General features: G+C 34.1%; 7 protein-coding genes and 1 non-coding gene across 10 annotated transcripts; 3 read left to right on the forward strand and 5 right to left on the reverse strand.

The window, feature by feature from the left end:
* Window positions 1–2,354: 2,354 nt before the first annotated feature.
* Window positions 2,355–6,470, forward strand: LOC146902506 (sugar transporter ERD6-like 16). Of its 2 annotated transcripts, none has more exons than XM_085734580.1 (18): window positions 2,355–2,927; window positions 3,134–3,196; window positions 3,284–3,373; window positions 3,458–3,517; window positions 3,618–3,683; window positions 3,785–3,850; window positions 4,038–4,113; window positions 4,219–4,283; window positions 4,367–4,459; window positions 4,569–4,649; window positions 4,740–4,824; window positions 4,928–4,974; window positions 5,068–5,130; window positions 5,216–5,275; window positions 5,371–5,424; window positions 5,525–5,584; window positions 5,864–5,978; window positions 6,064–6,470. In XM_085734580.1, exons 1-18 carry the CDS (start codon window positions 2,721–2,723, stop codon window positions 6,183–6,185), a joined length of 1,473 nt encoding a protein of 490 aa, XP_085590706.1. In that variant the 5' UTR covers window positions 2,355–2,720; the 3' UTR covers window positions 6,186–6,470. The 2 variants fall into 2 exon arrangements, with proteins under 2 accessions (XP_085590706.1, XP_085590707.1); XM_085734581.1 differs by having other exon boundaries at window positions 2,629–2,927; window positions 3,057–3,196.
* A 4,262-nt stretch (window positions 6,471–10,732) lies between these two features.
* LOC146902507 (uncharacterized) lies at window positions 10,733–15,571 on the forward strand. Its single transcript, XM_085737658.1, has 6 exons — window positions 10,733–11,088; window positions 11,966–12,133; window positions 12,229–12,299; window positions 12,426–12,465; window positions 13,855–14,229; window positions 15,209–15,571. Exons 1-6 carry the CDS (start codon window positions 10,832–10,834, stop codon window positions 15,216–15,218), a joined length of 921 nt encoding a protein of 306 aa, XP_085593784.1. The 5' UTR covers window positions 10,733–10,831; the 3' UTR covers window positions 15,219–15,571.
* A 6,125-nt stretch (window positions 15,572–21,696) lies between these two features.
* Window positions 21,697–25,897, forward strand: CLA1 (Deoxyxylulose-5-phosphate synthase). The gene is made up of 9 exons (XM_085737659.1): window positions 21,697–22,068; window positions 22,266–22,430; window positions 22,527–22,677; window positions 23,021–23,292; window positions 23,372–23,645; window positions 23,793–24,100; window positions 24,516–24,797; window positions 25,157–25,441; window positions 25,538–25,897. Exons 1-9 carry the CDS (start codon window positions 21,802–21,804, stop codon window positions 25,685–25,687), a joined length of 2,154 nt encoding a protein of 717 aa, XP_085593785.1. The 5' UTR covers window positions 21,697–21,801; the 3' UTR covers window positions 25,688–25,897.
* Window positions 25,898–26,801: 904 nt separating this feature from the next.
* Window positions 26,802–27,372, reverse strand: LOC146902509 (heavy metal-associated isoprenylated plant protein 19-like). Its single transcript, XM_085737660.1, has 2 exons — window positions 27,199–27,372; window positions 26,802–27,070 (listed from the first exon to the last, which is right to left on the reverse strand). Exons 1-2 carry the CDS (start codon window positions 27,311–27,313, stop codon window positions 26,802–26,804), a joined length of 384 nt encoding a protein of 127 aa, XP_085593786.1. The 5' UTR covers window positions 27,314–27,372.
* Window positions 27,373–33,459: 6,087 nt separating this feature from the next.
* TRNAP-UGG (transfer RNA proline (anticodon UGG)) lies at window positions 33,460–33,531 on the reverse strand. Its single transcript has one exon. It is a non-coding gene; the product is annotated as a tRNA-Pro (tRNA).
* A 1,589-nt stretch (window positions 33,532–35,120) lies between these two features.
* On the reverse strand, window positions 35,121–40,301 carry LOC146902511 (uncharacterized). The gene is made up of 3 exons (XM_085737661.1): window positions 40,233–40,301; window positions 38,453–38,515; window positions 35,121–38,375 (listed from the first exon to the last, which is right to left on the reverse strand). The coding sequence occupies exon 3, from the start codon at window positions 38,324–38,326 to the stop codon at window positions 35,471–35,473; it is 2,856 nt and encodes a 951-aa protein (XP_085593787.1). The 5' UTR covers window positions 38,327–38,375; window positions 38,453–38,515; window positions 40,233–40,301; the 3' UTR covers window positions 35,121–35,470.
* Window positions 40,302–44,604: 4,303 nt separating this feature from the next.
* Window positions 44,605–46,893, reverse strand: LOC146902512 (Tetratricopeptide repeat (TPR)-like superfamily protein). The gene has a single exon (XM_085736314.1). It carries the CDS (start codon window positions 46,628–46,630, stop codon window positions 44,753–44,755), a length of 1,878 nt encoding a protein of 625 aa, XP_085592440.1. The 5' UTR covers window positions 46,631–46,893; the 3' UTR covers window positions 44,605–44,752.
* A 682-nt stretch (window positions 46,894–47,575) lies between these two features.
* Window positions 47,576–68,459, reverse strand: SYD (P-loop containing nucleoside triphosphate hydrolases superfamily protein). Of its 2 annotated transcripts, none has more exons than XM_085737663.1 (35): window positions 68,363–68,459; window positions 67,320–67,434; window positions 67,163–67,224; window positions 66,494–66,582; window positions 65,768–66,409; window positions 65,085–65,239; window positions 64,760–64,923; window positions 64,604–64,668; window positions 63,791–64,522; window positions 63,402–63,574; window positions 63,167–63,264; window positions 62,901–63,086; window positions 62,153–62,333; window positions 61,866–62,060; window positions 61,737–61,780; window positions 61,421–61,477; window positions 61,210–61,306; window positions 60,778–60,950; window positions 60,478–60,691; window positions 60,101–60,226; window positions 59,902–59,991; window positions 59,103–59,219; window positions 58,393–58,473; window positions 57,509–57,616; window positions 57,096–57,265; window positions 56,242–56,320; window positions 56,064–56,138; window positions 54,846–54,943; window positions 54,650–54,757; window positions 53,852–53,909; window positions 53,514–53,744; window positions 51,892–53,254; window positions 48,673–51,803; window positions 48,356–48,595; window positions 47,576–48,272 (listed from the first exon to the last, which is right to left on the reverse strand). In XM_085737663.1, the coding sequence occupies exons 2-35, from the start codon at window positions 67,422–67,424 to the stop codon at window positions 47,934–47,936; spliced, it is 9,846 nt and encodes a 3,281-aa protein (XP_085593789.1). In that variant the 5' UTR covers window positions 67,425–67,434; window positions 68,363–68,459; the 3' UTR covers window positions 47,576–47,933. The 2 variants fall into 2 exon arrangements, with proteins under 2 accessions (XP_085593789.1, XP_085593788.1); XM_085737662.1 differs by having other exon boundaries at window positions 48,356–48,601.
* Window positions 68,460–71,177: the final 2,718 nt, after the last annotated feature.

The following is a 71,177-nucleotide window of genomic DNA, read 5'->3' on the forward strand; positions in this document are numbered from 1 at the left end:
CCATTTCACCAGAAGCTGAAGATCAACTGAATTTGAGAAATTCAAGGATTCAAGAGCTGTGTCATGGATCGAAATTCATCAAAGGACCACAAAAGATCAGTGGAATTTTACAACGGTCATTTCAAAGGTGTTTGAAGACATGTGCTTGCAATTTTGGACGAAAGCGTTGACATTGTACTTTGTACGAACTGTACAACCACCTTCTCCACTACTCTGTTTTGTGTCCACGCTACAAGATAAGAAAAACAGCTCCAGAATACGGCTTCGCCTGCATAGATGTTCCTTTGGATAAGGAATGAATTTCATATTGGTTCTTCATAGGACAACAACCAAATCAGGAAAAAGATCATTGGTGAAAGATCAAGCTTCAACAACGACTCTTTGATGTGCTGGCAATTTCACAACGTCTCTTTCACACCTCTATATAAAGGAGTGAAGACTTAGAAATTTGGTAATGCTGAACGAAAGACTCACAACATTTTTACAAGTGCCAAACCTCTGCTGGAATTGTTCTGTATTCACTTAGAATTTCTGTGTCTCAAAGTTTCATCTTAGAAATTCTTAAGTTATTGAGTCTGTATCTGATTTGTATTGTGAGCACCTCTGATCGTATATCAAGTGTTCAACCTTAAATAATTTTCTGTGTAATTTTGTTTAGTTAGAAGTCTCTTGCAGTTGTGCTTGAGCAGGGAAGTCTCTTGATTGTGTTCTTGAGCAAAGGAAGACTCTTGCAAAGTGTGCTTAAGCAAAGGAAGTCTCTTGCAGGTGTGCTTGAGCAATTGTAATCAGATATTACTCTTAGTGAAATCTCCTTGGAAGTGCAAGGGGGACTGGACTACTTCCGGATTGTGGAAGGAACCAGTATAATTGCTTTGTGTCGTTCTTCTTCTCTCTCTCTCTCTGTTTTATTCCGCTGCATTTAGATTCTGATTACCACTTCAGAAGCTGTCTCACTTAGCTTCTGACCAGTGTGCTCAGTTTTAGGAGAAACGAAGAATTTTCCAAAACACAATTCAACCCCCCCTTCTTGTGTTTTTCTCACCTTCAAAATTGACAATGAAGAGAATCAAATAACTTAAATAATTTTTTTTAACTATAAAAGTAATAAATAAAATTGACCCGTGCAACAATATAATATTGTATTCTTTTTTTCTTTATAATTTTTAAAAAAAAAATGAGAAGATAATCCCCCAATAATATATTATGATAAAATAAAATAACAGTGTTTAATTGATTAGTTTTTCAAAACTAAAATGTAAAATTTGATAAGATTTAAGTGTCATTATATTGAAGGACATAGTAAGACAAATTTGATTGTAATATCGTATATCTAATAATCTAATTTGTGTTTATTGATCGACCAATAATCTTATAGGTTAAATATTATTCATCGGTCTCTATTATAGTCGACAAGACCCGTGCGTCGCACAGGTCAAAAGTCTAGTTTAATTAATGTTTTGTTAAGATGTTCTAATTTTTTAGGAGATACTTTTATAATATTCTACACATTTCTGCGCACAAAAAAAAATATAAAATCATTTTATTCAAAATCGTTTTGAATCACCGCAAAATCAAATAAGCATCGATTGTGCTGGGCTTTTTTTTTTTGTACATGTAGTCTGGTGACTAGAATTAATTGCTTAACATGAATAAATGGAGAATCTGAAGTTTAAATCTGACCCACACATAATGCAATGTCCCTACTTAAGATGACACAAGGTTATGCTTAGTGTCTTTGGTCTTAAAACTACTAAAATTAATTTTCTAAAAGAAAATTAGAGTTTACTCGGAAGAGACTCCACAACATAACAAGTAATAAAAATCAAAGAGAGACTATAACAATAAGTTAATCGACATTTATCTTTACCTTCCACCAAATGCGATGAACTTGGACTCGCCAATCCAAAGCCAAAAGATTGTGTATATGCCTAAGCGGGAATCACCCCGCCAACAGTGCACTTTCATGCAATCATGTCAATAAAAAATTTTAAGTTACTTTCCATAATGAGATGTGATATACAATCTCTCCAAACCAAGATATAGGCACCACATTTATGCATAAATAGCAAATAATTTACAGTTTTTTCTAATGGATATATAATTTGCCATGTACCACTTGTTCACTAAAAATTCTTTAGAGATCAAAAGGAATTGCAATGAAGCGAGCTTTCATGCATTCCCCAATCATTGAGCTTAAGAGGATGGATATATTATAGTACCAAGTACAGCTAGAACTGCCTACCATGACAAACATTGCATTCAGATTTATTATTTTATTTCAACCGACACATATCCATGTAAGTACCACGTAGGCTCAAATGAATAAACAAGTGCAATCATGGACTCATCACAGTATTCACATGCAATTTGCTAACTAAATACCAACAACTTTGATCTTCTAATCCATTTCCTCCCTCAACAATCACCTTATCAAATTGTAAATGACAGCTTCAATCCCACATGCAATTCTGTTGCACATTACAATTTGTTTGGTATCATATGCAGTGCCTTTACCTCAATTTCCAATGAGTTAATAAAATTAAAAACAATGGAAATATCTTCTAGTAACAATGCAACTGAGTTACAATGCATGTAGTATAAATACCATCCAACACACATCATGTTTTCACAAGTCCTCTATTACATTGCTCTCAACTTCTTGTGTTGCTCATTTTTGAGGCTATATAGTATTATATACTATATTGCGCTATTGAAAAAAAATGACAATTGAGCAGCACAAGGATGTTGAGAGTGTAGACGTAAATGGACTTCGAGATTTGAAACAAACCTTAATTCAACATGGAAAGGATGCTACTGTTGACTATCATGATATTGAATCTAATAAAAGGGCTGAAAATGGATCCATTGGAATGGTTCTGCTCAGCACATTTGTTGCTGTTTGCGGTTCTTTTTCATTTGGAACTTGTGTAAGTTTCTTTTGAATTTCCTGAAAATTATGACATTTTATTTTCCTTTCAAAATATGGTGCATAAGACTTAAGATAGAAACATTATGAAATTACAGTTCACTGAATGTCTATTTTTTCCATGGATTAGGAACCAAAACTAAAATACATTGACCCAATAAACAAAAAAGGGTTTGCATTTTTAGCTGAAAGCTATTATTTTGGCAGGTGGGATATTCATCACCCACTCAAGCAGCTATCAGGGCAGATCTTAATCTATCTATCTCTGAGGTTATTATCTAATGTCCCTTATTCATTGGCATTTAATTTTATACTATACTTTTTTGAAGGACAACTAATAATAATGTCTTGTGGCAGTTTTCCATGTTTGGTTCTTTAGTAACAATTGGTGCAATGCTTGGAGCTATAACAAGTGGTCGGATTACAGATTTCATTGGTCGAAAAGGGGTAATGAAAATATCAATTTCCTTTGAATATATGCACTTTACAATTATAGGACCATTCATTATTAACAAGCCTTAAAATTCACAGGCAATGAGATTGTCAACAGGATTCTGCATAACAGGATGGTTAGCTGTCTTCTTTTCAAAGGTGTATATCTTCTACACAATATTTACCTAAGAAAAAAAGAATGTTACAAAATGCAAAAGAATTATTACATTACTCGCTTGTGTTATTCTTTTTAATGCAGGATCCTTACTCACTTGATATGGGAAGATTTTTCACAGGATATGGAATTGGAGTTATTTCATATGTGGTAATTATAAACTATTAGAAAATTTAAGATGAGGCCTTATGTTGCTTCGTCTCGATGATAATATTTCAAATTTTAACAATACATAGCAAAAATTGTAACAGGTCCCTGTATATATAGCTGAAATAGCACCAAAAAATCTTCGAGGTGGACTTGCAACAACAAATCAGGTAGGGTGATATTAACTAGAGTTTAATTTTGATACACTATCTCTGTGTAAAAAGTTTTACATTGTTAGCAAATCACAATCAATCACACGTATGACTTTAAAAGTAATTACGTTTAAAGTCAACGTTTTTACTGTAGGTTAAGATTTCACTGAGAATAATATTGACCTTGATTATTATTGTTCTGCAGCTTATGATTGTTATTGGGGCATCAGTCTCATTCTTACTAGGAAGTGTTTTAAGTTGGAGAAAACTAGCTCTAGCAGGTAAGTTACTACTATAATATTAGCTTTTAATTGTTGCATTGCATTAAGTATAGCTAATTATGGAGTGAAAGTTCTAACTGTTGGACTTTGTTTAAATTTTGAAAGGTCTTCTTCCTTGTCTTTCCTTGCTGATTGGTTTGTGCTTTATTCCTGAATCTCCAAGATGGCTGGTAAACATCTAAAGCACAAAACTGTATAATACAGCATAAGAGGAAGATATCAATGCAGATTAATAAACTATTTTTTCTTTCAGGCTAAGGTTGGTCGCGAAAAAGAATTTCAAGTAGCTTTAAGGCGACTTCGAGGGAAGAATGTTGATATTTCTAATGAAGCTGATGAAATTCTTGTACTCTCTTCTATGCACCCTTAATTGATTCGATTCAAAATCTTTAAAATGTTTCATAATCAATTTGACTTGTATGATAAACTGATTTGAGTATTTTTTATGTGACTAGGATTATATTGAAACTCTTCAAAGCCTTCCTAAAGTTAAGCTTTTGGATTTGTTCCAGAACAAACACGCGCGTTCTGTAGTTGTAAGTAACATACTTAATTTTCTACCAAAAATTCAATCAAAACTATATTTAGATATTCAGAAAGTATCTAACTGGTTGAAATGATATCAGATTGGTGTTGGGTTAATGGTATGTCAACAATCTGTTGGAATTAACGGTATTGGATTTTATACATCAGAGACATTTGTAGCAGCTGGTAAGTTTGGAAAAAATACATGTTGATTTTAAAAAATCAAAGTAGCTCTCTTTGTTGATATTTATCTATTTATTTATATATCGCGCTACAACATGACTTGCAGGACTTTCTTCAGGAAAAATTGGTACCATAGCCTATGCTTGTATGCAGGTAGTTTACTATCCCTATATGAATTTCTCATACATTTATTTATTGATAATATAACTGTACTTTTATAACAGCTTATATTAAAATGAATGACAGGTTCCATTCACTGTTTTGGGAGCCATTTTGATGGATAAGTCTGGAAGAAGACCACTTATAACGGTAAATTCTATTTTCAAGTATTTAAAATTTTGATAATACCATTGATAAGGGGAAATGCCTAATAGAAGTGTCTATATGCATGTAGGCTTCAGCAAGTGGAACATTTTTAGGTTGTTTTATGACTGGAATTGCTTTCTTTCTCAAGGCAAGTTTTTACTAATCATATTTTCTATATAGATTATGATGTGTATCTCTCCATTTGGTCAATTTTGAAACTTTGTGTATCATTCCATGGATCAGGATCAGAACTTGCTGCTTGAGTTGGTACCAATATTAGCTGTTGCCGGCATTCTGGTGAGTCTAATTTGAAAATGTTGATTAAGGAATCGGAGTTAATGAAATGTTAGTTAATCAGATACATTCTTTAAGCATATTTGACCTGAAATTGTATCAGATATACGTAGCAGCATTTTCAATTGGAATGGGACCGGTTCCTTGGGTAATAATGTCTGAGGTAAGTGTCATTTGGCAAAGCACACTTGAATGGTTTTGTGGATTTTTAGTGCAACTCTTACGAACGATTATTGTGTTCATGGAAGATATTGAGAAAAATCCAAGTCACACATCGAAAAGAGATGAAGAAGTTTGAAAAAAGTCTAAAAATAGTGACACTTGTACCTCATAAGTCGATTTTATAAAAGTGAATTTGACTCGATATAAAAACCGAATACAAGGTAGATGCAGTGTTGATGTAAGAAATGCTTCAATTAATTTACTAGTTTTAATATTGCAGATCTTTCCTATCCATGTGAAGGGAACTGCTGGGAGTTTGGTAGTTTTGATAAATTGGCTAGGAGCTTGGGTTGTTTCATATACTTTCAACTTTCTTATGACCTGGAGTTCTCCTGGTAAGCACAATACACTGCCACAAACTTAAGTTCTTCATCTTAATTAGCTAAATTGGTAACATGTATCTTCTATCTTTTTGGGCAGGTACATTATTTTTATATGCTGGATGTTCCCTTTTAACTATTCTTTTCGTAGCAAAGTTAGTCCCAGAAACCAAAGGAAAAACATTGGAAGAAATTCAGGCATGCCTCAATTCATCAATATGAATTAAAGAGCTACAAAGCTTAGATGGATAAATTATGGACTTACCTCCTAATTTTGTTACCAAATCCCAGCCATCCATCATCTACTATTTGATGGTGCTGTTGGAGACCAGGCAGAAAATTGCAGCAAGAAGAAATTTTTCAGTTACTATATTTTATCAGATTGGAGTATTAGATTGCTTTGTTGCAAAGAATAGGGTTGGTATAAATCCAAAAAGATGACTAGGATTGGCAACATCGAGTAACTCATCAAATAGCAAATTAATGAGAGTAATTTTTTTTACATTATGAACTGCATTGATTTTTTTTTTTCCGACTGGAATATGAACTGCGTTGTAGTAGAATGGACATTACACGTAAAATATAGACCTAACTTATAAGTGTATTGTGCCAAGTCCTAAACACAACTGTAAATCAATGTTCAAATTCAAAATGCCATGTTTAACACATTAACCTGCATCAGTAACCTATTACAATCTCTAAGCAAACAACGAAACATTCAAATGAACTATTTTGTTCCAAAACAATATCATCAACAAAATGCACTAGAACCACTGCTACGCCTGCATCATTTTCTAGAGAATGGAAGACATCCTTAACTGAATAAGCACCACGAACATTATTCTAAGACCACAAGTGTTCATAAATATCATGTAAAAAAAAAATGTTAGCCCAAAAAATACGTACAATCCTCCACTAACTCCTTTTTCATTGAAATAGACTATACCTCCATTTGTCGCCAAAACCCGAAATGAACACATCCATGAACGACACCTTCTCATAGCCAAAAATACGATATCATTTATTTATAATTATTATTATGATACGTTTGATTATGAATGAGATGGCGTGTAAAATATGATTTCTAGGAGTGAGTTATACCGAATGAGAGTCAACGGTTGAAGGTTTGTGGACCTTGAGGGAGTATTCGAGTAGTTGTCGAAATCTCACAAAAGGCCTGAAGATAGTTCCTTTGTAATGTAGTAATCAAAGAACAAACACGACTATTTGAATGAATCACACTATGTTCTCAAGATCAATGAACAAGTACTCTAAAAAAAAAAAAATCAGTGGCCATGTGGACAATTGAAAAATACTTTTTGGGTCTTATGCATGCATCATGTGTGATACTAATGAGTCTTACACTATGGTTTTGAATTTAAATATTGAACATTTAGAGTGTTGAGATGAATGAAAATTTTGAAGTGATCTACGAGAGTTTATGTAATTTTTATTGTTTGAATGATTCAAATTTTTAAAAAGATAATTTTTTTTGAAATATTTGGTTAAGTTAAGTTTAGGAAATTTCAAACAACATCTGAAAACCTATTTTTTTTTTTTATAGGAAACCTATTTTTTTCTAGTAAACCTAAAAAATAAAAATTAGAAATTCCTTCTATACAATACGAATATCAAATTGGTTTTTATATTTTTGCTTTTTAAAAAATTTCAAGTTGGTCTTCATATTTTTCAAATTGCACGTATAAATTTCCAAAATTGCAAATAGACTCCTATAAATTTTCAAAAATTGAAAATTAACCTCTGAAATTTTTTAAAATTCAAATTGTCATTTAAATTTTCAAAATTTGCAACATGGTCCCTATTTTTTTTAAAAAAAAATTTCAACTTTAACCCAAAACTTTTAAAATTTATCAAAGTAGCTTAAAATTGTTAACAATGAATTTTTTTATTACTTTATCTAAATGAAAATATTTAGAAATGAAACGAATTCAGTTGAATGTTCAGATTCTAAGTTTCCTAAAAAAAACTAATTCCCTCATACAAATACACTATTAAGGGTGCGTTTGTTTTGGATTTTTTCCAAAAAAAAATCTATTTTTTTCTTTAAAAAAATCACTTTTTTCATTTTTAAGTGTTTGTTTTGGATTTTTAGAAAAATCATTTTATCAAAAAAATCTATTTTGATCCTTAAATGAAAAGCTATTAGGATTAGCTTTTCTCAAAATCTATTTTTTCAACAACAAGGAGGTAACACATGTACAAGTTAAAACTCATTTTTAGAAAAAATGGATTTTTATGGGTAGTAGACAAACAAAAATAACTTCAGATTTTTTTTAAAATCTCTAAAAAAAAATCTCTAGATTCTTTTAACATAAAATCTATTTTTTTTAAAGTTGAAACAAACGCACTCTAAATTGAGCACAAATTCGATTCAACCTTCACAATGTTACTTGCTCGTATATTGAACCAAGTCGTTGAATATCTTTAGGGACCTTAAAATTTCAATTATATCCTTAAGATTGTTTTTTTTTAAATGTATCTTCACTAAATAGATGTGTTTCACCTGATCTATTACATTTTCCTTCCATCTTTCCTCTCCATCCAATATAAGATTAAATTTTAAACAATGATGGTGCGAAAACTTTTTACAAGTGGATTTAATCAAATGACACTCTAGTTTCTTTCTTTCTTTCTTTCTATTTTTTGAGGAAGACACTCTAGTTTCTAAAATATGTTAACATATAGGCCAAAGTGCACTTTTCCCCCCTTAACTTTCAAAAACTTGCAATTTTGGCCCCCTAAGTATGAAAACTACAATTTTGGCCCCCTAAGTTTTAGCCCCATTGCAATCTTGGTCCTTTTGGTCAATTTTGACCAGTCAACGCCTACGTGGCACGCCACGTGTGTAATTATTAAATTAAAAAAAATAAAAAAAACCACTTAATCATTTTTTAATTAAATAAATAAAAAATCTAATTTAAAATATTTAAAAAATCAGGAAAATTGAAAAATTAATAAAAAAATTGAAAAAAAATCTGAAAAAATTTAAAATTAATAAAAAAAATATAAAAAAATTCTTGAAAATTGAAAAAATACGGAAAAAACTTTAAAAATCTGAAAAAATACGGAAAAAAATTAAAAATTCTGAAAAAATTAATAAAAATAAAAAATGATTAAAAAAATAAAATAATCTAATAAAATGAAAAATTCTGAAAAAAAATAAAAAAGAATAAAAATTCTGAAAATATTAAAAAATTCTGGAAAAATGAAAAATTAATAAAAAAAATTGAAAAAAATATTAAAAAATTTCGAAATTTTCGAAAAAATTAAAAAGATTAATCATTTTTAAAAAATTGAAAATTTTGAAATTTTCATTAGTATATATGTCGAGATTAGGTTTTTTTAGTGTATTTATTTCCAAAAAACTTTCCGGGAATTTATGTGTATTTATAAACCGGAAATTTTTGTGTATTTATAAACCGAGAATAAGGGAAAAAATATGTGTATTTATAAACCGAGCTTAATTTTTTTGTGTATTTTTCGAAATTTCGAATTTTTTCCCTTATTTCGAATTTTGAAAAATACACAAAAAAACCTAAGCTCGGTTTATAAATACACATATTTTTTCCCTTATTCTCAGTTTATAAATACACAAAAATTTCCGGTTTATAAATACACATAAATTTTTTTGGAAATAAATACACTGAAAAAACCTAAGTTCGACATATATACTAATGAAAATTTCGAAATTTCGAGAAATACTAATGAAAATTTCAAAAATTTCATTTTTTTAAAAATGATTAATCTTTTTAATTTTTTCGAAAATTTCGAAATTTTTTAATATTTTTTTCAATTTTTTTATTAATTTTTCATTTTTTCAGAATTTTTTAATCTTTTTCAGAATTTTTTATTATTTTTCATTTTATTAGATTATTTTATTTTTTTAATCATTTTTTATTTTTATTAATTTTTTCAGAATTTTTAAATTTTTTCCGTATTTTTTCCGATTTTTTTTTTATTTTTCCAGAATTTTTAAATTTTTTTCATTTTTATTAATTTTTCAATTTTCCAGAATTTTTTTCAATTTTTTTTATTAATTTTTCCAGATTTTTTAAATATTTTCAGATTTTTTTTTCAATTTTTTATTAATTTTTCAATTTTCCTGATTTTTTAAATATTTTTAATTAGATTTTTTATTTATTTAATTAAAAAAATGATTAGGTGGCTTTTTTTTATTTTTTTTAATTTAATAATTACACACGTGGCGTGCCACGTAGGCGTTGACCGGTCAAAATTGGCCAAAAGGACCAAAATTGCAATGGGGCTAAAACTTAGGGGGCCAAAATTGTAGTTTTCATACTTAGGGGGCCAAAATTGCAAGTTTTTGAAAGTTAAGGGGGGAAAATTGCACTTTAGCCTAACATATATCTATATTACATGATTTTTTTTTTTATGATAGAATCTATATCACACGATTTGATTATATATACACCTTTCAGTCACTACTATAAGCAAAAATTTATATTTTAGATTCATTCAATTAATGATGTATATGATATTTATTATAGACCTCATACATCCTTTAATAAATGAATCTAAAATATTAATTTTTGCTCATAATAATGACCGGAGAATGCATGTGTAAAATAGTTTTTATGGTCAACACAAGCAAATTAAATCCTTGTTGAATAAATCCTTTCTATAATGTTTATAATTTATTCATATCATTTTATTGTCAAAAAAATTTATTTATTTCTTGACAAATAGATGATAATCCTATATATTTATGTCCTCTCTGAATAATTCGCAATCCTATCTGAATTTTACTATCGGGGTTATTAGGGTTTTTGTTGTTCTTCTAGAACACTCTTTCTCTCTCTCTCGTAGGGTTTCTTTGATTTCTGAGAATGGGTCGATATCGAAGCCGTAGCAGAAGCTACAGCCCTCGGCGGCGTAGCAGAACTCCACCACCTCGCGGTCGCAAGCGTTACGACGATGATCGCTATCCTGACAACAGGTCTCGCAGAGACCGTCGTTCTCCTCTTCCTTCTGGATTACTCGTTCGTAATCTCCCTCTTGATGCAAGACCTGAAGATCTTAGGGGTCCTTTTGAACGCTATGGTCCTGTCAAGGATGTTTACCTTCCTAGAAACTATTACACTGGGTATTGTCTCTTCTAACTTTTTTTATAGTAACAATTCAACCCCTTTCAATAAGAGTGTTTGATTCCGCGGTGACTAGAATTGATTTTGAGTAAATTGGTTCTGATTAAAAGTGATTTGAATGTAAATTGATTTGTGTTTCAATACATTACTTAAAAGTAAGTTGTTAACTATAAATTTGTGTCTAAAATTCAATTTTACAATCAAAAGTTACAAATCCTAGCTTCAACTAGAATAAGTTTGGAGGCAAAATCAATTTTACTTAAACAGCCAAACATGTGTTACAAATCCTAGCTTCAAGTAGAATAAGCTTCGAGGCACAATCAATTTTTACTTGAAAAGCACCAAACATACACTATGAAATTGTGTGTATTTCGTAGGAACTTGTGTAATATGGGGTGTCTAAGTCTCACATGGAGTAAAGCTGCTTGAGGTTAGCCTTTGACTTTCTGAGTGTGCTCCTATCAAGATGTCAAGTTCAATTCCTCCATGTGCTAACATTTCTTGTGTTGGGCCAGTCCATACTCTGGTTTCAGTTGGGTCTGTTAGGAGACAGTGGGATTGGTCCCTTGGATTAGTTTGTCATTTGGTTGGATATCGAGTTTCAAAACATAAAAAGTCCGCATGGAATTGGGATGCTTGGTGGAGTATTGAACTGGCTTGAGGAACCTATGGAAAGCTAGCTATTTTGAGTAGAATCAAGCCACTTAAATACATCGCCAGCCATACCATATTATTCGATGTGGGATTTAGGCACCATATAATACCCAAGTCTCTAGGAGTATTGTGACTATAGGCTTATTTTTTACTTGTATGTTAATAATATATTGTTTTTAAATTTGTGATTGGTTTGATTTCACCGTTGAATTGGTTTTGTAGTGAGCCTCGTGGCTTTGGATTTGTGAAATACCGACATGGTGAAGATGCGGCAGAGGCAAAGCAACAACTTAATCACACTATAATTGGTGGACGTGAAATAAGAATTGTATTTGCTGAGGAAAATAGGAAAACCCCTCAAGAAATGCGTGTTACTACTTCTCATGGAAGGTGTGCTTACAGTTTGATTTGATGTGCTAGTTATTTTTACATTTCACAATTATGGAATCGTTTCATGCGTATTGATTTTTTTTATTTATTAAAAGTGGTCGAAGTGGAGGTGGTGGTGGTAGAAGGAGAGCTCGGTCAAGATCCCCACGACGCAGCCGTTATCGATGTTAGTTTACCTATTTGCCTTGGCTTCAAAATCATATTTATACACTAACAATTTTTTAAATTGGTCTATGCATTCTTTGAGAAGCCAATCCTTTTATTTATGTTATTATATCTGCATTGTTTGCAGCCTACTCTAGGTCTCCATCACCAGCCAGGGACGATTCAAGGTTTGAGTTTTACACATTACTAATGGTTTATTTTTCCTCGATCATATTACTATATTTTGCTGAGCATCATATTTTTTTGTGAATCATCTTACTTGAACTAAAGCCTAATTTACAATTATTATGGTGGTGCAACCGATTGCATTTGGTTGTATACTTGTATTTAGGTACTGAAATATTATTTCTAATTGAATTTTAGACAATAATTGCATTTCATAAGCTGGAAGTGATTTTATTTTAGCTGTAGTATGACTTGTTTAGACTTTAGAATCCATGGTAGTAAAGGATGTTTGCTATTTGGTTGGAAATCATTGTGATCAAAGTTGCTCAGCAGAGCTACAGCTGGTAAAAGAATTGCTTTGTTCAGTTTTTATTCCCATCACATTTGTGATAGATGTACTGTGTCCTTGCTCGGCAAGAGTATAATTAGCTGGTTTAGTTCTTACAATCAGAGTGCCTTCCAATCCTATGACCTTGATAGGACTCCTATAATGTGTTTAAGTGAATTGAATGATATCTGCTTATGGTCTTCTTTATGCAGATAATAATGTGAATGGAAGAGTTTAAAGATTGATTAATAAAGATTAACGAGTAAAGAGGCTTAAAGTGATCTGGTACTTGCTTACGTATCTATCAAAGTCCCTTCATAAGAAATATCGATTCCAAACTTGCCTTATTCTGCCAGTTGTCCGGACTTTACCCACTTTGGATTTTGGCTTGTTGCAGAAGAATGGTTCAAATAATTACTTTTTTTTTATTCCCTTATACCATTTTTCTGTGAAGTAGATTTTATTTAGTTTGATATATTGTTTTGCATATACTATCCAGTTTAGAAAGAATATAAAGCTTATAGTTGGCCAAAGAAAATCATGCTCAAAGAATGGAAGCCAAAGTATTTACGGGTAGAGATATGTTGTGCAAGAAAGATAGTTGTCATTTTAAAAAGTTGGGACAAAGAGAGCTATGAAGTTACCAGATGCTGTTGTTGCAGTACATCATTCATAACTGTCTGTTTGGATCAAAGTGTCATGTATTTGTCCAGAAACTTTTGGAAGGTACAGGTAAAGGTCACATTTTGGCTAATTAGACTCTAAAGAGGAAGTAAGTATTAGTCCTTATAAGAAACAAAAAAAAAAAAAAACAAAAAAGAAGGTTTGATTGATTTTGTGTCAATTGTCTTTGTAGGTAGTTTTTCTTTAAACAACAAATGTAGCGAGTTATGTAGGGGAGGATTCGAACTCATGACCTTACCTGTGCAGTTTGTCGTAGTTGCATATATTCAGATATTGATTGATTTTTGAGATGCTTGTGGTCGGTGTTCTGCTATATACATGTGTTGATTTTCACTACTTGATTGTATGACTAAGATATCTAGCTGACATGTTGATATAGGGATGGCAGGGGTAGGGATGATTATTCCCCAAAGCGATCAAGATCTTATTCTAGGTCTGTCTCTCCCGGTGATGGGAAGGACGACGGAAGGTCCCCTCGTGCCAAGGACGACGGAAGGTCTCCCCGTACCAAGGACGACGGAAGGTCTCCCCGTACCAAGGACGACGGAAGGTCTCCCCGTACCAAGGACGACAGAAGGTCTCCCCGTACCAAGGACGACAGAAGGTCTCCTCGTGTCAAGGATGAGAGAAGGTCCTCCCGTGCCAAGGAGAATGGCCGAAGTCCTATTGATGAGAAGGATCTGGTGCCTAGCAGATCTCCAAGCCCCAGGGGTGATGATCGCAGTCCTTCAAGGTCTCGTTCACGGTCATACAGGTATGAATTTTCAGATCCTGATTGTACTGTTATTGTTCCAAAATGCTGTCAGTTCAAATATGATCCATAACTTTCTGTTAAGGACTTTGAAGCAGTTAGAATTCTGGAATCTATTTGGTAATAATGTATCAGAAGTCTCAATTATGCTCTTGTAAGAACAAAAAGTAAAATGTATCATAAGTCTTTAATTTGACTTAAAGCTCATTTTGATTTTAGCCCCATTTAAATTTTAGGGTTAATTATGTTTCTAGTCCCTATAAAATAGCGACCTTGTAAGTTTAGTCCCTACTTAATTTTAATAGCATTTTTAGTCCCTAATTTTGTTTTTCTGCACCGAGTATTAGTCCCTACTCAATTCAAATTTGTTTAATTTATGCTTAAACTCTTAAATTTTTGAACAATTTTTTGCAGACATGTTTAGAACATTACTAAAAGTTCGTCCGCAAAAAATTATCGCAAAATTTGATTTCTACATCCAGATTTTATTACTTTTTATCTTTAACTTTTGTCGTTTTAAAAAATTCATATTTAATTCATTTCATGTCAGAAAATTCTAAATTTTAGTAAACGAACCTTTCATAGTGTTCTAATCTTGTCTCAAAAAAATCGTTCAAAAATTTAAGAGTTTAAGGATAATTAATCAAACTTTGTTTTAGCAGGGACTAAAATTATAAGTAAATTTTTTTTTTATAGGGACTAAAAATGCTATTAAAATTAAGTAGGGACTAAACTTACAAGGTCGCTATTTTATAGGGACTAGAAACATAATTAACCCTAAATTTTAACGGTGGATGTGGCCCTGCCTGAGTATCAACTTTCAAGAACCAATTTATTTATTTATTTAAAATTGATAATGTTATTTATTTTCTGTTCTAATTGTTAAGCTAAATAATTCTACTATTAGTATACTACTAAACACCATCTTGAATTGAAATTAGATAGATAATCAGTGATTGATTTTTTCTTTATCTTTATGCAGTCCACGCTGATTTTCTACCAAGCATGCGAGGTTCCGTGGTGCTCAAATTGAGGTTCCGTGGTGCTCAAATTGGTCTTTCCAATGACCTACTGGAGATTAACTCCGACCTTTTGAAAGACACTGATGTATCAATGCAAAATCTGCTATGTTTATTTTAGTATGTCGAAAACAATTCCAGTAGATAATAGTTTGACTTGGTGTTGCCATTTAAGTAGATACTGTTCTAGTAGCCCATCTCGTCTGTTTTCTGAGTACTGGTTCTTTTCTGTAGTTGAAAACTTGTTTTGTTAGCTATCTATATTTTGGAGTTTGAACAGCACCCGTTTTTTTGGTTTTACTTTAATTCCATACCAGATTCCCAAATCCCAAGGGTCGATGTTTTGCTATTTACTCTTTTGTGCTGCCATGTAATATTTACTTTTTTTTTTAAACCTAAAAAAAATTCATAAGTGCTGTTTTCGCTTACAAGGAGGCCGGTTAACGAAATTGGAACAAAAGCAATTCTAACTCTAGAGCCTTACAACTTACAAGTGACATTCAAGTGCCAACTGCAATTCTAACTATAAAATTATGTTTGGCATTTTTATTTTTTTTTAAAGTCGATTTTGGGATTTAAAACCACATCTATTTAAGCTAGTTTTTGATTTTATAATTGATTCTAACACATTTATAATTCAACGAACTTTTATAAAAGAAATCATTTTACTTGCAATTTACATACTTTTTAGTCAGAGTCAACGAACCATGTACACTTATTAGTCATTGTGGATACGTTGCACTTTCCAGTATTTTTTTTTTTTTTATCTTCCATTGAAGGGCAATTGGCCATGTGAATAAGTTTGGTGGATGCTTGGATATTAATTATATCAAATCTAACGAGTGGGGTTGTTTACTTATTACTAACACATTCGACATTGGCAATTGGCGAAGGACCTTTTTTTCCTTAAATCTATTTGTATACGAATATATATATATATATATATATATATATATATATATATATATATATATATATATATATATATATATATATATATATAGGGAATTGCTACGATAGACCCACCCTTTTTTATGAAGGTCTATTTTAGGGAATTGGATCCTCTCCTTCAAAATTGTGTCCTTCTCTCTCCTTCCCCAACTCTTAGCCATTGGATCAATCTATCGGTAGACATATTAAAATTTAAAAAAAAAAAAAAACATAAATAAACAGCCTAAAACATCAGACTCTGAAACAAACTGGGAGGGTTTTGCTATTGCAGAAACTTCTTCATCTTCCCTAAGGTCTGCTCTCTCAATCTAAGAAAACTGCGGCCACCTTATTTTCATTTATACGTTTGCTCACCTCTTCACTCTCTTGTATTATCAAATATATGCATTCAACTAAAACCGTCAACACTGTCTAATTCCATTTGTCTTAAAATATACACAGAAAATCTAATTCCATTTGTCTTAAAATATTGCAAAGTTTCGTAACTGCCTGTTATCTTTTCTACAACTGTAACAACAACTCAGCTAGTAATTGCGTCACAATTTGATATCATTGGTGTTTCAATATGATTCTATCAAGAAATAAGAAGGGGAGAAATAAATTATATGAAATAGAGAACTGCCGGTAAGGCAAAACCAATGCCGCCGCGGCGTTCGTCATCATCAGCATCATGTAATCGAAAGTTGTGGTGCTGTTGTGCGCGGTGGTTCGGGGCAGAGTGTCGTGACTGTTGTGGCTAGGGTCAAAATTAGGGATTGAGTTATTTCAGATTGTGTGTTTTAGAAGGAGACAACAAATGAGATTTTGAGTTATCTTGTCTTTTATTATGTCCACCGTTAGATTCATCTAATGGCTAATATAAAGGGAAGGAGAGAGAAGGAGACAATTTTGAAGGAGAGGATCCAATTCCCTATTTTAGCAAGCAGCACCTTTTCCTTTGTACAAAAATACCCCTTTATTTGTTTCTTGGAAAAGGCAAAACTGAAGGACAAAGTTGTAATTTACTATTAAATCTTATTTTTTATTTTAAATTAAATCTAAAGATTTTATAGTTTTGTGTGTCTTTCTGTTTGTTAACCCATCTTCATCGTTCCTCCGATTACAACCCCGTCGCCGTGATTCCTTCCTCTGCGCCTCATGGGATGTCACCGTCAATCTAGATACCGTTGATCGTACTCTGCAAATCTGGGATTGGTTCCAGCATGATTCTTCCATTTCATAAAATAAAAAATAAAAAATCATGATTCATTCTTCCAGAACGTGATACATGATTCTTTCATATAGTTGGTATAATTAGTATTGCAACTTGATTTTTACTTTTCTTTTGATGAATCAAGTCGGAAACGTGAAAGAGGAGGTGGAGAACAATGATAACAAAAATTTACAGGAACAAGAAATAGACACGCAAAACTAGAAAGCTTTTAAGTTTAATTTACAATAAAAAATAACATTTAATGGCAAATTACAATTTTGTCTTTCAAGTTTGTCTTTTCCAAGTAACAAATAAAGGGGTATTTTTGTACAAAGGAAAAGGTGCAGCTTGCTAAATTAGACCTTCATAGAAAAGGGTTGGTCTATTGTAGCAAATCTCATATATATATATATATATATATATATATATAGGGGTTTGCTACAATAGACCCACTCATTTTCATGAAGGTCTATTTTAGCAAAGAGCACCTTTTCACTTGGACAAAAAGACCCATGTTTTTATTTTTTGAACCAATTAAAATTAAAGGATACAGATGTAATTGTGAGTTTTTCTTTTTATTTTATATTTTTTTTACAGTCCTTTTGCTTCTCTCTTTCTCTTTCTTGCTTCTTGTCTTTTGTTATTGCCCTTCACCAGGTTCCATGAATTGATGTCCTTTGACCTTTCTTCCTTCCATTCCGTTTTATGCTTAGCTAATTCATTTTTGAACAAATATGCTTAGCCAATTCTAATTCACTATTTTGATCAATCAAAGGTTAAATGTCATCTGCAGATTCTAAATCACGATATTGTTCCAAAATTTAGAATTGCTTCCAAAAACTAACAAAAAAATATCGCCTTGTTGATGTTAAGGAAGGCAACACGCGCAACTGAAATGGGTGGCGGAGCCGCAACAGCCCACGGCGGCGACTGAAACTAGGATCCTATTTTGGGATATAGGGTTTCATCAGTTCCTTTTCTGTGTAAAACTAAAATCGAAAACATAATTGGAAAAAAGAAATTGAAACCTCATAAGATTTCAAGAGAAGAGAGATTGCAGATTAGAAAACTAGAACACAGAGAAAGTGATGAGGGAAGAGGGATGACAAAAACTCAGAAAAAGCGCTAGATACGAGATACCAAAGAACAGTAAGAAAAATAGAAAATAAAAAGAAAAATTGACAATTACATTTGTGTCCTTTAATTTTAATTGGTTCAAAAAACAAAAACATGGGTATTTTTGTCCAAGTGAAAAGGTGCTCCTTGCTAAAATAGACCTTCATGAAAATGAGTGGGTCTATTGTAGCAAACCTCATATATATATATATATATATGTCTCAACCCTTCATTTGATTTCGATTGATGTTAATAAAATTTTCAGAAAAAACATATGAATTCATTGTGTCATATCTTTTGCTTCTATATCTTGAGAGGTTTTCTCATCGTTACACATTAGTGTTGAAGTTTTCCTTGTCATGAATTGTCATTGTTTGCCAAAGTGGTTAATCATAAATGAGCTGTGTTAAGTTTATTGATAATTAACATATGCTAACAACTAGAGTGAAGTAGACATACACGTAGGGATGACAATGGGTACCCAGTGGACAGGGTACTATAGTACCCATCCCCACACCCGCATTTGTAAAAAATGCCCGTACTCACGCTCGTACCCTCGTGGGCAACAACTTTAGTGCCCTTCCCCCTACCCTATGGACACTTAAGTGCTCATACCCGCACCCATTACATGCACTGTAACCATGAAAATACAATTAAAAAAATCACAATTGAAATAAAACTATGATCCAAAAATTTTCAAATCAACTTATAAAATAGTGTGAATCGTAGTATTTAGCCAGATAAAAAAATATCCAAAATATCCCTAGAAAGAAAGAAAAAATAGATACATTACATTAGTTATACATTAAAAAGTCACGGTGCATGTTAAAGTCATAATAAATTGTTGCTAAAGTTTTTATTAAGTTGTTTTAGGTTCAGGGTTAGACTTAAATAGTTCATTAAATTAATTTATTGTACACAAAAAATAAATAAATTATTTATCATATTATATAAATACATATATGCGGGATGTGGGGCTGAGTAGTACATCGCACATACCCATTCAAATTTGCGGGTAATTACCCATACCCAAACCCAAACACACACTACCCACAGCGGGTATTTCTTGCGAGTGCCCATCGGATCTGAGTTCAATTGTCATCCCTACACACGGTAACTGATTTGTAGGAGAAAAAAATCAACAAAATCAATTAGTTCTTGTGAACCCGTAATGTAATGGGTCCATGCTAATAAGAGCCATAATTAATAAGTATCCAGAATCTTTTTTATTTTATTTTGAATAAAGGTATCCAGAATCTTATTAAAATATGACAAATTCTTATTCATCCCTTAATTTTGATACCAATTAAAGTTATTTATTTATCTTCCATTATTGTATAACATAAACAGTTAAGTACGAATGTATGATTTTGATGAATGTAAAATTAGAATGAATAACTTTATCATCTTTTGTTGATTGATAACTTAGTTTTCATATAAATATTATGAGAACCTAAGAAAAGCAAGATGCTCATTCCATTTTATGATGGAAGAAAAATAGTGTAAAAGGACAGTACGCGTGTTTAACATGATAAAGCATTAGGATTCCCATCATTCCATTCACTGGTTTAGGATTTGCAGTTCTCTACGAAAGAAAAATAAAAAATTAAGGCTCTGTTTGGTAAAAATAGCGGATAGCTGATAAGCTAGCTGATAGCTTTTATCTGATAAGCTAGCTGATAGCTTTTAGCTGATAGCTGATAGCTGATAAGCTAATTAGAGTGTTTGGTAAAATTAGTGGTTGAACTAGCTGATAAATGTAAAATTACATAAAAGGACATTATTAATTCATCTAAAATTTATACCACTATAAATTAATATTTAAGATATTTGATAATTTAAATATTTTAAATTTAATAAATTTTTAAATATTATTAAATTATTGTTTTTCGGTAAAAATTTATTTTCAATTTATTTCGATTCAGTTTACCGTTATTATACATTAATAAAAAAACTAAAGTTTACAAATTTATTTTAAGAATAAAATAAAAAATAATCAATTCATAAGATTAAAAAGTTTTGCTAAAAAGAACGAAGGATGAAACAAAAAAAAAACATACGTATACATACATACCCAGCAGTAGCACAATTGAAAATAAAAATTATATTGCACAATTAAAAGGACAACAACAATAGGAAAAAAAATTGTATGTGTCTTATACTGAACAATGGTTTCACGGTAGAGATTCAACAATCGTGTGTACATGCAGATGTAGCATCGTTTTTGTTTTGTTTTAAATTATAATAAATTAATTATTAAGGGTAAACATGGGTTTTAGTTAAAGTGGTAAGGGTAAAAATGGAATAAAACATGAGAAGCTAAAAGCTATAAGCTCAAACGCTACTTGAAGTAGCTTCTGAAAAATAGCTTATAAGCTCGTGAAATAAGCTATAAGCTCATGGTGAAAAGTGTTACCAAACAGGACTTTTTTTTATCAAACGAGCTTATAAGCTAAAAGCTAAAAGCTAAAAGCTCTTTTATGGGCTTACCAAAGAGACCCTACACTAATACATACCCTGTTTAAAAAATAACATATCAAGTGAATTTACTTATGCAGTAAATAAGAAAATATAATAAATATATATAGTTGCTAGAAGATAGATACTAGCAAGTAAAGTGAAAATTGAGAGTATTAATTTTAGGGGAATTAGTCACGTTAGTCCCTGAATAGGAAAGGAGTAATCACTTTAATCCTTGAATACAGAGAAATTGCAAAACAGTCCCTGGATGTAGACTTTGTTGGTCAATTTCAGGAACTAAAGTGACTAACGGAGTCTACATTCAGGGACTAAATTGACGAACGGAGTCTGCATTCAGGGACTAAATTGACTAAAAAAGTCTACATTCAGGGACTATTTTGCAATTTATCTGTATTCAATGACTAAATTGACGACTCATTTCTTATTCAGGGACTAAAGTGACTAATTCCCCCATTAATTTTATCTATCTAAAAATCTATCCAGTTGAGATATCTGATGACGTGGGCCAATTAAATTGATGAAGAGTGGCAACCTCCATTCGAAAACAAAAATAGTTGAACAATGCATATGCTGTACGAATCCCAACCCATAATTTCAATTCTCCAGTCCACTTCGTTCACAATCACCCACGTCTCCTTCTTAACCAATAATATTATAATAATCATAATAACCATACTACTATATATAATATAATAACAATTTTATTATATTAACCAACACAAACAAAGGTTGTTGTTTTGTTACATACTATTCATTAATTCATTTCATTGTTTCTGTTTCATACTATTCATTGCACACTTCCATTTTCTGTTTGTTATGGATCTCTGTTCATTAGCATGTCCTTCTTTTGTAACACCTTGTGATCCCAGAAGAACACTTCTTCTTCCTTCTTCTTCTTCTTCTCACTCTCAATGGGGTCTTCATTTCTTCTCTCACTCTCAACAACACAACAAACTCAAGAAAAAGATTGGTGTTGTTCATGCTTCACTTTCTGAGATGGGAGAATATTATTCTCAAAGACCTCCTACTCCACTACTTGACACTATTAACTACCCAATCCACATGAAAAATCTCTCCACCAAGGTACTACACTCATAAATCATACTCGCTCCGGACCTATATATAAGAGAAAGTTGAGTCAACAAAAATTAATGTATCATTTTGACCAGATACATCGACTTTTGTTGACTTCATTTTATCTTATAGTATACAATAGTTGCTTATGTTGTTTCTTAATGTCATTGGTTTTAATTACAATAATTTTTGAATGATTGATTCAGGAGCTGAAACAGCTTGCGGATGAACTACGTTCTGATGTTATTTTCAGTGTTTCAAGAACTGGGGGACATTTAGGTTCAAGTTTAGGTGTTGTTGAACTCACTATTGCTCTTCACTATGTTTTTAATACACCTCAGGATAAGATTCTGTGGGATGTTGGTCACCAGGTTGGTGTTATGTTTTCTATGTTTGTTGAGGATGGAATTTTGTTTGATAATTGTTGTGAATTGAAACCTTATGTTTTGATTTTTTTTTTTTTGCAGTCATACCCTCATAAAATTCTTACTGGTAGAAGGGATAAGATGCATACCATGAGACAGACTAATGGGTTATCTGGATTTACAAAACGTTCTGAGAGTGAATATGATTCTTTTGGCACTGGTCATAGTTCAACTACTATTTCAGCTGGACTTGGTAATTCTTCTCTCTACTATCTGGCTCTTAAAACTATGTAGCACCGACACTTCATTTTGAAGACGTGAGCACTGACATGACATCTATAAATGTATTACATTTAGTTATTTAGTTCTTCCAATTTTTTCAAATTAATATCGGTGTTAACGTGTCAGTCTCAGTTTCGTGTCTGGTGTTTGAGTCAGTGCTTCATAGTTTAAGACAAATGATTTTTCAGGCAACATATGATATTTACATGAATGAATAATGAAATAGAAAGATGGTGTGTAAGCTTGTCCTTTCTAGTTCAATGATGTGATATTTTGATTTGGATTTAACTTTGGCAATTGTATTGAACCAATAGGAATGGCTGTTGGGAGAGATCTGAAGGGAAGAAAGAATGATGTAGTTGCTGTTATTGGTGATGGTGCTATGACAGCGGGTCAAGCTTATGAAGCTATGAACAATGCTGGATATCTTGATTCTGATATGATTGTAATTTTGAATGACAACAAACAAGTTTCTTTACCAACTGCTACTCTTGATGGACCTATACCACCTGTAGGAGCTTTGAGTAGTGCTCTAAGTAGGTTACAATCAAACAAACCTCTTAGAGAATTGAGAGAGGTTGCAAAGGTGAGTAATAATACACTTAATGAGTTATCTCAAGACCATCCATTTGAAGCTTCTTCTTGACAAAATGATATTTTTATAGGGAGTAACAAAACGAATTGGAGGTCCTATGCATGAATTGGCTGCGAAAGTTGACGAGTATGCTCGTGGTATGATCAGTGGTACTGGATCAACACTTTTTGAAGAGCTTGGACTCTACTATATCGGTCCTGTTGATGGTCATAACATAGATGATCTAGTTGCCATTCTCAAAGAAGTCAAAACTACTAATAGTACCGGTCCTGTATTGATCCATGTTATCACCGAAAAAGGCCGCGGATATCCATACGCAGAGCAAGCCGCTGACAAGTATCATGGTAATGGACCTTATATATTTTGAACAATTACTATCCATCACTAGAAGCATATTGAATAATCTCAAATTAAGATCTATCTGTCTAGCGACATATATGCTTTGACTTGCTGCATTCCTCACAGATATGTGAGTTGGTTTGATTTTCCAGGAGTTACCAAGTTTGATCCACCAACTGGAAAGCAATTCAAAGCAACGGCTAAAACGCAATCTTACACAACATACTTTGCAGAGGCTTTGATTGCAGAAGCCAAAGCTGACAAAGATATTATCGCAATACATGCTGCGATGGGAGGTGGAACTGGCATGAATCTCTTCCATCGCCGATTCCCAACAAGATGCTTTGACGTGGGGATAGCAGAACAACATGCCGTTACATTTGCTGCAGGTCTAGCTTGTGAAGGCCTTAAGCCTTTTTGTGCAATATACTCATCATTCTTGCAAAGGGCCTATGACCAGGTAGAATAACAACTTCTCTCCCATCATATGAAAAAAGTTATACAGTATGATATCTATACTTTTGAGGTATGCTTGGGTGGAGGGTTTTTGAGGGCTAAGTCTATTATGTAATAAATTTGAGATTTTAAATTTTTTGAAAGAATACCAAGACACATGATCAATTAATATTACAATCGCAATTCATCATTTGAAACATTTTATAGCTTCCTTAATTTAAATAATTAAAATAAGAACTTATCTGTTCTCTCCCAACATTTTGAAAAATTTATGCGGTGTGAATCGAGAAGTTCATATTTTGAAGTTTGAAATCAAGTACAGGAACTAAAAATCCTCATTTAATCGAAATCATTGCACAAATATGAACTTGAAAATTGAAACTAGTGCTCAAAGTATGAATTTCATGTCCATACCACAGGTGGTACATGACGTGGATTTGCAAAAGCTTCCTGTAAGATTTGCAATGGACAGAGCTGGATTAGTTGGATCAGATGGTCCTACACATTGTGGTTCTTTTGACGTCACTTTTATGGCATGCCTCCCCAACATGGTGGTGATGGCTCCTTCTGATGAAGCAGAGCTTTGTCACATGGTTGCCACTGCAGCAGCCATCGACGATCGACCGAGTTGTTTCCGATACCCGAGGGGAAATGGCATTGGTGTTGAACTTCCAGCCGAGTACAAAGGCATTCCTCTTGAGGTAAAATTAAAATTATTTCTCCATACATACATATCCTCTTGGAGAATTTTAGGCATAACATTACAAATTACTAAATATGTTTTTAGTCCCTATAAAATTCACATATTTTCAAGTTTTTCCCTACATAAATTTTGTTCAATTTTAGTCTTTAATTTGCTTTTATTGATACCAAGTACAGGGACTAAAAATCCTCATTTATCGTGAAGTTTTATAAAAGTAGGGTCTAAGTTGATCAAATTTATGTAGGGACTAATTACTAAACATAAAAAGTCATAATTTTGTACTGACTAAAAATATATTCAACTGGTCCTATGAGTTATGACAAATGGCTTGACATTTGTGTTCTGATATTTTAACAGATTGGGAAAGGTAGGATACTAATTGAAGGAGAAAGAGTAGCCCTATTGGGCTACGGGTCAGCCGTTCAGAACTGTTTGGCTGCGGCTTCCTTAGTTGAACAACATGGCTTGCGCTTAACTGTTGCCGATGCACGTTTCTGCAAGCCATTGGATCGATCCTTGATTCGCAGTCTGGCAAAATCACATGAGGTTCTGATCACCGTAGAAGAAGGATCAATTGGAGGATTTGGTTCTCATGTTGCTCAGTTCATGGCCCTTGATGGTCTTTTAGATGGAAATTTGAAGGTAAGAAAGTAAACAAGTCCCTTTTCAATGTAAACATTAAATACTACTAGTTGCCAATTCAAAACTCATGCTTTGATTTACATGACAACTATGCAGTGGAGGCCGGTGGTTCTTCCCGACCGATATATTGACCATGGATCACCTGCTGACCAATTGTCAATGGCTGGTCTTACACCCTCTCACATAGCAGCAACAGTGTTCAACATACTTGGACAAACAAGAGAGGCATTAGAGGTCATGTCATAAGAAAAATACAAAGGGGTTCAATTTGTCATTCCCCTCAATATACACGATACAACATTTTTGTGATTAATTCATCTTGTCTAATGTGAAGAAGTAATGATGTAAATTATTTAACTAGATAACGGCTAACGCAGGTTGTCAAATAGTTGCATGTATGGAATCACGATGCGACAAAATCCTCAATGACACCATAATTTTGCTGAAGTTCCGAAATGTTGTTTTTCAAAATTACACATTGTGATTCTGTTACACTATTGCAAATCCACACGTGCACTATAATACTAACTAATTATAAAGGCGAAAATAAGTCTAAAAAAAAAAAAAAGTCTTAACTTTTTCTTGCGGGTGCAAAAGAGAAGCCGCATTTCTGTTATCTAAACCGAAATTTGAACGGTATCGCTTTAAAGAAAAAGATTGCTAATTTGCAGAGGAACTTAGTTCATGAAGAGTCAAATTAAGAACCTTATTTTGTCTTGGACTATTCTTTTGCAGTTTACCCTGTTTTAGAAATCAGACTCTTTTTTATCACCAACATATTTTGTAAATGATATAATTAACAAGACTTAAAACTCTATTGCACACTTAATATAAAAATATAAATATAAACTATGCCATTACATAACGTAAAAGAATTTATCCTGTATTTTCAGTGGTGCACTTTGTGCGATAGAAACTCGTTTATAAATCATTCAGATTAGTGAGAGACACACGCTTAAGCGTTTATATACGTTAATTAAGCTTATGAAGGGGACAAGCCATAACATGCATCACACAAGTGTCACAATCCATCAATCAATGTTAATTCTAACAAAAAGAAACCAATGAAAAATTCATACAAATAAACAAATCAATATGTCAACTTCAACTAACTTAAATGAAATTGTAGTGGAAATTCCTTCAATTACTTCTTGATACGTTACAGGTTCCATTAATCTCAATGGAGAAAAAGGACACATGACAAGTCAATTATCCAAATATTGTAAATTAACTAAACTTCATTAAATCAATGTTTTACTCTTATCAACATCAATTACAAGCAAAAGCTTGACATAACACATGCACCATAATCAATCAATCAATAAATACTACTAATAGTATATTGAATAAAAATGGACTATTACATTATTGAACATGCATTTGGGTTTTCATCACTGAATATCATCAAATCTTCAGTTTTAATGCAACAATCATTTTCAAACACAAATGGTGGAATTATAACAAGCCTCTCTTCATGAGATTCATCATTTGATTCTTCATCTTTGGTGGACATAATCTCAACTTTTTTTCCCGTCTTCTTTTTTAATTTCTTCAATACTTTTTTTGAATCAATTCGACCCGTTACCACCACTATGTGTTTGTTCATGTCAGTAATGAACTTTTCCACTCCTAATCAACAAAAAAAAAGAAAACCATGGTTACACAATTATACTAAATACTATGTGTGTGTAATTGTTACATTATAGGGTCAAATAAAAAACAACATGGTCAAAAGAGACAAGACATGAAATGAATACCTTTACACTTAGATATGGCTTTTACAACGTTTCTTTCACAAGCGTTACAATGCATTGAAACCTTGTATTCCACAGTTATTAATTTGTTTTGTTCAACTTTTTTGTTCTTTGCCATTGAATTGAAACGTTGAAATGTGAATGTGTCAATGCCATGCAAATAAAAAGTGAAAAGGATTTCAGAAATTATTGTGTTGAAATTGTGAGGAAAATTTATTTTTGTTGAGTTACATTGGTTAAAATGAGAATATCTTCAGAAAAGTTTCTCTTTTTCTTCCTTCTTATTATGTCTTGATTTTTTATAGTACTGATTTCGGAAAGTTGAAATATTAACGTTGCAATTTTTAAATTTATTTTAATTTTAAATGATTCGTTTGTAAAAATTTACTTTCTTATCTTGTAAAAAAAAGCCACCCTCTCTTATTTTGTTTCTTTTTAATTTCAGCTAATTGGATAAATTTAGAGCAAACAATTGTTTAGAAGTAATTAACATTGACATTTGAAATAATAAAGGAACAATTTTTTTTTCTTAAATCGTGGCTTAAAGTTTATTATTGATATAAGAAAATTATTTATTTAGGTTAAAATGTATTAAAATGTGATACATGTTTAATTTTTAAGGAAGGATATTGTAATTCAAACATATCTTAAGGAAGGGGAATATGATTTACTTTATAATATTTTCTTAAGGAAGGATATTGTAATTCAAACATCTCTTAAGGAGGAACATATATAATTTTGTAGGAGGTGTGAGTTCAAATTTCTCTTAAGGGAAAGAGGTGTATATTACTCTAAAGTTAGGGATTGAGCCCATTATTTTAATATAATTAAGCGATATTAGATTTAATTTAACCCATGCCTAAATTGAAAAGGAAATACTATCTTTTGTCACTGTAATATTGGTACAAAGTTTTTACCGCCGATTAGCAATGACTCATCTTTGTCGGAGAACCAATGGTACACATAGAAAATGAATTTTTGTTTTTTTCTCAATTAATTCGTGGATCCTATCTTATCTATTAATTTTTTTGGTTTTATTTGAATATGATAAGAATTTGTCTTTCTCACATTGTTCATAATTCCACCTTTTGTTCATTTTCTCTCCCTCTCCATGCTGATGGTAGTTTACATTGTCCAAATATTAGCCTTATCTATCACCTACAAACAATTGGAACTTGTGTTGGGGGTTTGCTGCAATAACTTGACCAAGAAGATGATGAAGATGAATACGATGAAGTGTGCGCATAAATTCCAAAGATTGTTGTATATCTTGATTGTTGGGAAGAGGCTGCTGCACTTGAAACCTGAAAAGTTTAATAGTTATGCATGTAAACTCAAAGCGTATGGGGTTGTCATACTAACCTTTAGGTTCGATTCGCCCCCACCAATAACTTTATATTGGATGCAATAAGGAATGACCGGCGAATCCCCTTCAGGATACTATGAGTTCCTTGACGTGTATTGCACAACCACACCAAGCGTATCTCCTAATAGTATTTTACAAATTTATGGTTCCAGCAATTCACTCATGCATTAGAGAATTGATGGATGATTTAGAGTAAGAGAATGAGGGAGAATTATGTTGTTAATGCAACAAAATTCTGTCCAAAATTGTGTGTTGTAGTTCTTTTTTTTTTTTTAACTAATGCCCAAATGTCAAACATTTATAGTGCATTATATGACCCTTCACATGAGAGAAAACACCCCTTTGACTTGAATCAATGTTATGATTCATTAAGCACCCTTTTGCCAAAGGTTATGATCATACACACTTGAATCAATGCAAATGTTCATTAAGCTCTTCTTTGCAAAAAGTTCCAATGTATATGAATGATTCCCATGAAGAGTTACAACTTTTGGTTCTAAAGTGATTCCATTATTTTGGAAATCACCAACAATCCCCCACCATTTTCAAAATACTAAATCACATAAATCCGGAAATTCCATGCCTTCAGATAATGGTATCTCGCGATTTGAACCATTACTTAGTAAGTTAAGTTTTCGCTCATTCCCAAATAGTATGGTAGGCAAGCTTTGAACCAACTATTCATTAGAACAAGTGTGCATAACTTACACATAGAATCTCGGTACCATTGATAAAGAGACTTGTAAGATGACACATTAAGAAGGTCTTGTGTCATATATCCCTTGTCATGAGAATTTAAGAGTCAAACCCTTGAACTCCGTGAAGCAGCCAAACTTCATTCTCACATAGGTAGACTATATCGGAAATGCCCCATAAGTATGCATTCCAGCAAATATATGCTATATGTCCATTAAGAGGAAAACCTCATCCTACCATTTTTCTTCTTATGATCCAAGTACTTTTACCCCTTGGGATGTATCTATTGTCAAGTACTTCAATCTAGAGCTGTCAAAATGGGTCGGGCCGTACGGGCCGGCCCGAAAGCCCGAATTTTTTCAGGGCTTTTTAGCCCGGTCCGAAAAAGCCCGTAGCCCGTTAGGGCTGGCCCGTTCGGGCTCCGGGCGGCCCGCCAGCCAGTCAAAAAATACAATTTTTTTTTGTCTTTGTCTTTGACTTTATAGTTTATCTCCTATGACCAATTTCTAATCTTAAAAGTATTTTATATTATCTCATAGGATATCAGCACCAGCAGCACTGGCATGTTTAGTCCATGCTCTAGTGCAGATGATGTGCCAATAATGGTACTGAGAACTCTGTATTTTGCATTGTTGATGAAGTGAACTTTAGTATATTCATTCATGTAGTTGGAAGTGTTAATTCACTTGGTGATCGTATGACTGCATCATCCTCCGATTTATTCATCTCGTTAGACACACACACACGTGATTTTCTTAAGAGATATTCTTACAGAGGGTAAAGTATGTGGTATTTTAGAGCTCTTCAGTGGGATCTTAAGTTGGGTTTTCACAATGTTCTTTTTTTGAGGTTGATAGCTAATAGTATTGACCAGCAATTTATTTTCCCTTCTCAAAAAAACTAATTTACTTTCCAGCAATTAAATATTTTGTTATAATTTGAAGAACTTGAACACCTTTGTAGAAGATGATAGAATTTAAATGACTGCATCTCAAAACATTTAATATCTCCAATGACAGAAATTAAATACGCATGTAGTCACCTTGTGGATCCTTCTTTGTTGAAATTTCACCTTGTGGATCCTTGAATTCATGTAGTCACTTTCAATGAGATACGAATAAATACGCATCAAAATATTTGTTGTAGTTTATCAGATAAAAATCTTTCAGCTGGTTGATTCTTGTCATGAGTTTTTTACTTTATTTTATACATTAATTTCTTTATACATTAATAAGGTGAAACTGAACTAACTGATTGCCATGCCTAACTGAACTAATTGATTGCCCAGGATTGAAATAAGCTTGAAAAAAAAAAAACTAGATACATGCGGGCCGGGCTGGCCCGTTAGTCCGGGAGCCCGTATAGGGCCGGGCTCGGGCTCAATTATTCTAGCCCATATTTAAACCGGGCTTTTTAGCCCGGCCCTAAAAAGCCCGTTGCCCATCGGGCCGGGCCTAAACTGGCCGGGCCGCCCATTTTAACAGCTCTACTTCAATCACTCTAATAGTGTATTTTCACCAATGAACCCAAGACTTGATGCTACTCAAGTGTGGGTTGAGTTTCCACCATTGGTGATCAATTAGATTTGGGTTTGTACCACATCCCTAATAATGTCTTCAATGTATTCAACATCATTTCCAAAGACATCATTCCTTGTCAATCATTTCGTCAAATAATTGCAAGATTTTCTTTTAACTTTTATAAACTTTGAATATTCAATTCTTCACATAGATTTTTAATTCTCATAGCTATGTCTATGGATCAACTTATATACTCTTGATAGTATTTATCAACCATCATCAAACTATGACACTTTTGTCAATTGAGTATATTGTAATAATACACAAACTTTTATGTCATTACATCTTTGCTATAACAATATTTAACATGCATTTCAATTTGAACTTCAACTTTTTTTTATATCTAATCAAGATATATCATACATTGAATGCATTAAACATACATAGCAAAATAAAACTTGATCATAAAAGAATGTCATAACCAAACTTCATAAGATGGGATTAAACATGCAAGTCATATACTCCATATAAAATCAAATATAACACAAACATTTTGATTTTAGTTATCATATAACTAATACATATATCATAAATTCATTGTGTTAAATTCAAGTTTATGTTTAAATATGTTCAATGCTAAATATCAATAAACAATGACATAGAAGAATAAACAATGAACCAAAATCATTAATATTTTCTATGACTTTCTTCCTTGAACATATCAACTTACAATAATTCAAAACATACCCAAATTATTTTAATATCATGATAAACAAGAAATTAACCATTACTTTTCATATTATCATGTACATATAATATCAACACAATATTAATGATAATAATTTCTTACACAAAGTAAATAATATCATTAAAGCAACCACTTGATATTTTGACAATTTATCTACACTACTTTTATAAATAAAATAGTGTTTAAACATTCTTAACATATTACTATACTCATCAAAATTCATATACTTGAACAATTTCTAAATCATGTATATATATGTCACCACATGTTAAATCTAACATATTTCATATTTACTTAGATACTATACACATGCATTTAGAACACTAAATATTGCATAATAGGTAATCACTTATATGCACATTATCCCATGTTCAAATTAACATCAAACAGATTTCAAACGATAAATTTCATACATATCAAAATTTATCATGCATATATTATCTACAACCACATGTAAATTTAACATAAACACATCACATATGAAATATTTATCCATAAATTTCCAAAACATATGTTCATAAAAGAAATTTGTTTACCGTTCACCGTAGTCATGGATGAAAATGTAAACTTTCATCTCTCCCAAAATTGCAGCCATTAATCACAAGTAAATCATAAATCGAACCTAAAGATTGTTGGAACTTGTGTTGGGGGTCTGTTGCAATAACTTTACCAAGAAGATGATGAAGATGAATACGATGAAGTGTGCACATAAATTTCAAAGATTGTTGTATATCTTGATTGTTGGGAAGAGGCTGCTGCACTTGAAACCTGAAAAGTTAATAGTTATGCATGTAAACTCAAAGCGTATGGGGTTGCCATACTAACCTTTAGGTTCGATTCGCCCCCACCAATAACTTTATATTGGATGCAATAAGGAATGACCGACGAATCCCCTTCAGGATACTATGAGTTCATTGACGTGTATTGCACAACCACACCAAGCGTATCTCCTAACAGTATTTTACAGATTTATGGTTCCAGCAATTCACTCATGCATTAGAGAATTGATGGATGATTTAGAGTAAGAGAATGAGGGAGAATTATGTTGTTAATGCAACAAAATTCTGTCCAAAATTGTGTGTTGTAGTTCTCTCTTTTTTTTTTTAACTAATGCTCAAATGTCAAACATTTATAGTGCATTATATGACCCTTCACATGAGAGAAAACACCCCTTTGACTTGAATCAATGTTATGATTCATTAAGCACCCTTTTGCCAAAGGTTATGATCATACACACTTGAATCAATGCAAATGTTCATTAAGCTCTTCTTTGCAAAAAGTTCCAATGTATATGAATGATTCCCATGAAGAGTTACAACTTTTGGTTCTAAAGTGATTCCATTATTTTGGAAATCACCAACACAAACAACACCCTCTCTACCACTATCACCCACCATACTAAACACTCTCCAACACTACTATCACTGTCATGTCATGTGTGGTATCAATAATTGAATGGTATAAATAGATTGGTTTGCATCTCAATAGTTTGATCGTTGTTGAATCATAATTAAACAATCATTTTCATTTTGTTTTTCAAAATATTAGAAAACTAAGGCAATATAAGAATTATATATAAGTAGTTTAAGTTAAAATAAACGATAAACTAGGTTTTTTAAACACAGTTACACACACTAAAAGAAATCCAGACTTTTGTGTCAATCAGAATTGTGATGAGACAAATGGTTTGAACTCAACTCAAAGGGTAGGATTTTAGGTTCTTGTTGTGATAAACTTGCTGATTAATTATGTATTTTAGAATAATAAAAAGTAAATTAAAAAATTCCAAAACTAATGGTATAATTAAAACAGGTTTTGATTCATAATTTTGCTTCCGCTAGTTAAGAATTTCATGAGTCTAAATTTGTATAAAAATGATAATTTAAAACGAAAAAGGGGCATTCGGTATAAAAATGATAATTTAAAACGAAAAAGGGGCATTCGGAGAATCGAACTCCGGACCTCTCGCACCCAAAGCGAGAATCATACCACTAGACCAAATGCCCTTTGAGAAATAAGTCTGTAACGAAATGTATAGATTCCATGGCGAAACAAATAAATCAAATTTTGTTTGACTGGATAAAACAAATAATTCTATTACCTCTTGTAATGAGTGATGCATAAAATGTCATTTTTTTTTTGGGTTTACTTAGATTGAAGGTTTTATTGGGTACAAATTTGAAAAATAGAAAACGTAATTAACATTTTTCATATAAGGTTTTAATTTGTATACATCAATAGTGTAAAATATTTTTATACATGCATCCACTCGAATCACACCATGTAGATATTTGTGAAATATGACGAGATTTAATGATTCAATAGTAGTGCAATACTATCTTGTTTGTACAAATTAGACAAAGTCTATTTCTCTTTCATTTTTCTCTCACGTAAAACACATTGACCTACACAAAAGTCACCATCATGACTTTCTTAAAGTCACAAAATTTCAATCCTAATGTGATTAACCCACAAATTATCAACTCACGATCCATTTTGTGCATATGATTTTCCTTTATCACATAATAATAAGATACTTGATGTAGTTTTGTCCAAATTTTAAATCATATTCATCAACTTTGTTTGACATACAGGATGGAGTATCTTCCTTTTTTTTTTTTTATGGTTCCAATGTCATCTTCCTCTATACAACTGATCTTGCTCTCGGAGCAGATCCTGATTCTATTAGAGAAAATACTAATTGGATCATCAAATTTGACACAAAAAACTATTGGTTGGCCAGTAGTATGAATTCATCCGAATTGCTAAATAGATGGAAGAGACAACAATTATGCGCATCAATTGATTTTGAGTTTAAAAACAATTAATTAACCATTGATAGCAGCTGCAAAGGGTTTTTTCTTTTTATAAAAAAAAAATATGCCAACATTTTTAAAATCTGAAAACTGCAGAGTTGCCTGGCCTAAATTTTTGTGTTGTGATTAAAAGTTTTGTAAAAACTAAAATGACACAAAAATTATGTTGGACAAATACCAAGTAAAAAGACTGATGTTGATTGTACAAGGACGTTGAGTTGAATGTTTTAAGAAGTTTTTTTGTTCATTGAAAAAGAGGGGTAGCATTGGCGCAACTGGTAAAGTTGTTGTCATGTGACTGAAAGGTCACGGGTTCAAGTCCTGAAAACGGTCTCTTGTGTAAAACAGGGTAAGGCTGCGTACAATACACCAAATGGTGGGACCCCTTCCCGGACCCTGCTCTCTTGTGTAAAACAGGGTAAGGCTGCGTACAATACACCAAATGGTGGGACCCCTTCCCGGACCCTGCATATGCGGGAGCTCTAGTGCACCGGGTTGCCCTTTTTTTTGTTCATTGAAAAAATAGAGGGGATGTAAAAATTGCAAATAAGTGATAAATAAAACTTATAACCCTCTTGCTCTCAAAAAAAAACTTATAACCCTCTATTTTCCTGGACCATCCATGATGGTAAAAAAGAGTGATTGCAGCATGCTAAACGGACCCATGGTGTAGTTTCAAAAACTTCTTAAAATCACGTTGAAAAAGATGCATGAAAGAAGTGAGAGGAGAAAAAAAAGAGATTATGTTCATCATGGCTACTCAAGTCTACGGTCATACAAACATGCAAGAGAAAGATATCCATAGAAAATTAAAAAAATAATAAAATAGATACGGTTGTAAACTCTCAGTTCCTGTCTTGGTTTATAGCCCAATAGTAGACAATTCACAATATAACTGGGATTCAAATGAACTAGAAACCAAAGCCACGGATGCAACCAAGAACCGGCACAACAACGGCAATTTTTCCTTCAAGAGCTAGCCGGAACAATACCAAAATGTTACACCGGGCTATCATATCAGCAGACACTAGTTTCATGTAATTACAAAAAGTCTCCAAAGAAAAAATTATCAGTCCAGCAAATTTCAAAGATATCAGTCGCACAAAGCTTCTTACTCACCAAGCTTCATCTACGGCCATAGGAATGAAGGCGGTAGCGCACCCGGATCAAGTTCCCAGAAGCCTCTCAGATCGCCATGCTCTTCTGTTAATTTGAAAGCTGGAATTTGGTGAGAGAACCTAAGCAATTCTTTTCTTGGTATTCTCAAGTTGCCTGAAGAACCTTCTATTGACTTTCCCCTGAAAACAGAACTAAAACCAGTAACATGCTCCAAGATTGAAGTCTCTATAAACAAATCAGCTACTTCAAGAACTTCAACTATGTCATACTCCCAATTTTTAAGGTCAGAACACTTGATTTTATTTGACCATTTCCTATATAGAGCCCATACTTCCCCTTTCCTCGGATATATTGTGTAATTCTTGCCAATAGGATCAGCTTGTACTTGATGTGAAATACAAGACAGGTTACTGTAAATAGAGAGAAAATCTTTTGTTTTAATGACTTTAAATCTGCCACAGGAAGTAAGCATGCCGTCATCTTCCCATTTAGTGGTATTCTCTGGCAGCCAGCAGCAAGCAAGCCAATAAACATGCAATTCAATAGTAGGACTAGTGACAACTTTTTTAATCTGACCATAGTATTTCGGCATTCCATCCTCATCACTGTAAAATGCCCATATTTGACCAACCTGGAACTTATCAAGGGACCTCCCAGTTTCAAAGTTTAAGAATTGAGCATCTGGAATTTCAAAAGCTTCTGGGGTTGAAGCTGAAGCATGGCAGTCATCCATATCATCAAGAGAATCCTTTACCTCAGTCAAATTGCTTGTGTCAACTTTGACCTTGGGAATGGATACAATATCTTCAGGTGACATCGAGGGTTTTGATCTTTTTGAAGTCCTTGCATTCTCGCTGCCACATGAACTATGCCCAGTCTTCACATCCAAATTTTGAGTAACAGCAATCTCTTCAAGATTCATTGGTAAAGATGCAGGATCAAATTCTAAATACCCTAAATGAATGCCTACTCCTTCCTGACCAGTCATTTTGAAAGATGGAATCCTGTGAGAGAATCTAAATAACTCCGCGGATGGAATTTGAAATGGCTGGTTATCTTCTTTCATAATCTGAATGAAGATGCTTACAAAACCTTTCAACTTACCTAAGTATGCAACATATACACCCTCACCTTCAACATAATCTGACAAGATTTCAACAAACTCGTATTCATACTGCCTATGAGATTCCACATCCTTGTGCCATGTGATATCCCAATTTTTGAAAAGAGCCCAAGTTTCACCTTTTCTAGGATACACTTGAAAAGTATTGCGGCCATTCCTTTTGAACATAACCAGATGAGAAAACGTCAGATGATCTTCAATGATTTCAGTGTTACAAAGTTTAAATTTCCCACAAGCAACAGGCAATTCCTCATCTACCCATTTGATTTCATCATTGTCATCTGGATGTGGTTCAAGCCATGTCGCCTGCAACCGAAATCCAGGAGAGAGTACTTTTCTAATTAACGCATAGAATCTAGGCATGCCATCTATTGAATCGTAGATAGCCCAAATCTGCCCAGGTGCAAAACTTTCTTTTTTCCTGTCCTTGTCAAAATCACTGAACTCTGCATCAGGATAAACATAAGCATTTGGACAATTTGATGTCTTGGAGGTTGAACCTGGAGAAGAATGCTCTATAGTTTTATCCATCTGCTTTGACCCTTCTGCAGCTTCTTTTCCGCCTGCCCTTATCTTTTCCGCCTGTTTCTGTTTTACCTGTTCATCTTTTGGATCAGCTGCTCCATTCTGAACATTTGTTTTAGCAGTCTCCCCGTGACTTTGACCATCACCACAATGCGATCCATTCTCCTGACCCCTTTTTGAAGGTCGTAATAAGTCATTGTCAGTGCCATTCATGTTACCACTGTAGGAAACATTATGCTTCTGTCGCACAGATCTACGTGGCTGCTCAGTTGAATGGTTTCCTACACCTGGAAAACCATTCTTACCAGCAACTATTTCATCTTCAGAATCACTGCTGCTTGTAGAATCAGAGCTTTGACTAAATTCTTCCACTTGATTCCTCTTTCTCTTCACATCTGGCTTTCTAGAGACACCAACAGGGCCTTTTTTCTTGAAAGGCTTTGTATTGGACTTCTCAGCATGCGAGTTGCCTTGAGATCCAACATTCGCCTTGGAAGCTTGCTGACTTAGGTTAGTTGTCGGTGATGTACCTTGCATATCCAGAATATATGCAACGAAGAGCCTGTGGCATTGTTGACAGCGAAGAGATTTATTCAAAATTTCTCTGTAGTACTCATACTTCACGGAACAAAATGGGCAGGCAGTCCAGAAAGTACGGCGCACACCGTTCTGCTGCTGTGGAGGCTGCTTATTTTGCTGCTGTGGAGGCTGCTGGGTGTTCGAGTTTGTAAAATTGGGCCTGACATTGTTTTTCGTTGCAGAATTGAAATTCGTAGGAACCTTCGGTTGATTAGAACGCGGCGGCATAGCAGTTTTGTTCACATTAAGCTTCATGTCATACCTAGTTCGTTTTTCTCTGTCTGAAAGCACTCTTTGAGCTTCTCCAATCAGCTTAAATGCAGCTTCTGCACCGGCAAACTTGTTTTTATCGGGATGAAGTTGAAGAGCAAACTTTCGGAACTGCTTCTTAATCATTGCATCACCGGCTGTGCGTTCTAGCTGAAGAATTCCATACCAATTGATCTCATCACCAAATACTTTCTGCTCAGCAGAGCAGTGCACATCACAAACAACAAGCATTTGAGCTATATTTTCCAATACAGGATACAGACGCTGAGCCTTAAGAGCAAATTTACGAGCCCCTGCAAAATCCCTGTTTTCCATCTTCTTTTCCGCGATTTCCTTGGCCCTTAAGGCCTCTTCTTTGTTGCAGTCCATCGATGATCCAAATCTTAAAACCGTAAAGTGAGGGATGTAGCCAAGTGCACTGCCAAAAAAATATAAATTTTATTTGATTGCTCCGAGAACAACTTAACCAAATTAAAAAGCAGAGAGTGAACATACCTTCCAATACCCCACCTCCACCAGTCTCCCAAAAGATATACAGCCTTCAAATTTACATCTGCCCTGCATTGGTCAATTCAAATCTTGAAATAATGTGTGAACCGTTGAAAAACTTTTGATATTAAAACATAATTCCAATCATAAAATCATTGTATCAGCATAGATGGATTAAACACTTGAATCCAACCAAAAAAGAATAGTACAATCAATAATAGAAGCCTCTGACACAAATTGTAAGCGACCCCATCTGTTGTGTGTGTGTTAACTTGTTAGACTGAAACCAATTCAAATCTTGAAATAATGTGTGAACCGTTGAAAAACTTTTGATATTAAAACATAATTCCAATCATAAAATCATTGTATCAGCATAGATAGATTGAACACTTGAATCCAACCAAAAAAGAATAGTACAATCAATAATAGAAGCCTCTGACACAAATTGTAAGCGACCCCATCTGTTGTGTGTGTGTTAACTTGTTAGACTCAAACCAAGCAAAATGAATACAAAAAGTGAAAATGAGGATCCCTTTACTTTTTGAAAACCTTGCACACATGAATGAAACCAGAAAGCATATCCACCAAACAGCCTCCTTAGACAAAATCCAGTTCCAAAATTTGTCACGGAAATTTAAAAAATTACAAAACAACTGAATCTGGATAATCATTTCCCAATACAATCCCAACCCATATGCACAACAAGTCAACAACCTTAAACAAGAAACTCAAAGGAACATTCACTATTTTCAGTCTTCAAACTAAAGCATGCAACTTTAGAACAAAAAAACACTTAAAACCACAACTACAAATCAGAGGCAAAGGACACCTAGGAAGCCAATGCCAAATCCTTCTAGAAACAGAATAATACAACATGTATTATTCCTTCATGCCAAAAACTATAAAGATGCTCATAGTTATGGTAACAAACAAACACGAATTTCCAACACATAAGTTCAGGCAAACTCTGAACTTCCAACCCTATTCCCTCCTTCACTCATTTCCCACAGTTAAATACCCCTTGAAATTCCATCTTCCCAACCCCTAACTAGCATTTCTTCTTTTCTCTATCATTTAATGCACCATCCCTAACTAGAGTTTCATCAAAGACATATTTTCGCAAAGTAAACAGACCCTAAATAAACACATACTCTAGGAAATAAAAACAAAAAATGTTTACACAGGGTAAACAAACCCTAAATTTTCCAGCTACCCTCCTCCGCGGTTCACTCCTTTACTTTCAGACCACCAAATTCAATTGTTCGAAACAGCCCGACACCCAATGCATGTTAGAAAAAACCCTAATCCAACAACTACATCAAAAGCAGTCAAACAAACTAAGACCATTTTAAAAAACAATCAAACAAATAAAATCCATTTTACAATCTAATTCACATCATCATCAAAAGGGTTAACACACCAACACACATTCTTCAAACTCCAAACCAAAACAAAGATCAAATCAAATGACAAAAACCCTAATTCATTTCAAATAAACCTCGGCAAGACTAAAAATTGAGCAAAAAAACATCACAGAAAAATCTCGAAAAAAATTATAAAAAGGTAGCATTTCATTCATGAACCAAAATATATTAGATTCGTCACCATCTAAGGTAATGCACTCAAAAAACTCAACATGCATAAATTACAGAGTAAAAATTAAGAACCCTAAATTTCGTTAAGCGGTGAAAAAAAAAATAAACAAAACAGAAAAGCGGAATTTAGAATAGAGAGGATCGAAAAGGAAAACAGCAAAGAGTGAAAATGAATAGAGAAAAAATGGAACCTTGGCAGTAACTGGTTGCGGTGAAGAAGAGAAATTGAAGTGGAGACCAAGTTTCTGACTTGTGAAAATGACACAAAACTGCACAATTTCCTTTAAATATTTCTTTACCCAACACATTTTGCTCATTCCCAACTGAAATTCCAAAAATACCCATGTGTGAGTTAACATGCGTATGGGTATTTTGGTAAGTTCAGTTGAAAATGAGAAAAAAACTTTTGGGAAAAGAGCATAATTCAACTTCTTAAATATTGCTCAAATCTTCATCTCATCATCCAAACCCATTTGACCCAAAATCATAAGATTTCTGCTCTCCCCTGCACTTTTCGCTCGCATCCAGCTGAAAATACTATAATGCCCTTGCGTTAGTTAACTAACGCAAGTGTAAAAAAATGTACAAGTTAAGTTAAGTGGCGCATAGTGGCTACTTTTTTTTAATTTATTTACTATATTCAAATTATTTTATTTACTTTATTCTAAATTATTTGTTCACTTCATTCTAAATTATTTATTTGTTGTATTCTAATTTATTTATGCACTTAAAATAAATTCAAAATTAGAAAATAAATTCTATTTTATTCTAATTTATTTATTCATTAAATACAAAATTAGAAAATAAATTCGATTTTATTTATTCAATATTTATTTATTCAATACATAATCATAAACATAAAATAAATGCAAATATAAATACAAATAAAAAAATTAATAAATATAACTCTCGTTTTATTAATATCATTCAAACATTACAATAATTAATAAATATATTTTATTTGAATTCACTAATCTACTTATTATCTTTTTACCCTCTTAGGGTGAAAAAGTTATTTTTACCCTCTTGGGTATATAATGATAGCTCTTGGGGGAAATAGTGATCAGTCCTGTTGGGGAAAATGACATCAAGATCCCTTGAGGTAAATTTAAATTTGGTTCCTTTTATACCCTCAGGATGATTCTTTCTACCCACGGTAAAAAGATTTTGGGAGCAAAAGGAAGCAAACATAATTTTACCTCAAGAGATGATGTCCTTTTCCCCAACCCGACTGACCACTATTTCCCACAAGAACCGACCACTATATACCTAAAGGAGTAAAAAAGAGTCTAGAGACTATAGAAGAAAAAAAGAAGAGAAAGAGGGGGAGAGAGTGGGAGGAGATAATGTGAGATGGTGTGAGGAAATGAGGAAGTTTGTGAGGGTATTTATAGGTAGGAATGATAACCTAGTTTGTATCTACCATAAATGTGGTAAAAAAAACATGTAAAAGTGGTTAAAAACGTGTAAATTGAATGTTGAAAACCTGACCAAAGTGAAAAAAAAAAACGTTTGTTCTTCAGTTTTGACCACCGGCCAACTTGTGTGAGTTAACTCGCGCAAAGGTTCAGTGGTGCGTGACTTAAGTCACGCAGAGATTTTAAGGTGCGTGAGTTAAGTCACGCAGGGGTATATTTGGAAATCATGTTGGGCGCGAGCAAAATGTGCTGGGGGAAGAGTAGAAATCAAATCATAAATACCAAAGGCCCATTGTTTTGTCCGCTCAAACACTTTCTTTCAACACTCATTTTATTATTGGATGACAATGTTCAGATAGACATTGCCATTTTAAAATAATCTCATTATCCATATGGATTTATGAGATAATGCAACATACATCTTTTTACATTATTGAATTGTTATGTGGGTTAATTATGTTTCTAGTCCCTATAAAATAGCGACCTTGTAAGTTTAGTCCCTACTTAATTTTAATAGCATTTTTAGTCCCTAATTTTGTTTTTCTGCATTGAGTATTAGTCCCTACTCAATTCAAATTTGTTTAATTTATGCTTAAACTCTTAAATTTTTGAACAATTTTTTGCAGACATGTTTAGAACATTACTAAAAGTTCGTCCGCAAAAAATTATTGAAAAATTTGATTTCTACATTCAGATTTTATTATTTTTTATCTTTAACTTTTGTCGTTTTAAAAAATTCATATTTAATTCATTTCATGTCAGAAAATTCTAAATTTTAGTAAACGAACCTTTCATAGTGTTCTAATCTTGTCTCAAAAAAATCGTTCAAAAATTTAAGAGTTTAAGGATAATTAATCAAACTTTGTTTTAGCAGGGACTAAAATTATAAGTAAATTTTTTTTTATAGGGACTAAAAATGCTATTAAAATTAAGTAGGGACTAAACTTACAAGGTCGCTATTTTATAGGGACTAGAAACATAATTAACCCTTGTTATGTTGATGGCCAAATCTCATTAATATGCATGAATGTTTTATAATCAAAAGAATTACTATTCATTAGTCTATTATAGATATCATAATTATTACAATCAAGTTTTTCTTTGTAAGTTTTTTTTTTTAAGGATTCTTTGTAAGTTATTACTAATACTTTTTCATTAAATCAAATGTAGATGTTACTATGACATTTTGATGGGTGATATTTCCTATCATAGTATTGAGAAATACATCTTGCATATCGTTTAATATGTAGATGTATCTCATTTGTTACACCAATACAATCCTGACATAATGTGGTGTATTAAGCGTATAGGATTATCATGCGGCACGACTTCATAATCATGTTGCCATCCTTGTAACCAGGTCAAATGATATTTGTCATTCTTAGGCTAAATAATAGAAATAGTTGATATGAAACATTTTTCAATAATTGTATGGTTTTATTCTAATAATTGCTTCTATATTTTCTCTATATATGTAATGTGTCAAAGTTCAATGAAAATCATCACAAACATTTGTGTATTTATTTGATTGTTTATGGTATCAATCCCAAATAGCTTTAAAAAAAGAAATTTTGTTTATAATAATGATTAAATGAAATATGTATTATGATTACGATTGTATTAAAGAATGGATCATTGAATTTTGTGGTAGATAGAATAAGAAAATTGTTAATTTACTTAAATAATATTAAGATAGGATATGATTGAGATAAAATTCGATATTTTTATTGTGACCTACAAAATCAAACCCTTACTTTGCCAAAAGGTAAATTGTTTGCATCCAAAGGAAATTCTTAAGTTGTTTTGATCTTCAATTGTGGTTTTTTCGAATTAACAACTGTAAATTAAGACTAAGACTATTAATGGTTCAGTTTTGAGAAAAAATTAAATCGAACCAAATCATAACAGTTGTTTAGATAAGAAGAACCGAACTGTTATCATTGAAATTGGTTATGCTATAAGAAAAAAAAAACAGTGGAAATCGGAGAATTGGTTCAACTTGTTCTTTGAGCATGCAAAAAACATTTTTGATCATATAATGGTATTTTAAATTACTTGTATATGGTGTTAAAAGTATTTTTTTTTATCATTATGGAATGTAATCGCTCGCAATGTAATTATCATTTCGATTTTTGACAAAGACAACAACATTGCATTATACCTCCTCAAAAAACACACTGCATTATACAACACGCACACACACTACAAGCACTTTTTAAATAATTTTTCATATCTTAAAATTGAATACTATAATTTTTCAAAACATTACTACTTTATGATATAACTAATTGACACTTTAGTTAAAAAAACAATTATAAATCATGTTAGGATGGGGCACCGTTGTTGCAACTATACCACGTTACGGTCGTTTTAATGTTGCCAGATCTAAGTACATTTGTATACGGTTGCATCGTCACAATACTTTAGAGGATCCGTGACGGTTGAACATAGTGTATTGTGAGCCTTTATCAACAGTTTTTTTAATTGTTTTTGAAGCAAAAAGGGGTCGAAGCTCAAAAAAGGAAAAAACTAAACCTTAACGAAACGCGGAGTCTTGGTATACAACTCCACTACAACCAACTATTTAACCAAGACTCAATATGAGTAGAACACTGGTCATAGTAAATCATCACCAACACACGCGATATTAGTCAAATCATCCGCACAAAAATTCACTTCTCTATAAATATGTTCACAAGAACCTCAATCCATTACAAAAGAAGTCGGTCAATGTTTTGAAGCAAAGTACAACCAACACTGCTCTACACTTATTAGAGTTGATCGAACTAACAATACAATCAAACTCAAATCAACATGAAGCTCCACTCTTTTGAAGCCGCACTCCCAAACAAACTTCAATCCTTCAAAGACTCCCCAAAGTTCCACCACAAATAAACTACAACACCATATATTTTTTGAGAAACCACAAATTCATTCGCCGTTATTTCCGCACAATATCCCTCCACAACTTGCACTCAAGTTACCCTTAGAAGTGTTGTTGATGTTAAGACTAACCCAGCCCATCACCAGTGGTGTCCAACAAATATCCTCCATGGCTCCACCGCTAAATTAGCATATGATGACATAATCATGTTGTATACCTTGAAAAATCAGTAGTTATTTGAAAATAAAAAAAGAGACGCCGTATGTGACACCATATATATTCATTTGTATTTGACTACTTTTTATCTTCTACAAGTTACATGCAATTCAAAAATACATGGAAAAACTAAGGAACATTGTACCCGATATAAAGTTGTTTCACATAAATGAATATCGTTGTTTACAAAAGATCATTCAATATCAAAATTAATGGGCCGTGTGTGTCTCATTTCTAATTCAAGGAAGTATAGTATCTCAGATATATCAGCCATGCAAGGATATAAATTATTTCCTGATACAAATGCAGTCACCGCATTTCTTATCTCAATCCAACTACAGCCGGGCACTTTCTTCACCCCTTGGTCCATCATTTCCTTTCTTACTATCTCTGCCTCCTTCCACATCCCACTTGCACAATACATATTTGACAACAATACATAACCAACCTCTTTCTTAGGCTCTAAATTCTTTACATATTCCGCCACAGAGCTCCCTGTTCCTAAATCACTATGTGCATGACATGCACCAAGTAGAACCTCACATGAGTTGGTCTTATCTCTACTCGTCTTTGAATACTTCTTAGCTAAACTTTGTGCTTCGGCTACATATCCGCCTCGACCAAGCATATCCACCATGCATGCCACATGATCCATTCCTTGGACAAGTCCATATTCCAAACTCATTGATTGAAAGAAAGCAAATCCTTCATCAATAAGCCCCAAATGGCTGCAAGTCATTAGCAGCCCTGTGAAGGTTACTACATCAGGACTTACACCAGATGCCACCATTTCTCTGAACATGCATATAGCTTCATTACCCCTCCCATTTAGTCCAAACGCAAACAACATTGAATTCCAGGAAACCAGGTCCTTGTCATTAATGCCACGAAAAGCGAGCTTTGAACCTTCTATGTCACCACACTTAGCATACATATTAATCAAGCTATTGCCAACAAATAAATACTTGTCTAAACCAAGATGAATAATGCAACTGTGGACCATTTTTCCATGAACTAAGATTGCCAAGCTAGCACAAGCATGAAGGACCGCTCCAGCTACTAAATCATCAAGCTGGAAAGAGTTCCTTTTCATGTCTAAAAACAAACTTAAAGCTAAATCTCCATTCCCATTTCTCGTATACCCAACAATCATAGAAGTCCAAGATACAATATTTTTCTCCGGGGCTTGCTGAAAAGCAAGAAGAGCTTTCTGTGTCTCCCCCACTTTCATATGCGCATCAATGATCGCATTCCAAGACACTTGATTAAAAGCACCACCAGAGTTAAACACCTTCACAGCATCACCATGACATTCTAATTTAGCATAAAAGCTTACAATTGAGTTATTTACCTCCATAGCAGTACTCCAACCAGATTTAATCACAAAACAATGCATCATACATCCGTATAATAATTCCATCGACTCAGCACAAGCACTCATAAGAGCACTGAAAGTCCATTGATCTGGCTGATACAAACCCTCACACATCTCTTTAAACAAATGCAAGCATGCCTCAACTTCACCACAACGAGCATGAACCGCAATAACTATATTCCAAGCAACTTCAACTTTTTCAGGCATGCTACGAAAAATTTCAAAAGCCATATCAAGCCTACAAGTGTTTGCATAAGCAAACAGAAGTGAACACCATGTCACTTCATTACTATAATTCATCTCATCAAACACTTTTCTTGCATCATTCGGATTGAAACACTTTCCATACATATCAATCAGCGCGTTAGCGACAGGAAGAGAAGACGGATACCCTGAAACAACAACCAAAGAATGAACTTTTGTTCCAAAACGAAGATCAGATGCACCGGCACATGAATTTATTGCTGCAGAGTATGAGAAATTATCGGGTTTGGAATCGGAGATTCTCCTCATGCTATCGAAGAGATCAAAAGTTTGTTTGTAAAGTCCAAGGCGGGAATAGGCAGTTAACATGGCATTCCAAGCAACTGTATCTCGTTCAGGCATTTCATCAAACAGTTTGCGTGCGTGGCAAATTCGACCGGTACGTGCTAATGATACTATCTCAGATGTGGCCCGGATCAAATAAGGACGCATGCTAGTGACTGCACTGTGTGTCGCATTTAGTTTTGTGTCTTTTGAGAGATAAATAATAGTATTTGAGTTAAGCACCTTGTAGTTAGAAAATTCATTCAACTGAAAATTGAGATGTCATGGCATGCATGAGTGCATTTAAATTTGATGAAGTTGGTTACTTATATGAAGAGATCCACTCATTTGTTTCATAGGGTTCAACAAACTGGTCGTAATGAAGTTAGTTCAAGTTATTATTCTTAGAGCATTTTAACGGGGAGTCATTTATTTTGACAAGATGAAAAATATGTGACAACATATTGGCGTTGCATTTGCTTGTATAGGGAACGATGTTTAACAAATGACCATACATTCAATCCAAAAAAACAATTCTTTAAATTTTTATTCATTAATCTCCGCCAAAGAATTTGTTCAAAAACCTCCGTCAAAGAATCTATGAGGCACACAAGGTAGGTTCTTTCATTTCAACCAATTTTTTTTCATACACATGAATCTGAAATTGAACCCATATCATATGCTTAAGAAACTCAAATTTCTTACCATTTGGACCAATCCATTATCGGTAAAGCAATGGTAATTGTGTAACCAAAAAATAAAAAAGAAATGGTAATTATGCCTACATATATTTTTTAACGTTGCACAACGGTTATAGCTAACAACTGTCCTTCAAAAAGAGAACAATACTTTATTTTTTACATGTTTTATTTCCTTTTTTTCCTTATAAAAGCTAGTTTTAGAATAAATAAATGATCAACCATTTCAATCTATCATAATTTAATCTAAATTTGAACTACTTATATATTTTTTTTTCTAACCATTTTATTTGCCGATGAACCCCAACCACCATAATTCTTGATAAGCAATTTTCGTATCAGGTATCGGTATTGTATCGTACTCGCACTCATACTACGTATCGAAGCTTCATAGATATCAATGCTTTGAAAAAAATTAACCTTGGAATAATTAATGCCATTAAAATAGTTGTTGTGATACTGTTTCAACAAATGTGTCGCGGCAAAAATGACTGCTTAGATGAATGTTGGATGTTGGACCAGATATATCAACTCAGTTAAACCAGTGGGATATAAATAGAAGTTAAATTACAACATATATATGTACAACATAACACCTACATATGATATATAATATAATATATACAGGGACTGATTTCATTTCTCAGTTTCATATTCCAGGGCTTCTTCTTTCTCATACAAGCTCTGCTCTTCAGGGGCACTTTACAATCTGAATTTCGAACAACGTTCCTTTGATCATGAATTTCATACACTTTTGATTACTGTTACATTTCTCAGTCTTTTGATGCATTTTCTTCTTGTGCGACGTCATCTTTCTCTTTAGTTACATCAGTTTCAGAGTTTCCAATTGAATCCTTCTCAGACAACTCAACAAGCTCACTCACTGCTGCTGAAGAGCATACAGATGAAATATCCATTCCATCTCCTACATCAGCCTGCATTTTAGCTGTGCTTTCATCTACACCTTTCTCAGATAAGCCTTCCTCCTTTTCGACCGATGCTGAGGAATTAGGAGCTTGAGATACATTTGCAATCTCGGCAGCACTGCTTTCAGAAATATCTGTAGATGCCTCGATTTGATGACCAGTCTCAACTTCTAAAGGCTTTGATTCCTGTAATGTTAATAGATTTTATTTAATTGGTCCCAAAAGAAATGAATACAAGGTGCTAATATGTGCCAATGGCCATGAAATACCTCATTATCATCCATTTGATTCTCTTCATTTTCTGTAGCAGCAAGTGGGTTGCAGAGGACATCCCTTTTGGGTGATGCATCAACTTTATCTTCCTCCATCACTGACGAAGAAGTTAATTCCTTGCTTTTGGATGTCAATCCTGGATCAACCATGTCACAATCAGATACCTTTATTTGATGAACCATCTCAGCTTCAGAGCATTCTGATTTCTCCTGTGGTAAAGGACTGGCAATGGAATCCTGCACCTATGAAGTCGGGATAAAGTCAGAGAGGGAATTACAGAGTCAGAAGTGCTAAAAAGTGCAACGTGACATACCTTGGGGCCATCTATACAACTTCCCTCTAGAATCAAAGGATCCTTTTGTTCGTCCTGAATTAACACATCATTATCTTCCTTCACCAGCGAGCAAGAAGGCAGAGCGTCAATGTTTTTAGATGTAAGCCTTTCTGGATCACCCTCAGGTTCAGAAACGGGAGTAGCATTTATTTTATCGCTAATTTCAACTTCTAATTTTGTGCCTTTCATCGACAATGCATCCTCACTAGTGTGGCCGACAGTCACTAGATGGTCGGATTGCAACCTATCAGAACAATTTCTCTGATCTGCATTGGATTCCTCCATGTCATTCTGGGATTCAGACAGTTCAACTGATTTACTTTCAGATACCCCGACATTTTCTTCCTCCTTCAATTGGGACAATGAAGGATGAACAGTGTCTGGGACAGTTATTAATTCATCAACTTGAGGAACACCCGGTTTACCAAATGAGTCATCAGAGCACAATGATACCCCCAGAGACATTGAATGGCTTTCTAAACAATCATTACCTGATGAACTGGTCCCCACTTCTGTCTTTACCAAAGGAGATGAGCTCTTCAATGTATCATCTCCAACTTCAACTATACAGCTATCGCCCTGCTCGATTTTAGAATCTTTCAATTCATCAACTTCAACTATACAGTTATCGCCCTGCTCGATTTTAGAATCTTTCAATTCATCTCCAACTTCAACTATACAGTCATCGCCCTGCTCGATTTTAGAATCTTTCAATTCATCTGATGATGAACTAGTATATATGCCTCTTGTGGATGAATCAATTGGATCATCAGTTTCCACTTTATCAACTTTTGCTTCCTCCTGGACTCCAGAGCAGTTAGCCACAGCCTTGTCCATTGACTTCTCCAGAGGGACTGAGCCGTTATTTTGTTCTTTTACCAAGGTTGATGGGGGTAGAACTGCAGTTTCAGACATAGTTTCCCCCCCAAGACCAGAAACACCCACTGTATCGGTCACAACAGCTTCACTTACGGAATCATCTATATCCCTTCTTTCCTGGACGAGGGACTCTGAAATGCTCTCAACCAGCGGAGTCTCACGCAGATCAGACGGTTCTAATGCATCTGGGTGCTTCTGAGCTTGAACAGCTTTGGGGCTTACAGAACCTTCCTTTTCAGAAGCTGACTCTGAACCCTGCTTCATGGAGGGTTCTAGTGATTTTGAAGATGGTTCAGAAGGTGATGCAGGATCCAAGCTCAAACTCGGAGGCTCGGTATTATTTCTATCATGATCAGCTGATGCAGAAATTTTATCCCCAACAATGCCCTCTCCAAGAGAGAGTTCAGCAGATGCTTTTAAAGATGAGTCAGTTTCACTTCTAGAATTAATTTCAGCACTTTCAGAAATACTAGAAACTACAATTGTCCTTGATTGAGGATCGGTTGCAGGACTAGGTGGTGTCAGTTTTCGTTGATCACTCAAAATTTCAGCCTGACCAAATAACCTAGTGTTATCAGCACAAGCAAAAGATGAAGATGGTTCAGAAGGCTCCAACTTTTCATTAGAAGTGTTCTCTATAATATCTGGAGCTTCGTTTGCAGATGAATGACTCTGAACACAGATATCAGCCTGACTAGACTCGGGATTATTACTATAAATTTCCGGTACCAAAGGATTTGTTGAGCATCCTGTGCCATCAATACCAACGGGAGAAGATCTTGAACACTTCTCTAAAGAGTCGGATTGGCTTCCAAGATTATGATCACCCACTAAAGGAGGCTCAGCAACAGGAGAAGCCGCAGATGAACCTATCTCATGGGGGGCTGTCTCTATACTTATATCAGTAGAGCCACCACTAGTACGAAGCCTCTCAGAAGAGCCATCAATCTTTTGCTCATCATTAAGAGGAGTTATATCAAGAGCCTCCATTTCACTCTTAGTAGTCGAAATTTCAATATAATCTTGTGTCTGTTCAGCCTTTTCTTTAACTTCACCAGAACAGATAGTTTCAGGCTTACTGACGTTAGGCAGATCCATGTTCTCAAGAATCATGTTTTTATCAGATGCAATGTCGGATTCTTGCTTGTTCCCCTTCACTGGCATGGCAGGTGCCAGGCTCGGTGCTCCAGTAGTTGGCGCATCTAAACTTGGCTTTCCTTCCGGATTCTGCATATCAGATGCCCCTTCCCCTTCTGATTGTTTTTCATCAACATTCACTGCAACATTACCAGTTTGACACACTACCCCAGCAGTTTCTATATCAGAACATGCTTTATCCTCCACACTCTGGCTACCAGAGGCATCCGCGGCAGCTTTAGTTGTCACATGTACAAAAGGCGTGTTTCTATCTTCGCTCCCAATAGGATCATGAGATTTAGGCTTTGGCAAGCAAGTTCCGGAGAAAACTTCCTTCATTACCCTTGCAACATCATTGACATTTTGTATTCGGCCAAAAGGAGCAGCCTTATCTGAGGATACAGGTGCACTGTCAATCCTTGGCGATGCAACTTTCTGTTGCTTATTTTGGGCAGGATTGGTGGTTCTCTGTTTTCTTTTAGAATCATTAGCTACTCCACTGGGCATAAGGACCTCCAAAGCCTTAGCTTGAGTAACATTTGAAGTGTCTATACCCACCAGTGAATTCACTGGTGAAATCTGGGCATGATGACTTAATTTAGGATCTTGGCCAATAAGAGCATCAGAAGCAACGGGTAAAACCGGAGCTGATTTTTTTCCCCGGCGTCGTGGTGGCTCCAGTCTGTTTTGAGTTTTACGACCTTGCCTTTTGGCTGACACAGATTCATATGAGCTTGGATTAGATTCAGAGCCTGGTGGTAAAGGATAAACAGTGGTTAATGTACTGGGAACAATCTTTGCAGTCACAGGATCTACAGATTGACTAATGCTTTCTGTAGTTGCACTACCAGCCAAGGAATTAGTTTGAGTGTCGACAACCGAAGGAGAGATTTTTGAAGTTACAGCTGTTTGATGAATTTTATCATCTGAATGTTGATCTTTTGTAACCTCAGTAGTAGCCAATGTTGTGACAGATAAACTTTCATTCTCTGAATTATCGCAAACTGCAATTTTAGAAGGGGTGGTTTCAGAAGAGTTAATCTTCACAGAAGAATCATGAACATCAGCATTCTTAACCTTCTCTAAATCTTGCCCTGCAAAAAAAAATCCATAGTTTACCTCCAAGACATTTTCAAAAATAAATGTGATGTTAAAAATTTGAAACCGAAATGCACAGTATACCTTGAGAATTGACTGTACTATCTTCACACGAAGGCGAGATCACTGCCTGCTTGGCTAAATCATCTGATTCTTCCAATGTTTTTAAAGCCTGATTACTCTTTGACGCTTGATCCTGGATGATACATTTTGATTCTTGAACATTGTTCTCCAGCAAGTTGCTTAATTCAGTTCCTTTATCGCCTGATACAGCGTCCGATGAGGTCGGTAAATTAGAAGTTGGATCCATGCTCTGAAGACCTAAGACCACTGGAACAGGAGGTGACATTGTTGCCTGTTTCTTTCCCCTACGCCGAGGAGTTCCAGCTCCAACTTGTGACTTTCCAATTTGCCCTTTACTTTGCATCTGTACAGATGGATCACTGGGGACAGTTGGAGACAGAGTAGTAACAGAGGGCAAGGGAAGGAGGGGTAGCTGAGAATTCAAAACAACATCAACACCCAAATTATCGTTTCCACAGTTTGAAGCAGAAACTGAAACAGCAGTTGGATGGTGTACAGCAGTAGCGCTAGGAACAGTTTCACTCTGCGGAATAACTTGACCTGAAGAAGGACTCACTATTTTATCTTCCAATTGCTCATTGACCTTGACATCAGGACCAACAGAACCAGCGGGTACAGGAGGCGACATCACAACCTGCTTCTTCCCTCGACGCCTAGGCCATTCCCGGCCACTCTGAGTTTTCCGCCCTCGTCCTTTTGCATGAATAGGTACAGAAGCAGCGGCTGACTGAGAAAGCATAGGAGTGGCAGACAGTACATTAGCAGCCACTTCTGTATTAGACTGCTGCACAGGTCCTGTATTAGTAGGCATAGGAGTTGCAGCTGACTGAGAATTAAGTGGATTAGTAGGCATAGGAGTGGCAGGAGGTATGTTAGCAGTCACTCCTGTACTAGACTGCTGCATAGGTCCACCCACACCTGTAACTTCTGCAGAATGACCAACGGTATCAGGAGCAGATGATGTTAAATGTCCAGGCTCGTTTCCCTTCTGTAACTGCACTTCAGCAATTTTAGAAGTTACTGGAGGGATTACGGCAGCTGGTGACTTATCTGAAGCAATTCTTTTTGGTCTTCCACGGCCACGTTTTGCCGGTGGTGTTATCTCTTTAACATGCTGCACCGGCAAACTCTCGACAGATGGCAATATTGGGACAACAGACGGCAATATTGGAGCAACAGGTGGCAACATTGGAACCACTGGAGGCACAGCAGCAGGTTTTGTGACAGTAACAGATACAACAGAGCCGGTAGTATTGGTTGAATGGCTCACCTCAGACCCTTTTACTTTGGGAGAATCTGGTGTTTCAGTCTGACACATCTTCTCAAACTCCTCCTCTGTCCATTGCTCTTCATAGGAACGTACCTATAAAAAGTATGTAAAATGGTGATAAGAAATTAGATAGTATACCTAACACACTACATGAGTACATTTTCAATTACTTTTTCCTTTTTCCAATAAAGTTACCGGGAGGTGAAGTAAGACATATCACAATTATACAAGACTATTACCCCTAGGAAATCTCATAAAATATTTGTATGATGATAATTGATAACACAGTATACCATGCAAAGAGCAAAAAGTGGACACGAATACAATCGTCAGAACAAAATAAAAAGACAACCTCTCTTGCACGTTTTCCTCTGCCATAATGTTGAGTATCAGGGCCACCAAGAGCTCCTCTCTTCCGTTTTACTCCATTAGAATCTACTTCACCCTTAGGCACATCATCATATATCTTCATTGCTTCATTGAACTGTTTCAGGTCTTCATCAGTGACAAGTCGAGAAGGAAGGGGAGGAATAACATCCGAGCCATCAGCTGAATGTCCTAGGACCAAATTCTTCCATGTAGCCTGGAACATAATTTTTGGGGAGCTCCGGTAAGATTCTCTTCAGAAACAGCAAGTAAAAAGATATATTTACGTGGATGAAAAGCCCAACCAAATATTAAATAGCATACCAGCTCACTTTCCTTCCTGTTTCTGTCAACAGCCTCAAACACATCTAACTCTGCTTCACTGCCAACAAAAACAAGATTTCAGTCGCATTTCCCTGCGCTTTCTTCTCTTTTTGACACAATTCGGGTGGGTTGGGTACTGAATTATAAAGTAGCTATAAATTATACTCCCTCCGTCACAATAATAGTCGTTTAAGGTTTGTGCACGATTTTTAAGAAAATGATTAATTGTGGAGATTTTAATGATAAAATTAGTATCATTTACTAAAATAACCTTATTAATTGTAGTTGATGGAGTAGTTAAGTTGGATAAAATTCAATAAATAAGGGTATAATAGTGGAAAAAAAATAACCGTTGCATTGGTATTCTAAAGTGACAATTATTTTGAGACAAGAGAAAAATGCTAGAGACAGTTATTTTGAGACGGAGGGAGTAATATTTTTGCGACAACATAGAATAACACAACGTTGAAGCTATAAATACAATTGCAGAAATAACAGACCAACAGTTGTGACACTAGAAGATCGTCAACCAATAAAGAATGCAGTTAAAAAGATATCATGCTTATAAAAATACATCAGGAATCCTTCTTTATAATTAAAATGAAGATAAGTAAGAGTCAACACATATCTTACCACAATTACTATCAATTCCTAATATATCTACCAATTTGTAATTGTCAAAAATTGACATAAATTCAAATATCAATGGATGTAGAGAAAGGAAATCCCACATTAGAAAATAACTAATATTAAGCCACAGATAAAAGCAGAAGGTAAAAGCCAAAAAAAGTTATGCACCTGCGGGCTAAGACATCATTTAGAGCATCATCCTCCAAAACAGGTGCAGCCTCTTCTTTCTTACACTCACGCAGAAGAGATTCCAAGTATTCTCTTCGATCTTCGGCACTACAACAGATATAGACAAAATGAAAATTTAGAGCTGATTTGAAATCAGTGATAAATTAAAGGTGAAGTACATCACAGCATAGTCAACCTTGTATTATTGTCAAAAAATCCAGCAGTAATGCTCTGATTAGCAACACCAAGTTTGTGCTCAGCTGAAGCTCTGACTTGTTCTTCAACAGTTTGTACCTTGTGACATTGTAAGCAGAAAAAACTTTAGCATGTGTGATAATATGGCACTACATTTACAGTAATGATATGACGCCATGATTGGGAAGAATACAACGGTTCCCAGTGAATTTGAGAATCCCGAGTCCCTGACCTCTCCTCCCTTCACTTACTGATTCCAAAAACCCATCTCTCAATTGCCTGCTCCTAATTAATACGATTACAGGCCAACTAATTACTAACTTCTACTAACAACTAACTCTTTTAGTTACATTACATTCATCCAGTTAGTTGTTCCCTCTCTTCTTCCCAACATATAATACCCTCATAACTATTGGCTTGCTACATAATCCCATAGCAATAATACCTGAAAATGCTACTATAAATAGTCACCAAAACTGACAAGCTAAACACACTGGAAAACAAACGCATTTTACAAGCAACACCACATGTCTCATTCATCTCAATCCTCCAAAATAAAGGGATAAAATATCAATATCAAGACCACAAAATGAATGAATTGATGAAATTTTATAAAGCATTTAACAGCAAAGAAGTATGTATAGAACAGTTTACATGCACTACATGTCAACAATGACATCAAAACAAATCCACCGGCAAAAGACAAGTCCCACCCAATTCGAGTATTTAATTACTTATTAAATTCATGTGACTTGAAGTTTTGAATTTCATCGTATTCTAAGAGTGTGTCAATCAAGCACATTTGAAACAATGATCGCCACGCATCAGGTATTTAGGTTCTACTCAACAAGAGATAAGATTTGAATATTTTTTAATTAATTCTCATTTCTCACTATGGAGTAAGAAGCATAAATATCTCAAATATGGTAAACTGTTTGAAAACCAATAGCTTGTAATTGTAATACTTGAAACCAGATATCCAAAGTACACATACTGTTGAGAGTCCCACATTGACTGGAGATATTGCCCAAGCAGTGGTTATAAGGCTTGGGCATTCCTCGCCTTACATGCTGATTTTGTGCGGCTGTGTTAGACCCCTTGCCCAAAATCTAAGACTTACTTCAAAATTTAGACTATAAACCATCCCAACAATAACAAAACAGTAACTCAGAAAGAATAGTACTTCTGTTATAAAAAAAAAAGAACAAATAGTACTAACTGTTTCAAAGCGAAGAACAAGAACATCTTTCTTTTGACCAATTCTATGAGCCCTTGCCTGAGCTTGCAGATCAACCTGAAATCATGCCAACAACCACATTATGATTATAATAATACTAATAATAAGCAATAAAACCAAACAAAATATATAGAAAATCATATAAAAGAAATTTCATTGCCTGGGGATTCCAATCAGTGTCAAATAAAATCACTGTATCGGCAGCTTGAAGATTCACTCCAACACCACCGGCTCGAATGCTTGTAACGATAGATGAATGTCAGCCATATGAAAGATAATATAAATTGAAGGTAACCCAAAAACAAGATAAAATAGGCCTGTTTGTTATGTGCTTAGATTATATCTTAAAATCATGAAACAAATAATCAGGACAAAAATTACTAGAACTCGAGATATTGCCAAGGTAATCCAATTATGCATGAGGTTTCTTTCAATCACAGTACGAAACTTAAATGACTTAAATCCGATCATTTCAAACTAACTGTACTGAAATGTTTAAACAAAATAAATAACTAGAAGTGCATCCACACAGGCATATAAGGCTTCAGGTTCTCAATAATTTCCAGAATTAATTCTGATTAGAAATATAGTGCATACATGGTTCTTGAAGGTTTCTTATATTCTTTATTTCTGATAGATCTCATAAATTTCCAACTAGTCCGATACATTTTAAATCAAAATCCTTCAGTTAGAAATCATTTAAATATATAAAAATCAGAAAAATATTTTAATATCAGAAAAATATTTTTATGTCAGTTCATGTGCAAAAAATAAGATGAAGATCGATTAATCCAAAACAGTACAAAGCTTTAAGTTAGTCAATGAAAGTTATACTTTCCATTGTGTAGTTCCCGTTACAACATATGGATTAAGGTTCAAATGTTTCAGTTGACTAAAAATACTATTAAATTTCTTGGAAACAAAACCCGAAAAAATAAACCTCCTTCCACAATCTAATGTTTCAATTGACTATTTCACAAGCACACCTAGTACTCTGATAGAAATTAAAATTACCTGAGTAAGAAAATAAAATATGGGGAATCAGGTTTGTTAAATAGGTCAATTAGAGCACCACGATCACCTCCTGATGTATGCCCATCCAACCGGAGGTACCGATACTGTTTTGAAGTTAAGTATTCTTCCATAACATCCAGAAGCCTAGTCATCGTTGAAAAGAAAAGAACCTGTAAAAGCATTAGCAGTATGATATCAAACATTAAGAATTAAATTTTCAAAAGCTTGACCAGAACATAAGAACCAGTTTAGTTTCCTAGACTTCACAGAGGGAACATAAACTGTCATACACATTCAGCATCCAGAGTAAGTTTACAAAATATCTTTCAACACAGCTATAACAACAAATGTCAATACCAATGTGAAAGAAATTAGATGCAGTAATCCAGCGACAAGCATATAGGATTTCATACCCGGTGATCTGTTGCCTTCAATTTAGGTAAAACACGGTCCAGCATCTCAAGCTTCCCACAAAGTCTAATAATTGGTGGCAGATAATGCTTAGGTATATAGTGATCTACCTGCAAATGGAAAAAAAATAAAAAAAAAGTCATATTGTACATGCACTGTAGCATGCCCTGTCTCCCCCCTCCTTCAAAAATAGTAACAAATATAGAATCGCACAAAACTTAACCTCTTGCTGCAGTAGTCAAATAAATGCAAATATTGCTTTGATACCGGATTTACAAACCAAAAAAAAAAAAGGAAGAGAAATAAACATGGAATCTGAAGTGGTTTAAGCTATTCACCAAACTAATGGCCTATACTCACACAAATCACTAAGATCAATGAACATTACAACGATTACTACTCAACATAGATATCCTCATTCCCTGTTGTGACATGATGTCACAACAAGAGCTTTTCCGGTTGGGTCATATATTAGTGCAAGGTCAAAATAAAACACGAACCATTTTATACCTCGCCATACATTGCTTTATTTTTTAATATCCTCATTCCCTGTTGTGACATGATGTCACAACAAGAGCTTTTCCGGTTGGGTCATATATTAGTGCAAGGTCAAAATAACACACAAACCATTTTATACCTCGCCATACATTGCTTTATTTTTTAGGATATTTCTTTTTGTCAGGTTTTACCAATTTATAAAATGATCTTGAAAATACCATAACAGAATGTTTTTCAAACTCTTAAATTCACGTTAAAAATAAAACCCAAGATGTAATTTAAATCTCAAAAACTCCATTCTCTAAGTGAAATGCAGTTGAAGTCATAATTCAATCATCAATAAGTACATTAGGATCAGAGAAGAAGCGTATATAGGATATGGACATACCTCCTCTGAGTGAAGCTGGCTGAGATATGGATGATTGCATATATTTCGAAGCTCCATGACAGAGTTGTGCACTGACCGAGCCTGACAATTGGGAATATAAATTAGACCACAAAAGTTGTTCATGTGTGGAAAGATATTTTAATTAGGGTTTGTCTAACATGTGCAACATTGCACATGTTTAGGAAACTAAAAGTAGCAACCTTTAATTGAAAAACAACAATCATTTATTTAAAAGTTACATATTTAATACTCCCTCCGTTTCAAAATGAGTGTCGTTTTAGCCAAAAAAAATTGTTTCAAAATGAATGTCACTTTCAGTTTCCAATGCAATAATAACTTTTTCTTTTCAATTGTACCCTTCAATTAATACTATGTTACACTACTTCCAAAGTATTATTTTTTCTTTAATGAAAAACAAACCAATAGTTGATTAGGATAATTTGGTAAAATTGCTATGACATTTGACTACTTTATTCCATTCATTAATCTGTGTGCAATTGGCTAAAGCGACACTCATCTTGAAACGGAGGGAGTATAAAATACACAAGTTACAATACAAATTTACAATTTTGAACTTCTTAACATGTGCAAATTTGCACATGATAGAAAAACCCTTCTGATTAAAAAGAAAAGTAAATAAATCCTCAGTCCACTATCAAATGGTCAAGTTACATCATTCAACAAAAAGCAAAAGGTACTATAAAGAATACCTTTGAAGTGCCAATAGCACCAAGATTATCTTCCACTCTCTTCATCAAAAGTTTTTGATATGAAGAAGCCTCACATCTTATAAGTCTCTCAATCTTCGAAGGCAGCTGATTTTCAACCTATAATATAAGAAAACATTGGAAACACAAGAACAACAAGGTGAGATGATGATTTCAGAAGCTAATAATATCAGTAAGGCAGACTGGCAGACAAGCTACATTGCTGATTTCAATATCATATTTTCAAGTCATTGTAAGTGATGGAGAGTCAAGATGGCAGTCACGTTCAAATAACATATAATGAAAACAACTGCATCAGTTAGCTTAAACATGGAAAATATATTTCCTACATATATAAAACCATTCAAACTTAAAGATACCATGCATCAAATTCTATATTACACCAGAAATTGAACTAACGTTTATGTTACATTAGTAAATGTTAGAGGCAACACAGGCTGCTGAATGCTAAAAATTCTTTTACTAGTAAATTTTTTGGGAATGCTCACGAATACAAAACACACAGAAATTAAAGCCTCAAGCAAAATTAAAAGAATAATGAATGTATAAATGGAAAAACATACACTGGGATAAGGATAATAATATCAAGTACTTGAAATTATTAATAATTTCACGTACTACTAAGAGTGAACAACTGACTATAAGAATCAAAACAAGAATCATAACTCATATGACATACAAGTATATATACATAAGAAAATAACAAACTTTGCTCATAGACACGAGTATACAAAAATTTAAGGAAACGTAAGAAATAAGTTTAAAGTTGAGTATTAATGACCTTGTGTTTAAGCCTCCGAAGTACAAATGGTCTCAAAACTTGGTGCAGACGATTTATGATCAAGAGATTCTCCTCCTCAGACAGTAAAGCCTAGTTACAAACAGAAAACAACAAAATAAACATACAAAATCAAGGAAGCTTAACTTAGAACAAAAACTTTGTGTAAGTTTTATATAGATGGGATTGGTCCATAACTTACTTCATCGGGTGAGTTATCTCCAGTACTCTCAAATGGCTTATTAAACCATTGAGAAAAATCCTCAGATGAATTGAATATGTTAGGCAACAAGAAGTTAAGTAGTGCCCAGAGTTCTTCAAGGTTGTTCTGCACATAAAGAAACCAGCAGTTACAGACTGTAAATGTCACAGAAAAAAAGGACAAAAGTGAAACAAAGGGCATTATAAGAGCCTGAAAGAAAGGCTGGGCAGAAACTGTGTCATTCCCAAGAAAAAGCACAAGCATATGTTTTAAGAAGATTTTATTAAAAAAAAATGAAATGGTACAAGCAGAAATGCTAAGTAAACTGCAATAAGAGCCACAAGAAAAAAAAAAACAAAAGAACAAAAAAGAAAAACCTGCAATGGTGTTCCAGTTAACAGCAATCTGTGAGAGCTCTGGTAGTGTTTCAAGTCAGCATTCAACTTGCAAGAAGCATTCTTTATTCGGTGGCCTTCATCAATTATTATATAGTGCCAATGTACTTTGCTCAGCTTTGGTCTATCATGCTTGTTCATCAGATATTCATACGTTGTCAAAAGAACATTGAATTTGTGGTGAACAATCCTTTCCCTAAAATATGAAAGAATCAATAAGGAACATACACAAGACAAAGTATCAAACAGATGAAGGGGGTCAATATCTTAAAGTCCAATTACTTGAATAACCGGCGTCTCTCCTCTGGCGGTCCAGCATAGACAATTTTATGAATACTAGGAGCCCAAAAGTTTATCTCTGACTCCCAACCGGGTAGAACTGAAGAGGGTACAACAACAAGGAATGGTCCTCTATCATTTTTGGTTTCCATCAGGTAGCAAATTAGAGAAATCACCTACAAAATAAAAGGACAGTAAGATTTTATCTATACAAATCACAAATGTTCTTCTGATCTTTCTAGTACAAAATATGCACCATGATTTTTAGCATGTACACATGCACTGTAACACAATCATAGAACTCCAAAAAATGGACGGGGTCTATAGTAAATGACATACTACCAAAAATGCTAGTATTGGAAAGAGGACAAAAAAAAACAAATAGGAACCCACTTAAGTATATATAAAATCTTATCAGTTAACATAATTGATTACCTGAACTGTTTTACCCAGACCCATTTCATCCGCAAGGATTCCATTCAAATGATTGTTGTATAGCGAAACCAACCACCTCAGACCATTCATTTGATATCTACAGACAAAATTGAAATCACAAGGAGTAAGAGAATAAAAACTTAGATCTTCAATGGAAGATACAAATAGATGTTGAGTAAATCGTATGAAAATAAAAACAGTTTTCACATACTCTCTTAATTTTCCGCCATGCAGAATAGATGGCTGCTCTGCAATGCTCTCCTTTACACTGCAGGAAGGAAAAAAAATTGCTTAGCATGAATCAGGTCATAAAAAATATTCAACATAGTATGAGTATGAATTTCAATAATATATTTATGGATTGATGGAACCAATAGACCATGAACAACTCAACACTTTAAATCTTTGAAACTAAAAATAAACCACCAAAACTCCTCAATCTCCAGTGCTTTTCATCCTTTCATTAATAATAAAAGTTCAATATAGCTACCTATCAGTACCAAAAAACATAAGAGCAGAACTGATACCTGTGGGCCATCTTATAATACTTCTCGTTACTTTCCATATAATGCTGTGAAACAGAATTTGAAAAAATCACCGACATATTTAAGAAATAAGACTTCAACTTAATATTGGGATGTGTGTGGCAAACTTGCCTTAGCCTGATCACTTTCATCCTCGTCTACCAAAGTAGTTTCACTATTCTCAAGAAAATTGGTACTTCCTCCCTCATCAACGTCCTGCCCTGAACGTCCTGCAGCAGCCTTTGCTTCCTGTAGCTTAGACCCAAGCTTTTGAAGGTACTTTTCAGTCGCTTTAAGGAGTTGCTTCACACGATCTGATTTTGCATCCTTATGTGGCAATGAAGACATAATTCAGTGTTAAGAATGCAAACTTCAATGCATGTCATGTATCTATTAATATAATAAGAAAATAAACCTACCTGCACCATACGAAGATAACCTTCCACGTCGTTTATTTTTAGCAAATTAATCTTCTCCCGCTGGATTCTATCAATTTTCTCACGATGAATACGTTCCTTTCTTTTATGGAACTCCTTCACATATCTATTGACACCCTTCCACCGTTCTCTCTTGATTTTGAATACATCATCAAGTTTTTCCCTAAATTTCAAGTAATAATGCAAGTATTTGAGGCAAAGAGTACAGATAATAGTGAATAATGGTTATCCAAATACAATTTGTTAGATGATGTTATTGATAATAGTAATAGAACAGAAACTCAACTTCTAAAAGTGTATTATAGGAAAAGGTTAGGATAATTATGAGTTAATTTCTGTTAGTTATCCTTATATTTCAGTGTTAGTTGTTTTATGTTTTCTGTTGGGAGTCAGTTAATGGGGATATTTAGGAATGGTTAGTTATCCCAGGATTTAGGAGTTAGTTGCTTTAGATCTTTCCTCCCTTTCCTTTTGTACAGGATGTCCATACATAGATACTCCTATATAGGATGTCCATATAAGATTGTTGGCTTTGATTAGTTGACTGGAGAATTTCAAGTGTCAGGGGAGTATCTTCCTATGTAACTTTCTTTTTTTTCTATCAATAAATCTGCAGGGATGAACAATCCCCTTTCCTCTATTTTGTTCTTTCATAGAACCCTAACACAATGAATTGGAAAAATTAAAGAGATGGAAAAAGCATGTAGAAAAAGGTAAATAAGGAACATACTTGTGAACTTCTATCTCAGTGAAAAACTCCTTCTGCCTCTCACGAATCCGTTTCTGCCGCTCTTCCTTCATTTTCAGCTCATACCTTTCAAGTTGTTTGACTCTCCTACCATGCCTGTTTTTCTTAAATGATTTCAAATGTTCCAACTCAGATGTAACTGGTTTGAAAAAATCGTTCAGAAAATCACTGCCCACAAAGGAAAAATATAATGTCAAACTGTGAGTTGAACAAAATAACAAATTCATTCATATAAAAATACACATTACCTCCGAAGTCGACGTTGAAGATCTAATAGTTGAAGTTTTTTCAACTCTATGACACTTTTTGTCTTAGCAGAAATATCTTCGCATGAGCTCACATTTTCCTAGATCACAAGGAATGAACAACAGACCAACAATGTTTATGCAACATCCAATTATTGCCAACCATATATTGAATGTGCAAGGAGAATATATTAAGCACTAAACTAGAAAAACTAAAAGTTACAATAAAAAGGCAAACCTTTAACTTGTGAAAACATGTTGTCATTCTTTCCTTTGCTTTCTGCTGTTTTTGCATCCAATTTTGCTGAACTAGAAGCCTCTTTTTCTGCTGATCCATAATCCATCTCTCTGACATGGTAAATTTTTTAGATGGCAAATCAGCTGATGCTAACTTATCATTTCCTCCTTGCTCTGTAGCAAAAAATATGTCATTTTTAGATACATAATCAACTGGAACTGTTTTGATAAATCAGCCAGTAATTGCTGTTAACATTCAGGAATCCATGTATCATTAAAACTTGAAGTGACACAGAAAAGATAAGCGTCAACAAACTGATTGTAATGATATGACATAATTGATCCTCTTCAACAACAAAAAAACATGACATAATTGACAATGGCTTTCACCTGCAGAAACATTTTTGCCCAATACATTTCCATTCATCGTGGTTACTCCTCCGTGGTGATTGCTATCAATCCCTGGAACAGGTTTCCAGTGCTCTTTCAAAGAATAAGAAGTCAAGTGATTAACAGAGTTGGGATTCCAGGAACCACGACTGTTGACAACACTCTGAAAGTGAGTAGGAATATTCTCTCTTCTTTCTATAGGTAACTCATGTTGAGAAGTAGAGACCTGTGGAGACCCCTTTGAAGCCTCGCTAGGACCAGCAAATCCAGTCCAGTTATTAGGGCCTACAACAGAAGGTTGGTTAGCTCTCCCAGCCGTCAGGATACCATTGTCACTGTCATCCAAATTACTGTTACCAACTACAATACCCCTTGAACTTGAAGAATCTTTCAGCTGATATGGAGTAGCTGAAGAAGATTGCGCAGCGACTCTTTCTTGGATTCGTCTCTCAACATCTCTTTTTGCGGCAAGATGTTTGCTGTCTTCTGAAGGTGTCTGGATGTCAGAATGAAGGTTACCTTTGTCTTCTAACAATCTTGTGCCATCAGTTCCCTTCATAAAAGATTCAGCCTCTAGAAATTTTCCAGCAGAGGAGGACCCTGAAGGATTTTTATCCGTCGGTCTTAGATTGCTCGAACTTCCAAATGGCATTATGACCCCTGGCGTGTTACCAGGCTCACTAAAAGAATGTGATTTTCCTTTGGGGTCATTTGGATCTTTATTAGAACCATCTGTATTAACATCACATTGCATATACCAGTTAGCCGGTGAAGATCTTTGATAATGTTAAGTAAAATATAAATATCAGTCACCTTCTCTAGCAAAAAAGGTTCCAAATGCAACTTCAAGATGTAGTTTCTTTGGCGGTAAACCATTTCTGCACATAGAACAATAGTGTTTCAAAATAAAGCTCAACATAAAATTCTGTCCATTTTTTCAAATAAAAAAGATAGCAGAACAATATCTACCTAAATGCTAGAAAAACAAGGCACTGAGCTCGAAGCTGTTTTAACTGGTTTTCTTTGAAAGGCATAGTAGATGATGCAGCAGGAACTGGGGATTTTCCTGTATCTCTAGGGGGAACACCTTGTCTAAGCATAGTCATTTCTGAGCCACTATTTTGCCTGCCAATCTGCCAATAAAATTATCTGATCAACCAATCATATACAAGCCACATAATAAAAAAGAGCAACAGAAGTAAATAAGTTTCAACTAAATTACATGAGTATATCAAGATGAAAAAGTAGAGCTACAAGACAAATCCAGAAGCATATAGTAATGAGTAACAAGTACCTGAGATATTTGATGCCCATCAGCTAAAGTATTTGAATTCCCCCCATCACGATTAAGAGGACCACCATATTGCATGGAACTTGAGAAAACTGGTTCGTTCATTGTAGACACATTAGTAGGAACCACCATCCCTCCATGAACCCTAGCATATGCACCTGAAATTCAATGCATTCTTTCTATGAATATTTGTGGGTACAAAATTCAAAATTATAGTTTTTTCTAGTAAAATTGATTCTATCATTCTCCCCATTATTTAACATTAGTAGAAACATCCATATGTAGAAAGAGAAGTATCTCACAGCATTAAAAAATAACTTCAGAACAGAACTGAGGCATATGACAATCAAATGATTAAGGAACAGCCATGATTGGTATAAGAACCTGGGGTAAAATAATCTCCACTCGGATAAATTATTCAATTCTATTGACTATATTTAATTCATAAACTCTTCTACAATGTCTTCTCTCAAATTTCACCAATCAAATAGTAGGACTTGGCATTTAGGTATAAATATTCTAGATAGTCATCAGTTCTCAAACAAAAGAGCATAGTCGATTGATCAAGTTGCATCATGAATAATACTTGAAATTTTCCCTTACTAGTATAAATATTTTTTAAAAGGTTGTCCATCTTTATTTTGATTCATGCACCTCTAATTACATGTGTAAAAGTTAAGAACCACCTTGCTGCTTCCCAGGAGCAATATGAGCAGAGGAAACTTCCAAGTCTTCTGGATACTTTGAATTTGGAGCCCGCCCCGTTGGATTGCCAATATTTGTCGAATCAGTTTGCTTTGCCAATAAATGATGACCTTCTGGGTTTGCCCTAAGCATGGTTTTCATGTTTCCAGAAAAAGTTGAAATATTCTCCATTTGACTGTTATTTGGAACCACGCTAAAGTTTGTCATTTCACCACTTTTAGCTGGAATACCATCTGATGGTTCAGTCTTGGTCATTTTCCCCTTCCTTGTATTAACACCAGTGTTGCGAGGTTCTACTAGAGAAGAACTGTCAACATGCATTTCCACAGGTGATGTGGAATCACCCCTCTTTCTTTTTGTGTTACCTTTCTTACCATCCTTTTGATTCGCCTGTTTGTCTTGTGACAGTGAGTTAGCAGACCTAGAATCCAAACTAGATGGACTTTCTTGATCAAAAGATTGATTACTCCTCTGAGCTACAGATCCTTGATAATAATCAGGAGCTCCGCCAGTTGGGGCAATTGGTGGTCGACCAGAAGTAAAGGGTTCCATTTTGGGAGCCTCGCTTTCAGCCAAACCTGGTCTGGAATCTTTTGCACCACCCACTGCTTGTGAAGAAGATCCTGCAAAAACCACAAATGGAGATTAAATCAACTGAAAAACTATCACAAATGCTCTTCAAACAGTATTAAAACTAGCATAATTACCTATTTGTGGAACACCAGTCAAAGGAAGACGTGACGACTTCAGTGCTTCAATATCGAGGCCATGTTGGTTGATGACAGTCTCCATTGCCCTATTACAAGCAGCATTAAGTAAGAGGAAATAGTGATATGCACCAAACAGCATTAAATAAGAAAAACAAAATATGGTCTAGTGCTAAGAATGATATGTATATGCTTCACTACAATCACCAATGCAATACGGAGAAAAGTAATTCCAGAAGATGATTTGACAGTTAAGTTTATGATCCATTTGCTAACCCAATCAAATAAAGGTGTTCTCATGGAAGAAGCTGTCAGCTTCAAACATATCATTCAAACTGAACCAAGCAAACTGGCTAAACAAATTCACAATCATACTTTGTTTAGGAAGAGGCTCCCAAGCCCAACAAACATCCATCGCCATTCACCAGCTTGCACACAATGCAATTCAACAAACCTTTCCCATTATTATTCCATTTTCCATCACCCCAATAGTTGATATTATAACTGTTGGGAAATGATAATTTCAGAAGTAACTGTGTGTCCTTAAAAGGACAATGTGCATTAGATTCTCAATTCTACTATCTTAGCTCACGACAAAAGAGCCTTAGGGCTAAATAATTGAATTCCTATATACGAACAAGTTTGAGTACTAAGTTTCAGATGTTTTACCTTGATATCACTTGATATGGCATTGAATGTTCCTTTCCGCTGGATTTCATATGTTGTAGTATCTGAAACACTCATCAAATCAATTGCAAGTAAGCCTAGTTTTATAAGGGGTAAAAGAATAGTTGAAGAAATTCATGGAAGAAGAAACAACACACACCACATAGAGTTTAGTAGCCAACTTGACTGGCTCATCTTTAGAATCTTGAATAAGTTTATGCAGAAACTTGGCAGCCTCCAACTCGACATTCTGTGGAGATGCCATCTCATTTGTCCTGCACAAGCAAAGTATTGTGATACAAACTCCAAATCAGCCGAAAAATTCAGAATAGTCTTCTTAGAATTTGGGTTGGGCCTAACAACCGTGTTCAGACCATATCTCATCCAATGTGGGAATCTTAACACACACCCTCAAACCCAGAACTGAACATTTGGAGTGTGACCCAAGTGGTCCGATAGCGGAAACCTAATAGCAGGTGGTCCAACGGATCTTGGATAGGCTCTGATACCATCTTAGAATTTGGGTTGGGCCAAACTCAATCTTACAAAGACGGTTTTGTAAGGATGAGTTAGGCCCAACTTGTAATCTTTGAACTAATAAAGAGAACCAACTTATAATGATTGTATGACCAACCTCAATAAAAATGGATAACATAGTTCCAATACTGACACGAAGATAAACCCATAGATTTTATGCTACACTCCCAAACCAAAAAAAAAAAAAAAGGAAAAACATTAATTAAGAATACATAACAAAACATGCAAGAAATTGTTTTTCCCAGCATCTGGGACATATACATCCATAATAAAGTGCTAACAACATTCAATTTTCTACCTAGTACCCTACCTTAAAGTTATCAAAAAACCAATTAATGAGTAAAACTACCCCAAAATCTAAAATTAGATAAATAGATGAACCCAATTTGTTCTTTCTTAGTAGAAAACAAAACCCAGAAAGAAAAACCCTGGCTTTAAACAAAAGTCCTAAAATAAGAAATCGTTGATTAACACTGTAAAACATGAAAAATGACCTAAAAGCTTGGTGAATATTAGCAAAATAGAAGAAATTACAGCTGAATCAGCTGAAATCTGCGAATCAAAACAAATTTGCAGAAAAATTGAAAAGTGGGTGAGATGGTAAATGAGAAAGAGGGAAGAGTCTCAAAATCCAATTGAGAGAAAAAGGGAGTGAGAAAGGATTACCGGATCAGAGGTGAGAGAGACGATTCTCAAAATCTGGTTTCAGGTTCAGCTGCTCACGGTGTGTGAAGAAGAAGAAAATGAAAATGAAACCAAAAACGAGTTTTTGTTATTTTTGGCGTAATAAATAAAAAAACCCAAACACAGCGCAAAGTTTCGCACGAGTGTGCAAGCTCTTTTCGTGTGAACGGCTTACGTTACGTTCATTAAGTTTGTGAAAAATTGAAATGGTATGAAACTCTCCATTTTAATTACCAAACTATATCAAAAATTAAAATGCAATAATTGAAGTTTATGATATTGATTTTCCAGAAAGACTATAATAATAATTTGAAGTTTGATCGAAGAAATTAATGTCTTATCGATAATTGTTTTATTCGACACTTGAAATTAGGTTCTACTTAACAAACCGTCTTTAGTTTGAGCTCAATAATTGATCGTGTCGGACTTGAGATCATTGAGTTGATGTCGTTGAATGACCTTTGAGTACCTATTTCCGTCAATCGTGGTCTTCTTCTTTGTAGTTTGCAAGCTTCTTCTCTTGGGGAATGAGGGTGGTGTACCTCCATGTGCTCCAACACTCAAGAGTGGCGTGGGACGATAGGTGTACATGTGAAAAGCTAAATATTTATAGTCGAGGTTTAAGGACTTGGTCCTTGTACCTTTACCTGGACAATTGTTCTAGAAGGACAGTCATAGTCCTTTGAGAGACAACTGCGAGTGTTTAGTATCTAGTAGATTGGTGTCGCGAATCCTACTGGGTGTTCATCTTTGGTCTCGTGCACTTTTGTACCTTTGACCTTTTTAACTATTCTCTTTTGGTTATGTTTTTTCCCATGTCGCGACCATGTGGACTCCTTTCGCAAGGAGCCCTTTGGAACATATGTGTGCTTGAAAGTCAGCCAATACCAGAATAATAATCATTTGAACTCAATCGCTTGATTAAACTCTATTTCCTCTTTGAAAATGTAAAACCGAGTAATAAAAAAACAAAGAACAAACTAAGGCAGGAGAAGAAACACGATATGGGGGGAAAGGAAAGTCATGACAAGATATCGATGAACATAAGTATTGAGTCTGTGGTATTTATATCGTTAAATCCGCTAAACAAATTAGCGTTAGGGTCGGATTCATTCGGGTATTATAGTAATAATTATAAGTTAAATCTGATTAAATACCCAAAACCATCCTAAATGACTGGTTCAAGCTAGTTAACTGATAAAAGCAGTCTTTGAAGATTAAGTTTACGAAATTACGACTTATACAACATAAACTCGACTCAATTGCATTCAACTACCGAATACATGTTTGGTCAATTTTATTTACTTAGGAGTTAGGATTTATGAGTCAAAATTAATTAATGTCAAATTTTAACTTATATGGTAGCGTTATAAATAAAAAATATTCACTTAGAACAATCTTTGAAGAAAAAGTTAAAGACGGATACAAATTTTGGTCCATCTAAATGTATAGATAGTCTTATTCATTTTCTTTCATAATTGTACTTAAGGAGCCTAAAAATTAAGAGTTACCGATCAAATCCGACTTAAATTGGAGTTTCATAAATTCGACTTAAATTCATACCTTGTAACCTAAAAATGAAATTTTTTTAGGTCAGCCTTATTCTTTTTCTTTTACATAGGTCAGCCTTATTTGTTTAAGGGTCTGTTTGGTTCGAGAGTTTTGGAGGGGAGATTTTTAATTTAAAGTGTTTGGTTCAATTTTTAGAATGGGAGGGGAGGAGAGGGGAGATGATCAAATTTTATTGCACAGAATTATTATTATTATTATTATTATTATTATGCTTGAAACAACTTTTACTATTATTAGGCTATAGGTTATATTATCTTATAACAACTTTTATTCCATATTATTAACAATTTTTTCTTGTAACAACTTTTATTACTCCTTGTAACAACCCTATTACTAATCCATTATTCCATCGTCTACATCATGTTGTTATCGATTACATCGTTATTGTTTCGTTACTTTATGAACCAAACACACTTTTAATTAAAATATCTCTCCTCCCCTCCCCTCCATTAAAATTCCTCCCCTCCCCTCTCATCCCCTCCTAATTCTTGAACCAAACGGACCCTAAGAGTTACCAATCAAATCTAATTAATATCATGGCTTGACTTATGTAAATGTATTTTCAAAAACATCTTAGTATATTAACTTTTAAGTTAAATTTAATGTAAATCCACTTAAACATCATGGCTGAAGAAGGAAAGACTAACATTTTTTAAATTAACACAAGGCTAAATATTTATTAATTACTCTTATTATTGTTCAAGCCATTTTTTTAGGAGTTTAAGCCAACTATACTGTTCATTATTGTTTAAGCCAGCTGCATTGTTGCACCTGTATTAAACCGCAACGTATATTTTTTTTTGAAGGAAAACCGCAACGTATATTTATATCTAAACTTGTGAATTGGGCGTAAATACGCTTCATATGTATTTCTCTTTGAAATCCTCTCTTTAACAAATATTGTATAGAACACCTCATCGTTTAATTTTTCTCTGCATGGGTATGCATCAAACTCACCCTTCATAGCTGCATGGCAGCCGGAGTTGGTGGTGGACCACTCACAAGCCGTCAGTTTTTTACATTAGCACCTAAAATCCTATTATATGTCCATTTTGAAGAAAATTGTTGTTGACACATATGAGAAGGCTGAGAAACACCAGTAAAAAACGTAAATGCCCCTGCGACAGTTAATTGTCGAGGAATTAAAAACACGGCTGCAGTTAACTGCCGAAGAAAACTTCGGAAATTCAATTTTATCCATCGGCACTTAAGTGCCGTGGAAATT

This window comes from Medicago sativa, chromosome 8 (assembly GCF_051527215.1).
Source record: "Medicago sativa cultivar Bolivia chromosome 8, Bolivia_mono, whole genome shotgun sequence".
Lineage (NCBI taxonomy): Eukaryota > Viridiplantae > Streptophyta > Magnoliopsida > Fabales > Fabaceae > Medicago > Medicago sativa.

Coding starts and splice junctions, on each gene's coding strand:
- LOC146902506 (XM_085734580.1), top strand. CDS start 2,721: ATGACAATTGAGCAGCACAAGGATGTTGAGAGTGTAGACGTAAATGGA. Junction 5,585..5,863: donor CTTGGGTAATAATGTCTGAG/GTAAGTGTCATT, acceptor TTAATATTGCAG/ATCTTTCCTATCCATGTGAA. Junction 5,979..6,063: donor TATGACCTGGAGTTCTCCTG/GTAAGCACAATA, acceptor CTTTTTGGGCAG/GTACATTATTTTTATATGCT.
- LOC146902507 (XM_085737658.1), top strand. CDS start 10,832: ATGGGTCGATATCGAAGCCGTAGCAGAAGCTACAGCCCTCGGCGGCGT. Junction 12,134..12,228: donor GTTACTACTTCTCATGGAAG/GTGTGCTTACAG, acceptor ATTTATTAAAAG/TGGTCGAAGTGGAGGTGGTG. Junction 12,300..12,425: donor ACGACGCAGCCGTTATCGAT/GTTAGTTTACCT, acceptor CATTGTTTGCAG/CCTACTCTAGGTCTCCATCA.
- CLA1 (XM_085737659.1), top strand. CDS start 21,802: ATGGATCTCTGTTCATTAGCATGTCCTTCTTTTGTAACACCTTGTGAT. Junction 22,069..22,265: donor TGAAAAATCTCTCCACCAAG/GTACTACACTCA, acceptor TGATTGATTCAG/GAGCTGAAACAGCTTGCGGA. Junction 24,798..25,156: donor ACAAAGGCATTCCTCTTGAG/GTAAAATTAAAA, acceptor ATATTTTAACAG/ATTGGGAAAGGTAGGATACT.
- LOC146902509 (XM_085737660.1), bottom strand. CDS start 27,313: ATGGCAAAGAACAAAAAAGTTGAACAAAACAAATTAATAACTGTGGAA. Junction 27,071..27,198: donor AGCCATATCTAAGTGTAAAG/GTATTCATTTCA, acceptor TTTGTTGATTAG/GAGTGGAAAAGTTCATTACT.
- LOC146902511 (XM_085737661.1), bottom strand. CDS start 38,326: ATGGACTGCAACAAAGAAGAGGCCTTAAGGGCCAAGGAAATCGCGGAA.
- LOC146902512 (XM_085736314.1), bottom strand. CDS start 46,630: ATGCGTCCTTATTTGATCCGGGCCACATCTGAGATAGTATCATTAGCA.
- SYD (XM_085737662.1), bottom strand. CDS start 67,424: ATGGCATCTCCACAGAATGTCGAGTTGGAGGCTGCCAAGTTTCTGCAT. Junction 60,692..60,777: donor GAGAGACGCCGGTTATTCAA/GTAATTGGACTT, acceptor TTCATATTTTAG/GGAAAGGATTGTTCACCACA. Junction 53,255..53,513: donor GAGGAAAACGTGCAAGAGAG/GTTGTCTTTTTA, acceptor TACTTTTTATAG/GTACGTTCCTATGAAGAGCA.